The sequence below is a fragment of the Lissotriton helveticus genome, chromosome 7 (assembly GCF_964261635.1).
Source record: "Lissotriton helveticus chromosome 7, aLisHel1.1, whole genome shotgun sequence".
Lineage (NCBI taxonomy): Eukaryota > Metazoa > Chordata > Amphibia > Caudata > Salamandridae > Lissotriton > Lissotriton helveticus.
In genome coordinates this window covers 674,366,642-674,438,730 of record NC_136068.1, presented here as the reverse complement: position 1 = coordinate 674,438,730, position 72,089 = coordinate 674,366,642, and positions in this window count along the sequence as shown.

Genomic DNA, 72,089 nt, shown 5'->3' with positions numbered 1-72,089 from the left:
ATTTCGGCCTTTGCGAATGTTAATTAGACAAATGGTATGTATCAAACAAGTTTGATGCAAAATAAGGAGTAGCAAAATTTGCTATTCCTTATTTTGCGATTGCACTGAAGGATTTGCAAATTTTGCGATTACTTAATTGCAATGTATCAAACAAAAAATATGTAAAAAATGACATTAAGGATTTGGAAACTACCACCAACTTCTAGTTGGTGGTAATTTGTGAATTCTTTTCAAAAAGCTTTTTTTCCCAAAAACAAAAGGTCCCATATGACGCCCACACATGCCCTTAGGGCATGTATGTGCGCCATATGCCCCCAAATTTCTTTTTCAGGGGTGCAGCAGGGTGTTTTTGAGACACCCCTGTACCCTTGGAAAAATTCCTAATTTGTGATGAGCTAATTGCTAATCGCAAATTGTACCTTCATTCCTATGAGCCTCCTAGCCCATGGAAATGAATGGGTAACTTGCAATTAGCAATTTGCTCATTGCAAATTAGGAATGGTAAAGAATTGCTATTTATCCCTTAAAATTCGCTATTTAGGAAATGCAAAATAGTTTGATGGTACATATGGCGGTTCATCTGTAACAAGATAAGAAGCTTAGGGATAGATTTATGATGACTGGTGCATCACCAGGGATGTGTCAGTCATCCTGCGCCGCTGTTCCGCCACCCATGGTGTGCTGCATTTACAATGCGGGGCATCATGGGGCAAAAATGGCACAGATGCGTGACGTATCTGTGCTGTAAAGGTAGTGATTGCTGGAGTTGTATCGCAAGTGCGATGCAGCTCAAGCAAGGCTCAGGGGTGCCCCATCTCCACAATGTTGCGTCAAGACCTATGCCTGCTTAAAGCAGGCGCAGGGTTTTGACGCAGCTTTCTCCTATCTGATTGTAAATACGGCACACCATGGGTGGCAGAGCAGCGGTGCACGTTAACTGGTGCATGCCTGGGGATGTGCCATTTAACATAAATCTGCCCCTTTACATTTAAGTATGTGCAGGGGACACAGAGTCGGTGAGGCTTATCCAAGGTTAAGAAGAGATGAGTCCTGTTCACTGAAAAATTAGACATAGTCTTCACCTGCTCAGCATCGCTGGACATGGCTAAATAATAGCTGCAAAATATTACTCTTGTTAAACAATTTTACTATTATAATCTCTGAGATTTGTCTCTTACTCTGCAACATCTCATTGTTGTTATCTTTCTTTAAAGATAAAGACAACATCAACATGAGCGACAATCTGTTGATTTTGACCTCATCATTGAACTCGTAATTGAAACATCAGTGGATGTTGATCCCTTGGATGATTTAAATCCTGAGGATGAAGAAGAGCGTGATGAGGATGCAGATTTGTCCGAATTATATGACATAGGGTGGGAAGCTGACCTGCTTGAGCCTATGGAACTATAAACGCCTATGGAACTATAAACATTTATTTTTAAAATTTATAATAAATAAAAAGTAAAAGTGTAAACCGTTTAATTTAAAAATAAAGACACCTTCAAAAACAGGTTATGTGTAGTGTCTTCAATAAAATATTAAAATATGCTCATAAAATTAGATCAGATTCACATATAAGATAGCACAGGTAACATGATTATAAATTCCATTTCTTTTCTGCTATTTCTGTATTGTAAATTTGCCAAGGACTAAAAAATCTTATATTTAAAATGTCAAGTAGTGTGTTAAGTTTTTGATCACTGTTATTGATTTACTGTTTGGTAATAGTGGTTAATAACATTTTTTAATATATTTTACCACAGATTCAACTGCAGATCATTTCAACATTTCACCATGCCAACGAAAGAAAGAGAGAGAAAGGCTGCAAAACGTCAAAGACAGCAGGCCAATCAAAATAAGCAGCAGTCCTCTAACAAAAAGATTTGTAAAGTCACGAAGAAAGCACCGGGTAAGAGCACAAAATATTTCATAAGAAATATGTGTAGTAAAAAAAATATTACTACAGAAAATGTTTCAGTCCAGAAAAATAGAAGTAATTCAAATGGAAAGGAAAGGCCAATCAAAAATGTTACTGCTAGAGCAAGAGATAACTCTGTGCATGATAGTAGAAGGAAACAACAGTTTAGGGACATTCGTAAACGAATGTTCCGCAACAGGATAATTGGCAATTTGTTAAAAAATATTAAGAAAGGTCAACAGAAAGTTGTTTTTTATAAGAGAAAAAAAAGTTGAGAAAGTTATTGATCAGGCATTTGAAATTAAACGTAAGTTATTTATTTTGATAATCAATAGAATTAGGAAGCTAAACAAGACAATTTATGATTTCAAAAGAAATAGTAGATGGAAGAGAATAGTTAATCGTAGTAATTTTTGTGAAGTTTTTTCTGGAGAATGGATGCATAGTTCAAGCTGTGAGGCATTTTTTAATGAGGAGAGTTATTTCCAGGATAATGATTTGGTGCATGCAGTTGACACCAGTGGTCGTGCTTATGAAGTGAAAGATGGTTGTCCAGTTGAAAAAGAAAAACTTGTGACAACAGAGACAGAAGAGGTGTTAGGTAATGAGGTTTTAGGAAGACGTGCTTAGGGTCCTGTGTACACCTGGAAGTGTAGTAGTATTTGTAGTGTGCGACAGGATTCCATCAATTTGCTTTGTGATTTTGTACGGTCATTTAATAAGAAAAGTTTGAAGCAGAAAATAAGGTTGTTGCAAGAATTAGATCCTTGCAGAGTGAGAGAAGTGACAGGTTTGCATGGTCATTCACTGGCTTGTCTTTCCAGGAGAGTATGCCAGAGTGTTTTTCATCATTTCAGGATGCTAGCAGTGCATCATAATAAAGTGAGGAAATTAGTTAAAATGTTGTATTATGCTAAGAGTCCAGCAATTATGCTTAAACAATTATGCGCTGCTCTTTTGCATGGTTCTGAAATAGATGTGAAGAATATATGTGAAGAAATTGAGTTTTGTTACTTTGGAAGTAAAGAGGAGAATGTTGAAATTGACCAAGAAGAAGAGGGTAATGTGGAAGATAGTGTACAGGTTTCCAGTACAGATAATTTTCTGAAGGAAATTGCGACATTTCAGGTGAAATCAAGTGAGAGGCCTAATTTCACTTGTGTGTGTTGTCGACGCACTTATTATAAGAATCAGACTAAGTTAGTGGATTTATATGCAAAAAGTGAAAGGGAAAATAATAGTGAATGGAAGGATTTTGCAACATATTTGATGGTAGAAAATTGTTTTGATTTGGGATTCGATCAACGTGTGTGTACTTATTTTTGTTGCAAATTAAATCAAAACCAGATGCCTGCTAGAGCAGTTCATAATAATCTGGAATTGGTTGAGATTCCTTCTGAATTGAAGGATTTAAATACTTATGAATCTATTTTGATTCAAAGTATCCATCCCTTTCAGGCTATTGTAAGAATGGAGCCAAAGACAGGGAAATTGCCTCCATCAGATTTACAGAGAGGATTAAAGGGAAGAGTTGTTTATTTGCCTCTAGATTTGAAGAAAAACATTAACACAATCGGAGTAGAAAAAGTGGACGAGGAACCTCTGGTTATCTTAGTTAATGGGGTTCCGACAAAGAATAAGAAAATATGGCAAGATTTAGTAGATGTTAGGAAAGTTAAAAAGGCAACATTGTATTTGAAAAAAAATAATAAATACTATAAGAATGTATATGTTGCAGAAGAGGAAGTAAGTGAGGAAGAGGATAGCGATTTGTGTGCTGGTCAAATTGAGAAAGTAGAACCCTCTACTAGTGAAGAAATATATGAACATTATAGTGTTCATCCTTTGCATTCCAAGGAAGTCATGGGGAATGCTATTGAGTTGTTTCAAATGAAACAAGCCAAAGGGAGTCCCATTAGTGTTTGGGAGGAAAGTTTGGAAGCTCGGTGTTTCCCACAGCTTTTTCCAACAGGTCAGGGAGGAAGATATGATGAGCGACCTCATCAAATTCCTGCTTCTGAATACCGAACTTTGCGATTGTATGCAGGAGATGCTAGGTTTCGACAATGCATTCCTTATTTGTTTCATCTCCTGTTTGAAAGCGATCTGTCTGGACTGTCATATGCAGTGAACCACATCTTGAAAAGTGGTATACACATGCAAAACATCTCGGCAAGTGACTTTATGGATAAAGTCAATGTCCAAGACAGTATTTTGGATTCTCACCTGATTAATCTCATGGCGTGTCAGCGTGGTACTAATGAGTACTGGTACCGTCGTCATGGTGATTTAAAATGTATGCTGAGGAACTTAGGTACTCCCACATGGTTCCTCACTCTGAGCTGTGCCGAGTATGGCTGGGAAGACTTACTTGAATTTCTACGAGAGGCAAATGCTAACGTAGATAACATCGAATTCAAGACACCCGGAGAACTGTGCTCTTTGGATCCAGTCAATGTATGTAGGTACTTCAATCATAGATTTGAAGCTAGGATGTCTTTCATCATGAATAAGAAGAATCCACCTCTTGGAGAGGTGTTGGATTTCTTCTGGAGAAAGGAGTACCAAGCAAGAGGTGCTCCTCATATACATATGTTGCTGTGGATCAAGGATGCACCTAAATTTGGAACGGATCCAGAAGACTCAGTGATGAGTTTCATCCAACAGTATTCTACGTGTGCTGTTCCAAACGCAAAGGAGAAGAAAAGCCTAAGAGAAAAAGTTCTGCGTTTCCAAAGCCATCGATGTGGAAAGTACTGCCGTCGTAAATTCCGAAACAAGGACAAGTTCTACACCAAATGTCGTTTCGGCTTTCCACGACCGGTGATTTCTAAAGGAAGAGTAAACAGTTTGATGTCTTCGCTGCGACACAATGTCATGAAGAAATCACCTAAAAACACATACAATTTGAAGAGGAACGAAGAGTCCAAGTACATCAATGACTACAACCCGGTGATTTTGTCCATGTGGAATGCTAACATGGATATACAGTTTGTGGCTGATAACTGTATGGCTGTGGCTCGGTATGTGACGTCTTACATCACCAAAAAAGAGAAGACAGAATTGAAGGATATGTGGGAGGACATTTCCCATGAAAAGAGCCTCAGCAAGAAGTTGTACAGTTTCAGTCTGAAGATGTTGTCGCATCGAGAAATCGGAGCGTACGAATGTTCTGACCGGTTGTCTTCAGCAAGTCTCTATGCCAAGTCCAGGAGTATCGTTTGGGCGAGTCTTGGTCTTGCTGCAACGCGTAATCGAGTTCTCAAACCTGTCCGGGAAATTGAGTATTTGGCGGAAAAGGAGCCAAACAGTACCGACATTTTGAAGACCAACATGTTGGATACATATTATCCAAATCGAAGCATTCACCTCGAGAATGTTTGTCTGTATGAGGTTCTTCAAAATTACATATTCAAGAGGAACATCAAAGAAGATACTGAGAAAGGAGTGTATGCTGTAATAGGAAGTGAGGGATGTCTGGTCAAGCAAAGAAAATGCCACTTGGTAAACCATCGAAAATTGAGTGGCGAATCTCCTGAAAAAAAGGAGTTTTTCTATTTAGCACTTTTGCAACTTTTCAAGCCTTGGCGTGCAGAAGAGGAACTGCTTGGAGATTTCCTCTGTTACGAAGACTCTTTCAATGCCGCCAAGGAGACCATAGAATGTCCTGCTTTTCCCAAATATGTAGAAATGTTGAATGCGGAAATTGAGCAGGAAGCAACGATTGCAGCCGAGATTGCCAGAGACAGTTCTCAGGACAGTCAGAGTTCTGCTTCATTGAGTCAGGATCCACTAGGAGGACCTGTTATTGAAAATGAAGCTGCCACTGCTATGAATGAAGTGGAAAGAGCCATGGCACATGCTCAAGAGGATGCGGTTAACTTAGAAGAGTTGGAAAGACAACTCAACGTTGAGCAGAGGAAAATATATGACGAAGTTACCATGCAAATTGATCATGGATTAAGTCATGATAAGAAAGAGTGCTCATGTACGTCGTTGAAGCCTGTCCGACTGTACGTGAGTGGAGAAGCGGGAACTGGAAAAAGTTTCCTCATTAAAGCAATTTCATGCTATTTGCAGGAAAGGACAGAGTCATCGCTGTCTTGTGTTGTCACTGCTCCAACTGGACTGGCAGCACATAATATTAAAGGGATTACTTTACATCGTTTACTGATGCTGCCAGTGGAGCATGACAACAAATTACAATATCACAAGCTATCTGGAGATGCTTGTTTTGAAGTTTCAAGAATCTTGAGGAAAATGAAACTTCTTATCATTGACGAAGTAAGCATGGTTTCCAATGTCATGCTTGCCTTTGTGCATTTGAGAATGCAAGAAGTTCTCAAAACAGAGTATGATGTGTTATTTGGTGGCAAACACATCATTGTTTTCGGAGATCTTCTGCAGCTGACACCAGTGAAAGGGCAACCTGTGTTCAAAATGCTCACGCATGAAGATACCAGGAAGTGCCTAGGCAGCATTGGCAACGTCAATATATGGTTAAACTTCAATTATGCTGAACTGCATGAAAATATGCGTCAGGCGAAGGATGAAGTTTACAAGACTATTCTACAAGATGTTAGAATTGGAAAAGTGACCGAGCATGGGAAAGAAGCTTTACATGCACGATTACTGTCAAATTTATATCCAGAACAAGATGTTGTGCCTGAGAATATTTTTCAGAAAATTACTGAGAAGAAATCTGGATTATGTTTGATGCCAACTCTTGCAGAATGTGTCAAATTTAACAACAAAATGTTGCATTTAGAAAAGCAAGAGATTGTGAAACTGGAAGCTATTGACAGAGTAGAGCATATGGGATCAACAATTATTTTGTCTGAGAATTTGAAAACAAAATTGGATTCATTAGAGAAGAGTATATCTAAAACTGCAGGTTTTGAAAAGACTCTGAATGTGTGCTTGAACTGCCGTATAATTTTAAGAAGGAATTTACATGTTGAAAGAGGTCTGGTAAATGGATCAATGGGTAATGTTGTTGATTTTGTAAAATACAGAAATTGAGATGGAATTGAATTTTTAAAAATTAAATTTGATGGCATTGAGGAAGTACAGCTAATTGGTCGTTGCTCTGCTAGATTTTTGCTTGTAAAAGACTTATATGTTCGCCGTAAGCAGTTTCCTGTTTGCTTGGCATATGCGGTGACAATCCATAAATCGCAAGGTTTAAGTGTAGACAGTGCATTGGTGAATATTGGCAGTTCTGTGTTCAAGGAGGGTATGGCATATGTGGCATTGTCAAGAGTTAGAACTTTATCGGGATTGTACTTGATTGAGTGTGATGTCACAAACATTTGTGCGGATCTAGATTGTGTTAAGGAATACAATAGGTTAAGAAGAGAGTATGCGCCACATTTGCCTCAGTATCCTTTGTTTGAGAAACGTGTGGTAGGCCGGAAACGAAGAAATGTGACCAATACTGGGGAGGTTGTAGCAAAAAGACAAAAAGTCAATGAACCTAAAATTACAAGCAGAAACAAAAAGGATTCTGTTGAAGATGTTGTTGGTTTTCAGTTTGAAAACAGTTCTGGTGTCAACTGCTATGCTAATGTAGTGGTTAATGTTTTGTTTTCTCTAGAAAATGTAAAAGAAGAGATTGTGGTCAATTCTGATCAAACATTTTGCAGTTTGTTAAATTCTGTGTTAGAGAAATGTAGCACTGATAGAACAAACATAGAAAGTGTGTCTGAAATTCGAAATCTGTTAGACAGATGTTCAGGCCAAACACAATTCTCTCAAAATATTCAGCAAGATTGTCAGGAGTTTTTAATGTATATGCTTGATGTATTACATGCTGAAGGTGTAGATGTAGATCAGCTGTTTGGCCTTTCTTATCAATGGAAGCATGACTGCGAGAACTGTATGGTATCAAGTACTACTAGTGTAGACTCAGAAAGATTTATATATTTAACTTTGCCAGACAGTAAATCAGTCTCCTTTAATAAGCTAGTAAAAGCAGCTGATCACAACATGGAGTGTAGCCAATGTAAATCTGAAATGATGTCCACATTATTTATACGAACATATGGCCAGTATGTCATTTTAATGTTCCAACGATGTAGGCCTGATGGAACAAAATTGACAACTTTAATTAAAAATTTTGCAGCTTCGCAGTTGTCAATATCAGGAAGGACTTTTGTAACTGCAGCAATTATATATCATGACGGTCCTTCAATAACATCAGGACATTACACAGCTTATTTAAAGTCTAGAAATGGCTGGTCATTCTGCAACGATTCTGTTTTAATTTTCAAAAAAAAATTGCCGTATGACCTTAAAAACTCTTACCTGGTGTTTTTAAAACCAACATTTTAGGGAAATAATCTCGGGATGTGCTCTGTGGAATTTCAAGAAGTTCTAATGGCTCCTACACAATTTGGCCTTGAGGATAAGTGTAGTTCAGAGACATAACTTCTAACCATAAGACTGGACGTGATGGAGAAATAAGTGCACTTTGAATGAGTTCAGAAAAACTATTTCTTTTTATAAGCTAATTGAAGCAGCCAATCATAACATAAAGTAGAGGGAATGTAAGTCTGCAACGCTGTCTACTGTTTTACATTGCTTTGTGATTGAAAGTGATGTAGAGAATTAAATAATTGTAGTAGTCATAGAGTTAGTGTAAGTCTGCTTCATAGTAAGCAGTATCAGTGTCATAGGAAATGTAGAACATGACTGAGCAAGAAGGGGAAGATATTACTATTCCAGGATTGTGAAAATGATCTTCAACATTTTAATTCTGAAAGTTGCGGAAATGCCAAATGACGGGATTGGCTTACAAGAAATCCAAGAGTTATAAATGGGTCTGACAAGATTTGGCCTTGTGGAAACTTGTGGTAGAGAGCAAGAAGTCATTTATTGCATGTAACATGTTTTTAAAAACGATGGAGATTTTCTTTCAGAAAGTGGCGGGCTGAAAGTAATAACAGCACAAAAGAGTGTAAGCTGTTCATAGGACATCCTTTGACGTCATGGAAAGTAAGTTAACTTTAAGGAGTTCTGAATTCTGATTTCTTATGTTGTATGGGTTTTTTAAACACAATCATTTTGATTGTGGTTTTTTTCCCCGCTGTTATATGATGAATACCTTCAAGTCACTGTTTTTAGTGAATTTTGATACATTCTGAGAACAGCAAAAATAAACCATTTAACATGTATAATTAATTCTGTACTGTTTGCATTTATGATGTATATGTAGAACTGTGTAGGAGGCATGGAGAAGGTGAGGCTTCTGTAAGTGTCAAAGTTGTTGCATGCAGTGCTGCACTTCTGCGTATTCTTTCATATGCTAGACTACATCTGCACAATGAGATACCTAAGCAAAGGAAACACAAGTGATGTGATTGTGAAATGAGCAAAATAAATTGCACGTATTTCAATTACATCACCTGTGTTTCCTATCATTACGAATCACATTGTGCAGATCAAGTTTAGGTCTGTCCAGGGAAACATAGGAGGTTTGGACTTTGTTCAAGAGTGCAGTGGACATGACTCACTTCATTGGTAGACCTTCACATGTATTATGTCCTCTATTCTCTTCAACAACTCGAAATTTCATCTGCAACCCTGAGTAGGCCTCACCTGAAACAAACCTCTGGATAGGACACATCTTATTGGCATCCTGAAGCAATTATTTAAAATTTTAGTGTCTTGCGACACTTTTCTGAGACAACAGCAATGCAAAAGATGCACCATGTTTTAAGATAGGCCTCACTTCATCTGCATCAAGATACTGTTAGTTTAAAATGTATATCTTTAGGACTGTGTAGGGGGCCTGGAGAAGCAGAAGCTTCTGTAAGTGTCAAAGTTGTTGAAAAACTGTTTGTCCTTCAATCTTTTCCCTTGTCTTTTGTAATTTTTAAATACATGTTTTAATATTTTTGAAATGTTTGTTCTCTCTTTCACAGATTGAAAGTATAAAAACAAAAAGTGAGTAATTTAACGACAATTATAAGGTAAATGCTTTGTACTCTTTTCGTTACATTTCTATCACATTCACCTACTATTAGTTCCACTGCTTCATTTCTTTAACCCTCAGTTTCCTGCCTTTGCTACTTCCCTCATTCCTTTCTCTATTACCTACTTACTCAACTCCTTCCACTCTTTTTCTCAGTCCCTCTCTTCTCATAGTTCCTCACTCTTGTTCACTCACTCCGTCTCTATTACTCTTAGTGTCTTTGACTGATCACTCTATCACTACTTGTTCATAATGCTTTCTCTGTGTAGTTGAAGCACACTAAGGGGCATATTATGAACACAGCCAATAAAATTATTGCTCTTTTTATTGGCAGAAAACTGGTGCAAAAGTGGTTTTAGCGGCAGTTTTCTGCCGCAAAAGCAGCTTTAGCGACACATTTCTGCCAATAAAAGCTGCAAAACTTTTATTGCCTATGTTGATGATATGGCTCTATGTTACTTACATTTCTTTGCTGTTTCAATTAATCTTTTTCTGTTATTTTTTGTTTTCTGTTTTCTATTTTTTCTCTCTGTTATTCCTCATGTTTTAATCTTATTTTGAACATTCACTCACATTCTCCAAGAAACTCTTCTTTGTTAATGTTATACTCTCTTTTTTTTTCTTTCACTTCGTTATCTATTTTGTTTTTCACAATTATACCCTCTTCCGTCTTTTCTTCGGTAAATAGATCTATTAAACAGTATGTCTTCTTTACTCCCTATAGCTGTCTTTCTTTTAACATCACTCTCTGTTTACTTTCCTTATACTTACTCTTTTTAAAAAAAAAAAATTTTTGGGTTAGCTCCCGGTCCGCGTACCGGGAAGCTAACCGGGGAGCGAACCAAAAGAAATAGAGCTTGCCAGAGTGCTAAACATTCTAGCAATTTTTTTTGAAAGGGAAGGTAGTTCTGAAAAGAACTTTTTTTTATATTTTTGTTGTTTTATATATTTTTTTTATTTTTTGAACATTTTTTGTTTTTTTTGTATTTTTTGAACGATTTTATATTTTTTTGGGTTTTTTTGGGGGGGGGGGAAACAACAAAAAACAGGCGTTGACAAGGGCTCAACAGGAGCAAAAAAAAAATTACTGGGGGCGGTTAGGGCAATTATGGTGTTCATACGCCAGGTTTATAGCATTTATGCTCATGTTGCCACATGCTAACAACGCACGACAGTGCATACAAGAGTGTATCATGTGGCCAAAATGTTCTTGTATATTTGGCACAGTTTCCCGTGCCTCTTCTGGTGTTAATGAAATTGCTATTCTTGGTCTGGCCACAGGAGTTGATCTTGGATTGTCCTGCAAATCCCTTATTTCCGCCCGGCTGTAATTGAGTGGATGCTTCCTTGTCATGTGCCTGTGCATTGTGTGATTTCCATAACTATATTTCTTGTCCGTCCCTCTGGATAATTGTTCTTTGCATATGAGGCAGGTGACATACCTCGCATTGACTTTTTTTTGGCCACGAGGGATCGAATAAAACTGCCAGATGAAACTGGCTTTCTTTCTGGAAACCCTGGGCACCTCTTCTAAGAACTGTGGTTCTTCTCCCTCCTCATCCATTTCTTCCTCTTCCTCCTCAGTGTTGGTCATGACCTGGGGAGGTGGTCCTCTCTTCCCATGAGGAGGTGGAGGTGGTGGTGGGGGTGCACCAGCTGAAGCTACCAATGAAGCCATTTCTCATATAGTAGTAAAGGTCTTCCTCTCACAATGATGAAAGTCAGAGTGAGGAAAGAAGGAGGGGTTTTCATCATTTGGGAAAAACAATACTTCTCAACCAATGAAAAGTGTTATTTTTAGGTCACCTGACCTAGCCTTACATCATTAGGAAACCAAAAGTGAAATGAACCAATGAAAAGTTTTATTAACAAGTCACATGACCTCTCACGCTCATGTTACGCGCTGCGGAACGCGCCCCGGTTAGCTTCCGGGTCGCTGAGCTTCGCGCCTCGGTCCGCGCCCCGGGACACTTCCGGGTGCGCTAACGCGGTACGTCACAAGACGCATTACGCGGCAACGCGATACGTCGCGCTTTCGCGCCGCGCCGCGGATCGCTTCCGGGGAGCTGCGTTTCGCGCCTCGGTCCGCGCCCCGGGGCACTTCCGGGTGCGCTAACGCAGTACGTCATAAGACGCATTACGCGGCAACGCGATACCGTCACTATGTTGATTTTTTACCGGTTCGCGGACCGGGTCGCGGCATCAAATTGAGCTAACGGGAAGCTTCCCGGTCCGTTTTAAAAAGAACACCGGATTAACCGGAAAAGGCGCACCTGAAGCCTCTTAATTAAAGCGATGCAAGGTACTGTGGACAAATCCAGAAACTATGGTGTTCTTTTTAAAACTGCCTCTGATGAAAGAGCATGACTGCTCTGAAACGCGTAAGGCGGATGGACAGAAATGGCCAGAGTTGTAATCCTGCGTTGTGAAAATAAAGGGATGTTTCTCACGGGCTGGAGGAGTGCGCCTCTAAATGCATGGGCATTCTTTGGAAGATTTACGAGCGGCACGTCCAAGCCGCTGGAGATCGCACCACCCCAGTGATAGCAGAATGGGGCCCTGATTTCTGAAATATTCGGGAGTAGAAGGCGCAGCTGTTTCTTCATTTCAACGCAGAATTACAGCCCTGGGGCCCACTGGAGGGCGAGAATTGGTCCATGCCATTTTTTAGAAAGCACACAGCCACCGAAGGTAAAGAGTAGGATGTGAAAAACCACAAGTCCCAGCATCCTTGGAAATGAAGTTACCGGATTAACCGGAAAAGGCGCACCTGAAGCCTCTTAATTAAAGCGATGCAAGGTACTGTGGACAAATCCAGAAACTATGGTGTTCTTTTTAAAACTGCCTCTGATGAAAGAGCATGACTGCTCTGAAACGCGTAAGGCGGATGGACAGAAATGGCCAGAGTTGTAATCCTGCGTTGTGAAAATAAAGGGATGTTTCTCACCGGCTGGAGGAGTGCGCCTCTAAATGCATGGGCATTCTTTGGAAGATTTACGAGCGGCACGTCCAAGCCGCTGGAGATCGCACCACCCCAGTGATAGCAGAATGGGGCCCTGATTTCTGAAATATTCGGGAGTAGAAGGCGCAGCTGTTTCTTCATTTCAACGCAGAATTACAGCCCTGGGGCCCACTGGAGGGCGAGAATTGGTCCATGCCATTTTTTAGAAAGCACACAGCCACCGAAGGTAAAGAGTAGGATGTGAAAAACCACAAGTCCCAGCATCCTTGGAAATGAAGTTACCGGATTAACCGGAAAAGGCGCACCTGAAGCCTCTTAATTAAAGCGATGCAAGGTACTGTGGACAAATCCAGAAACTATGGTGTTCTTTTTAAAACTGCCTCTGATGAAAGAGCATGACTGCTCTGAAACGTGTAAGGCGGATGGACAGAAATGGCCAGAGTTGTAATCCTGCGTTGTGAAAATAAAGGGATGTTTCTCACCGGCTGGAGGAGTGCGCCTCTAAATGCATGGGCATTCTTTGGAAGATATATATATATATATATATATATATATATATATATATATATATATATATACTAGCAGCCTGTCCCGATGTTGTCCGGGTATGAAATAGAATGTGTGTATTTGGCTAGGGCAATTTAAAATCTCGCGGTAGACAACATTTTTTGTTTCATTAGAATCTGGACGTAGAAGTCCCAGCTGCAGCCCTGGTTGATGTTAGCAGGCGCGTGTAATTGGTGTAATGATCCGTCGCCTGAGCCTGGCTACAGTCCTGGTAGCTGGTAGCAGACGCGTGTAATGTCGTTAAATGAGAGAGTTATCAGCCCCGGGTAAATCCGTTTAATGAGAGAGTTGAGTGACAGCGAGTAGGAGGCTGCAGTAATTGTCCCCGCAGACACGCTCATTTACGCGTTCTCCCGCTTGAGGCCCAGATGCAGGCCTGTTTGATGTTAGCAGGTGCGTGTTCCCCCGCTTGAGGCCCAGCTGCAGCCCTGGTTGATGTTATCAGGCACGTGTAATTAGTGTACTGATCTGCCACCTGAGCCCGGCTAGAGCCCTGGTTCATGGTAGCAGGCACGTGTAATTTCGTTAAATGAGAGAGTTCAGTAACAGCGCGCAGGAGAGGCTGTAGTAACGTTACTTACCACGCCTCCATCTGAACGCGTTTGCCACGCCCCCAGCACACGGCCATAGCAGACGATCTTCTGATGAATGTGCGGCCCACATGGCATGAAGGGCGGAACGTAGCACACGCCCCCAGGGTTTCTCACGCCCCCAGCGTGCCCCTTGATGCGGCGCAATTGCGTTCACATGGCATGAAGGCCGGACACACGCCCCCAGCATTTCTCCCGCCCCCAGCGTGCCCCTTGATGCTGCGCAGCAACGTAATTGGCGCTTGTATGTACGACTCACATGGCATGAAGGGCGGACACACGCCCCCAGTGTTTGTCATGCCCCCAGTGTTTGTCACGCCCCCAGCACACGCCCACAGCCCATGATATGATGGCTGTACCACACACCCCCAGCGTTAGTCACGCCCCCAGCCCACGCCTACAGCACAACGCAGACACGCCCACAAGGGACTACTTTGCTGGCATGGTTCTTTTACCTTTTAAATGTATGTGGTGGCCGTCTGCATAGCCTATGTCCTTCTACTGCAACTGCCCTTTCCAACACTGTATTGGGTGTTGTGATTGGTGCTGTGGTTACTGAGATCACCCGCCTCAAAGATTTGGGCTCTCTCTTTATAATATTAGTATGGATATATATATATACTAGTTGCCCGGGGCAGAAGGGGGCTGGGGGCAGCATTTTAGGCTTCTGTGCACTCCCGCCCGGGCCCCCGCCCGCCCCGACATTGCCCAGACCGCCTCCCGCCTCCCGCCCGCCTCCCTCCTGCCTCGCCTTTGCCTTACCTGAGCCTCCGCTCCTCCGCCACTCCTCTTTTAGGCTTCTGTGCACTCCCGCCCGGGCTCCCGCCCACCCCAACATTGCCCAGACCGCCTCCCGCCCGCCTCCAGCCTCCCGCTTCTTGCCTCGCCTTTGCCTTACCTGAGCCGACGCTCCTCCCCGCGCTCCGGACTTCACCGCCACTCCTCGCCGCTCATCACCGCTCCTCCCCACCTGTCGACATCACGCACGTCTAGGTCGCGGTCAGCAATACTTCGCGGCCGGCGCTAGTTTTAGGGGACTACTTTGTTTTTAAATTTTAATTTTTTTATTTACGTTTTATTTTTATTTTATGTCGCCTATGTCCATCTACACACCCTGAGGATTCCAACAATGTATTGGGTGTGTGGATTGGCACTGTGGTTCCCGAGTTTACCTTGCCAAAAGGTTTCTGTTCTCTCTTTATAATAGTAGTATATATACAACAAGGGCAACCCGGGAGCGGGGGGCCCGACGGCAAATTAAATCATGTTCAATATCTCGCAACGTCGCGATTTGGCGACTGGAATGTTTAAAAACAAAAATCCTGATGTCACCACCCCAGCCGTGGTAAAATCAATCGAAGCACCCAGCATATTAGTCACGCAATATGGGAAACTCGAGAAACTATATGAGCGTGAACTCCGTAATTGGTGGGAAGGCACATCGTTTCAGGGGTATATAGAAGTAAAAAGAGTGCCAAGGGGTCTGCGGATATTTACAATTCCCGCCTACGAGAACCCGGACCCTCTGCTCCTGGAGACATGGGCAGCACACACCGCTAAATCCTGCGAAGGGATGCTAGAAATCCTGGTACAATTTGCTTGGAGCGACAGGGACAAGGTCCTCCAGGAAATTGAAACCTTGGAGACGAAACTAGCACTCAATGAAGACAAGGAACAGCAGGAACAGCTGAGGGCCCAGATGAAGAAACGACTGGAAAAATACAAGGTGAAAATCCGCACACGAAAACAAGAAAAATTTGACAGGGACGAAAGAGACTACGCCATGGGGCGAGTCCTTACGTTCGCCAAAAAGTATGATCAAACGCGGAAGGATTTGATTAGCAAGAACAAAGCGGCTGGTGCGGCTGCACCAACAAATGTGGAAACATCTGAGTCTGATGTTACAGAGGGAGAACAATCAGAAGACGAAACCAGACGTACCCCGAAACACACCAAAAGTACCCCTTTTCAACAAGAGTTCCAACTGATCCGAATGAACTGGTTGAGGGGAGGGAAGAACAAACCCCCGGAAAACGAAGGAAAACCAGAAGAGGTGGTGGGAAAAGCAAGGGGAAGAGGGAAAGCGGTGGTTGCGGAGGCTCCAGCGCGCAAAGCGAGGGGCAAAAGGGGAGCGAGATGGTAGGATCTGAGGGACATATAGATCATCTTACCATCATCAACTTATCTGCACGAACTCTTTCGTCCGAAGAAGAATCAGTACTCAAACTTGGATTAACCTTCTGCCCTAACAACAATCTCGAGTACACCCAGACCAGAATCGATCTATTTCAGTTTATTAGAAGGCTCCGTCTACACAAGTACTTTAAAACTAAACCAACTTCAGATGAAGCGAAAATGATCCGATCTCATTTTACACACAGATCTCCTGAAGGTCAGTGATCTGACATCCCTGGAACTGCTGGAAGAACTACGACATGAAAGTGCGGCAGCGGTGATGTCAACACCGACAGAAGCCTTGACTCAGAGATTGAGGGCAGTCGAGGTGGAACAGGAGGCTCCGAATAGTGGTCTCAAACTCAAATCGAAGTTTGTACCTCCAACACAAACGGATATGATAGACATTTTTTCGGAACTGGTGATCAAGGATCTAAGGAATATGCGCATGCATAAAAAAACATCTGGACGAAGAAACAATCTGACCGAAAAACAACGGACAGCATTGAAAACATTGGCCGCGGATACTTCCATAGTCTGCAAACCCTCAGACAAGGGTGGTAACGTGGTCATATTGTCACAGGAGGAGTACATCCAGGAAGCCATGCGCCAATTGCAAGACGAGACCTGCTATGAACTAACCACAAAACAACGATACCAATCAAGTATTGATGAGTTACACAAATTACTTAAAAAATGGCGTGATAAACAGATGCTTGAGACTGAAGAATACTTTTTTCTTAAAACAACACATCCAATTACCCCCACCTTCTATTACTTACCCAAAGTACATAAGAGGATGGACAAGCCACCGGGGCGCCCTATTATTTCATCTATGGGCAGCCTCACCGAGAATCTCTCTAAATTCTTAGACCATTTTTTGTTTGAAATGGTTTTGGGACTAAAATCATACATTCGTGACACTGACGATTTCATTGAAAAAATCGAATCTATTGACTGGCACCCAGGGTATTGCCTATTGACACTTGATATCACGAGCCTCTACACGAGCATTGAGCATGCACAAGGGATGAAGGCGATTGATTACTTTTTAGGGAAGAGATCTTTGAAATACGCCAAACACAATAGCATGCTGATGGAGTTAATTGCATTCTGTCTCCATAATAACATCTTTTTGTTTCAGGATGTCCTATTTAGACAGCTCTCCGGCACAGCCATGGGTTCCTGCTTCGCCCCCAGCTACGCGAATTTATTCGTCGGCTGGTGGGAGGAGCAGGAGGCCTGGGCCCCGGGGAAGGAGAAATGGTCTAACTCTATCGTCTCATGGTATCGTTACATCGACGATCTTTGCATAGGGTGGAATGGCTCGGTTGAAACAGCTCAACAATACATTGCAGTGTTGAATGAGAATGACTGTAACCTGATCTTCACTGGCCAGGTTAGCACGAGTGAGGCAGTGTACCTGGATTTAAAAGTGGAGGTAACAGATAATAAGATGAAAACCTTCCTTTATAGAAAACCTACGGCAGGGAATAGCACGCTACATGCGTCAAGCAATCATCCCCAAAAACGTATCAAAAGCATACCCTATGGCGAGCTATTAAGGCTGAAGCGCAATTGTTCAACCAATGAAGATTTTGAGCTTGCTGCAAAGGAGAGTAATGAGAGATTTGAGGCCAGGGGGTACAGTAAAAAGTTGCCACAGAACACTCTAGAAAGGGTTAGGATACCATCGAGAAACACCCTCTTCATTAAAAAGTTCAAACCCACGACTGACACAGGGAAATTCAGAATGATCACCCCCTACTCCCAAGATTGCCAACAACTCAGAGCAATTCTGAAGAGACACTGGCATATTCTGAAAAGTGATAATATCATAGGGAGTGATGTGCCCAACAATCCCCTAATCACTTTTAAAAGGGCGCGGTCATTACGGGACAGTCTGGTACATAGCCACATGTCTCCCGCTCCCACGAAAACAGGAAAGTTGAAAGATGCCATGGGCTTCTTCCCTTGTGGACGCTGCAAGGCTTGTGCCAGTAGCAAAAGGGTTTACACATATGAGATCACAGGGTGCAGACAGAAAAAGAAAATCAATCAGTTCCTAACCTGCACCACGCCATACGCAGTCTACTGCCTAAAATGCCCATGTGGGCTCAAGTACATAGGGAGCACCATCAACCCTGTAAAATTGCGTATCCTGGAGCATATGCGGGCAATAGCCAACAGAGACTTCACATATCCTGTCGCGAAACACTTCTCTATTAAACATAACAGCAACAGAAGTCTCTTGCAATATTACTGCTTGGACGCAATTCCCGAAAATATCAGGGGAGGGGATAAGCTACAAAAACTCCGTAGACTGGAATCCCGACATATTATAGATTGTCAGACCAAGGCCCCTGGGGGATTAAACTGTGGAGAGGAGCTAACAGTACACGTAGGCAGTTGAGCGACAATGAATTAGTAATAGAGTGTAGCCACCAATCTTGAATAGGTTAACATATATGCATGAATACAGATGAAAACCCAAAATGATTTTGTTATTTGCTATGAACTTCCTACCTCAAATGATGATGCTCTAGCATTGGACAGATTGATTAGATTAATCTACCAAATGAATGTAATGATTAATTAAGGAAAGTTTTTTTTGAGATCGGATTTTGCAGGATTTTTGTTAACTATATAGTACTATGTAACTTTATTTGTGCAAAGAACAACACAGGGTGTCTTTGGGACATTTTCATTGCATTGGGCTTCGGGGACTGTATAGGCAACCTGGGTGGTTGCCATAGGCCGATCCACGGCGAGATTTTATCCCCTGCCTTTGCGCAATAACATAAGAGAGTTCATATGCCGATCCACGGCGAGATCGTATTGAAAGGAACGTTGTTTTTAATTCACAAATGTTCGTTCCAACCTTAAAACTGCCATAGAAACATTGTGGTGATAACATTTATCAAGTGCTATGTTATTGTTTATTCACATGTACTAGCAACATGGCGCTCACGTGCCTGTCCTCTCTCTATGTCCCATACTAACCGGTGTGTGCATTTGAAATGAAATAAAATGGCGCCTCGGCGCGCGTTGCGAAGTAACAACATTGAGGAAGGAAGCGTGGCTTCCGAAACGCGTCTTTGCGAGTAAAGTTGCTTTTTGAATTGAAGATTCCCGTGTGTGCAGTCTTTATTTCCCACCCGGGACCTGGAGGGATTGAGCTTGAATATATATATATATATATATATATATATATATATATATATATATATATATATATATATATATATATATATATAATTCAACCTCTCCTTCGTTAAGAAGACCACCAGGGACACTGCGTGATTTAAACATGTAATTTATTCGGGATCATGGCTTGACCGGTTTCGGCTTGTGCCTTCTTCACGACGCCTTCGTCCGTATGCGGTGTCAGCTCCCACTCAAATTTTATATTCAGCTCCACCCTCTCAGTGGTGGCGGGCTCACCTGAGTCCAATTGTTTTAGCTCGTGTTCGTGTTGGGGACTACTAGTATATATATATATATATATATATATATATATATATATATATATATATATATATATATATATATATATATATTCACTGAAAAAACCATAGGTTTCAGCCACATTATAGTTAGGTATTAGCATTTAAAAAAAACTTAGAAATTCACTGAAAAAAACATAGGTTTCATACATGTTATAGCACAGTGTTGTGGAACAGCCATGGGAGTTTCCTTCTCTCCAAGCTATGCTAATCTCATGATGTGATGGGGTAGTGGGAGAGGAGCATAACTTGGAGAGAGGAAAACGACCATCACATGGCTATCGTAGCATTATGGCTGCATTTTATTGACGACTTGTTCCTACTGCGGAAGGGAACAGAATCAGAGTTTCTAACCTTCTTTTCAATACTGAACACCAATGATGTGGGTCTGAAATGCACATGCACAGTGAGTGCCAGAGAAATAGAATTTTTAGACACCAAAGTCTATGTCAAGGACAATAAAATACAAACAACTGTCCACAGAAAGAAAACAGCGACAAATAGTGTGCTACATGGTCTGTGCTTTCACCCTGAGAAATTCAAAAAGAGCATACCATACGGCGAACTGCTATGGATGAAAAGAAACTGCTCTGAGAATCCAGAAATGGAGAAGAAATTTGCAGAAACCAAAATGCGTTTCTCTCAGCGTGGATATAAACAAACAGATATAAACAGAGGCAACGCAAAGGCCAGGAAGAAAACTAGAGCAGAAACTTTACTCAACAAAGAAGAGAAAGCAGACTATAGAAAAGTTGCAGAAGAGACTCAAGGAACCAGCAACACAAGTGACAAAACATCATCGAAAGATGAGCAGCCACGTATAGTAATAACTTTTAGCAAAGAAAGCTACAAAATCCAAAAGATACTTATGAAATATTGGCACGTACTCCAAAAAGATCCGGATATTGGAAACAATATAGGTGAACGCCCATTAATCTCATATTGAAGAGCACCCAACCTCTCAGACCATCTGGTGCGCAGTCACTTTGAATTAAAGAAACCTGAATCCTGGCTCCAAACAAGAACTAAAGGCTTCACAAAATGCATGACGTGCAAAGCCTCTAAAATAGGCCGCAACATGAAAAACCTTAAAGATCCATTGGGAAAGAACTTTGAAATCAGGGACAGTATAACCTGTGAGTCATCCTTTGTGGTTTATATATTGCAGTGCTGCTATGGTAAACTAAACAGTACATTGGGAGCACGGTATGTCCCTTAAAGAAACGGATATTGGAGCACACCCGTGCGAATCGAAATGGGGACTACACATATGTAATGGCCAAACATGTCACGACTCACCGAGGAATAACATGGCTAGATGTTAAATACTTTCGGCTGGCAATCATTCCACAACATGAACGAGGGGGTAACCAAATGCAGAAGCTGAGAAGAATCGAGTCTAAGCTAATCATGAGATTCAGAACAAACCAACCACAAGGTTTAAATGGAGATGAGGAGATGTACGTTCACCTATAGGAGATAAACTGTTGACAATACACAAACTGACCATCTTTCCAACTGAGACTGCACCCTATTGTAAATAGGGAGAAAGAACAAGACATAGGTAAGAAGAAAGAAGAAGAAAAAAAGAAAAACAAAGACATTGATTTCATGAATTGAAAAAACATACAGTAAAGACTTCCTCCACGATGATGTTTTTTAGTAGTGAACATCAAATATTGTGTCTTTAAATACACGAGTGTATGTAAATGAGATATTATTAAGGGCCAAAAAGCGCGAACAGACATTGATGAAAACATGCAATTCTCAGGGTGGGAAATGCGCAGCGGGGCCAAGGGCACTCAGCTCTAGATATGCCTAGAGACACTTAGTCAAACACTACTTACACGATCAATATAAAAGCAACCGCGATGTTGATCAATGTATTCATGGTGTTCCCATGAATCGTACAAGTGCGAACAATCCTACGTCAGGTAAGTGCGTAGTGTAATATAATAAAAATTAATTAACCCCGTTGCAATACATTACCACCAAGAGGATAGAAAAGCGCGTAAATATGGCCGCTTAATAAAGTTTTATTGAAACACCAAATATACACACTACATGGCCCACAATGCACCATAACACTCATTAGGTGCAGTAATATAAATAGAGAAAGGGAAAAGGGACAACTGTGTAACACTGCAGTAAACAGGAACTACGGTTCGAAACGCGTAGGAGGTTATCACGATCTGAAATAAATCATCTTCAAAATTTACCAAGAGGTGTGCCATGACCTTTCTTTTGTGTGGAATAATAGCGAGACACTTCCCTGGTCTCGACCTGAGCACCGACTGGATTGTGCTCCCTCTGCTACAGGACAATTGGAGTAAAAAAATAAATATATATATATATATATATATATATATATAAATTCACTGAAAAAACCATAGGTTATAGACCATATATAGTTAGGAATTAGCATTTAAAAAACCTTATTTTACTCACACAAAACCATTGAAATTCCATATATAGTTAGTTGTACTAACTATATATCGCGCACCCGCAATCCACTGCTGATGATGTCACATATTACATCATTCATGACATGGGCAGTGACATCACTGATGACATCACTGATGACATCTCAAATGACATCACTGATGACATCACTGATGACAACATCCAGTGACTGTATGTTTCTGTAAAGTTAAAATATGTCTTATATATTGAAGAATGAGTGGATGTATAAGTGTCTGGATGATGTATTTAGTAGGTGCATGACTGACTGTATAAGTGAGTGATTAAATGTGTCTCACTGAGTGCATGGGTTAGTGACTAAACTGTTTTAAATTGTGCACCATTGTGTCTGTTGTTTTGTAATCTGATGCATGTGTTGATCATTAGCTATATGACTAACTATATGGGTTATTGATTAGTTGGCCAAGTATTTGTATGGGAGACTGAGTGTGTGTGTGGGTGGCTGGGAGGTGTATGACTCTGTGCATAGATGTGTGAGCAGTTGATTCACTAGATGTATGGGTTCAAAAGTGCATGTGGAAACAGCTGTATGGGCGGTTTACTGTGTGCATGAGTGTATTGGTGAGTGAATGGATATCTCAGTGCTACATGTCAAAGTAAGTACATATGTAAAACACAGTACATGTGGTAGTTGACATATATAAATAACTGTGCATAAGAGCCAGTGAATGTGTGAGTGGCTGTATGGATTATTGTGAACTTGTATCAGGGATTGTATAACAGAGTAAATATGTGTTATTATATGTTTCAATAAGTAAGGTGTGTTTAACTATATAGTTTTCGGAAATGGAGGTGTGATTGATTCTTTGCAAGACTGATTAGGTGTGTGAGTAACTCCATGGATGAGTGACAGTCTGTGAGTGTCTGTTTACACTGAGTGTATCTACGTTTTTATTAGAGTCTGAAGAGGTTCATCGTATCATCACATGAATGATGTCATGAGTAATGTGAAATGAGATGTCATCAGTGATGTCATCAGTGATGTCATTTGAGATGTCATCAGTGATGTCATCAGTGATGTCACTGACCATGTCATGAATGATGTAATATGTGACATCATCAGCAGTGGATTGCGGGTGCGCGATATATAGTTAGTACAACTAACTATATATGGAATTTCAATGGTTTTGTGTGAGTAAAATAAGGTTTTTTAAATGCTAATTCCTAACTATATATGGTCTATAACCTATGGTTTTTTCAGTGAATTTTCAAGGTTTTGTAAATGCTAATTCCTAACTATATATGGTCTATAACCTATGGTTTTTTCAGTGAATTTCATAGGTTTTTTAATAGCAAATCTTTATAAAAATAATACATTTTAAATCTAATTTTATATTTTATAATTTTTTTATTTTTTTTTAATATTATTTTTAGTGCGCTCCCGGGGCGCGGACAGGTGAACGCACGGGTAAGCGCAATCTTGCGGCGCGCCCCGGGGCGCGTACTAATGCGCGTCCCGGAAGCGCTATTGCCGAGAACGAAAACAACATCGTGACGTATCGCGTAGCCGCCACGCCTTGCGTCATAAGACACGTATCGCGTAGCCGCGAGATGCGTCTTATGACGCACCGCGTAAGCGCACCCGGAAGCGCATACGATCGCGCAACGTAAGCGCCCCGATGCGCTTACGATACACGCCCGGGACGCGCCCCGGGGCGCGTAGCGTAAGCGCGTCAAACCATGTGACTTTAAAATAACACTTTTCATTGGTTCAGAACTTTTTTTTTTCCAAATTGTGTGAAACCCACCCATTTCTCTCACTATTGCTTTGTACTTGGAGAGAGCAAGAGCTGTTGTGTCTACTCTATCTCCTACTTTTCTGATCTCCAGCAATGGCTGCAAGAGAGTCATCCAGCAGTGATTCAGAGGGATTTTTAGATGAGGACCCTCCTCAGCAAAAGAAAAAAACCCATTTCATCTGGAAATTTTACGAAATCCCAGAAGGACAGAAAAAAGTCAACGCTCCCAAAGTAACATGCAAAATATGTGGGAGTAGTTTATCCAGAGGCAATCCTCTGAAAAAATATAGTTTTGGGAATGCTAATTTGATCCGGCATGTGAAAAGAAGACACCCTAACAACTTTGCCAGGGAGAGTGTCAGAGAGCTGGCACGGAATGTACCCACAGATGGCGGCAGCACCTCCACTGGTGGAGCAACACCTTCGGGACCACCCCGTGGAAGAATGGTTCCTAACATTCAGCCGGTGTTTGCGGGCATCAAATTTTTGTGCAAAGAGTGTGACGAACTGCTCTGCTATGGGGAGCAGAGTGTTGAACTGATTGCCCTAAAGAAACAGCAACACCGCTGCTCTTCCAGTCCCTAAATTTTCAAATTTTTTTGCTCCTGTTGAGCAGTTTTGGAATCCTTGTTTTTGTGTTTCCCTTGAAAAAAATCCCCAAAAAATATAAAATTGTTTTAAAAAGTCTAAAAAAATATAAAACAACAAAAACAAAAAAAATATATAAAACAACAAAATCAAAAAAAAAGTTCTTTTCAGAACTACCTCCAATTTTTAAAAAGAAGCTTTATTTTTTTTAAAGTCTGTCATTTTTAATCTCCATGGTACGCTCCCCCGTACGCTCCCCGGTGCGCGTACCGGGCGCTCACCCCCGCGAAAATCGAATTTTTAAAAAAAAAATGTTTTCACCCGCGGGAGCCTTTTATGGCCCCCACATGAAACCTAGGGGGTCAGGGGGTGTGTACCCTGCCCCCTCTTGCTCATTTCCCCCTTTGATTTTTGCCACCTCTTGTGTCTCAATCCTACCGAGACACAAGATGGCGGCCGCTGCGGACTGTTTCGAATGTTTACAGACACCCGAGAACCAATCAGCTTGCCGTGCGCAAGTCGCGTGGCGCGCCTGAAGCGCTCCCCGGTACGCGTACCGGGGAGCGCTCCAGGCGCGGCTCTAGATATATATCTTTTTTTGAACGTTAATTTCTCAAAATCCACTGTAGCACATATATTGAGACCTACAAAAGGCACATCGGGCTACCAGTCCCTACAATTTTGCCAAGTTTCGTGCAAATCCATTCAGCCGTTCGGGCTAAAAGTGAGGCCAACCGCCCTATGGAAAACTCAATGTTAAAAACACGTTTTGGGACCCCCCTTTTTTCTCGGCCCCCCCTGGACGAACACCCCCCAAATTTTCAGGGGCTGCTCAGAAACAAAATGTTCCATTTTCCAGAAAATTTCATCCAATTCCGTCCACAAACGCCAAAGTTATTAGACATAGAATTTTCAAAAATCCCATAGGGAAAAAATCCTAACTATATATACCTACTGGCGACCGCCAGTAGGTAATATCACTGCTCCAGCTTGACCTTCGAATTGAGAGGCACTCTGACAAACACACCGAGCTTCAAGCCTAAGCTCCTTTATTAGGTATGGAAGACGCCAGCATGCTGATCTCTTTCACAGCCGTGTCACCTATGCTGCCTGACGCATTTCGAAATCATCTTCTTTATCAAAGGCTGTAGGTGGAAAGGTAAATGCACGTCCGGTTGCAGCCTCTTTATTTAACATCATGGCGCGCCTCTAATTGGGCTGTTCGTCATTGAATCTGCGCTAAGGTTTCTGGAAGTTGCAGTCCGGAGGGAAATGCGTTCTCTATAATGTGCGTGATTTTTCTGCTGAACACTTTAAAAACCCACAGATGGGCCTCAGCACCCTTAATCTTCCTCAATCCGGTCACCAGCATGGTGCTGCTGTTTGCTGTGTGTGGAAAGAAAACCCTCGTCGCTGGAAGGTCGCTGCTGGCATTTGAAAGCGCTACTCACCTGAAAGTGCTATTGGGCAGCGCTTGAACTCAACTGCTCGCGTTTCCCGCTGCGCGGGAAACACTCGTGTTACTGGGCTGGTAGGCGGACTGGGAGACCAGGAAACTGCAAAATCCACAAGCCATCTGGGCCTGGAGCACCTCCCCGCCACGCCCCCCTCACCTGGCTATAATTCTGCAGCAGGAGCGCTGGGGAGCGGAGATCGCCGCTGCTAATCCGGTGCTGCTGTTTGCTGTGTGTGGAAAGAAAACCCTCGTCGCTGGAAGGTCGCTGCTGGCATTTGAAAGCGCTACTCACCTGAAAGTGCTATTGGGCAGCGCTTGAACTCAACTGCTCGCGTTTCCCGCTGCGCGGGAAACACTCGTGTTACTGGGCTGGTAGGCGGACTGGGAGACCAGGAAACTGCAAAATCCACAAGCCATCTGGGCCTGGAGCACCTCCCCGCCACGCCCCCCTCACCTGGCTATAATTCTGCAGCAGGAGCGCGCATCGCGGGACGCGCGCGGGCGGTGCCGGGCTAAGCCCGGGCAAAGGGCGGGCCCTCTGTGGTCCTCAGTGGCCGAGGTAGGCCGGGCTGGGCTCCGGTAATTTTTATTTTCTTTTTTTTTTTAAGTAAGTTCTTATAATGTTCGCAGATCTGTAAACTGTGAGGAAATAAATCTGTCGCCTGGACGAGCATTTACTTCCTCTCCCTGTGGATTCATATTCTATTGGCTGTTTGTTTATTTAAAAAACAATTATATATCCTGGTTTTATAAGCCTGCTGCCGGGCTAGATTTTCTCCAGACATCATGACTGCAAAGAAATTACGATCTGGAAGAGTCCTAGGGGGGAGGTCATGTATAAAAACAAGATCTAACCCCCTGAGGAATAAATACGAAAATAGCGTACAACTTAAAGGACAGATGCAGTTACTGCAAATCTGGGAAAAACCTGTGAATAAATCCATGGAAGTTCCAATAACAACTGATGATGAGATGATAACACAGTCGAAACCGCAGTCTGATGTAGTGAAAGATTTTAATCTTGATCTAACGACGGAAACAAATAAGCCTTCTCGGACTCAGTCTAACGATGCAATCCTCCCAGTATGTTCATCAAAAGGAGTCGACTCCGATCTTATGTTAACAAATTCGAAAGTACTTCAGCATAATACTCTTAATGGCACAGAAAATGCGGAGGAGGATATAGGAGAAGTATCTATTTCGTCCAGTATCGATCTCGAACTTTGTGGTCGCTACATGGACAAGAGAATTTTGAATCAGCCTGAGCCTAGTAAAACTCCAAATGGAGCAACGCCATCAGGATTACTGCTATATAGTAGCACTCCCTCTATAACATCTAATGACATCCCCTCAATGCAGAGTGATTTGAAATCTCCACAACTTAATCTATCAGGGATCTGCTCTTTTACTGCATCTGGTTACCCAAAAAATGAAAAACCGATCTCTGATTCTCTGATAGCACTTGAAGCACTTTCACCCTCCTGAGGCGGAAGCCGGGAGGTCTCTTGCCTTCTTAAAAATTTTAATCTGCTTTTAATAATTGAAACTGTTTAAATTTGTTTTTTGTGCACCTGACCGTAATAGGTGCTTGCGACCCCCCTGTTGACCCCCCTTGCGCTCAATAGTACCTAGACCCCTGCTTTTCCGAATCGGACCTGCTCTCGGCCGAGTGTTGACGCCGAGAGCAGAGTACCGGTTTTGGCGGCCATCTTGGGTCAGGCAGCAATTTGTGACGCGATTTCAGGCGCCATAAAAACGGGCAGAGATGACTCCGCGCAGCGGACGCGATCAGCGGGCGCGCCGGATCTGCGCCGGAGTCGTGCCAGAGTCCTGCCCGTCTGCGCCCGTCCGCGCACGACTGGGCACAGGGCTTAGGGACTCTGGTACACGCACCTGCTACTCCTCTGGGGATCTCCTAGCACTGAATCCTGACAGCTATACATTATCACCTGTTATATGTGCCACCTTAGAGGACCTTAACATCTTGCACGTACCCGGTGGTAAGAACTCTAATCCTTCACCCCCCCCTTAAGCTAGCTACCCTCAATACCAGGTCACTGCAGAAACATCACCTGGAAATCTACACCCTTTTACAAGACGAGACTATTGATTTCTTGACACTCACCGAAACCTGGCTGAGTGATGCCTTTCCCCGGATATCATTGCCGCCCTTCCTAGTGGATATGATATGATCTGGCACAACCGACCAGAGGGGGCCCGAGGTGGGGGTGTAGCAACGATCTTTAAAAAGCAGTTTACGGTAACTAAAATCTTATCGGAGGCCATAAGTACCGTCGACATTTTAGGGATAAAAATCACTATGAACAACTCCTGTCTTACCATCTTAACAGTGTACTGCCCACCCCAAAGTACCTCAAAATTTAACGACCTCTTTCTCCCTATATTATCAGATCTATGCACACGCTATAAAAACATCCTGGTAACTGGCGATTTCAATGTCCACTGGGATAAAAGCGATCAAGATCCGCTAGCCCAGAAATTACAGACTACTATGACCTCTCTTGGTTTAGTACAACTTGTGGAAGCTCCAACCCACAAAAAAGGCCATATTCTTGATCTTATTTGGTCTTCCATGCCAAAGGTGGCCATCACAAGTGTTACACCCTGTATCTGGTCGGATCACCACCTAATACTGTACGACGTACTTCTAATTAATTTCCAGGCTAAACTTCCTTTAAAAACCAAAAAAGTACGCCAATGGAAAAAAGTAAATTCTGACACCTTGGCCAAAACTCTGCCCAAATACAAACAGACTTCCATAGTCTCTCAAGGTGTTTCTGACCTCGACTCAATGTATGATGTGATCACGACTACTCTTAGGAAATCAATCGATGAACTAGCCCCCGAAAAGGTACAAAGAGTAAAGGGTGCAGAGAAAGGAGCCCCTTGGTTCACTCAAAGCCTACGCGAACACAAAAGAAAACTCCGCTGCCTCGAAAGATGCTGGAGGAAATCCAAAAAGGACACTGATAGGGAACTATATAGATTGTCGTTTCAAACATACAAAAAGTTTATCGTCTTAGCTAAAAAGGACTATTACGAGACACGCATAAATAACGCCACAAATATCCAGAGAGAAACTTTTCAAATCCTGAAAGAGCTAAGTGTGAAGGAGGAAAAGAACCACATCTCGATCAACTGTGATACCTTTCAAGGATATTTCCTCGAAAAAGTTGCGATTATCTTGTCCGATATTAAGAAGGATAATCCAGTCTCACACATTGAACTACTGCCTCCTCTAAATTCCTCAACCCTTATTTTTACCAGTTTCCCTGAAATTGACCCTACCATCCTGAGACAACTTGTAGCATCCATCAAGTCAGGCTCACCTGCTGACCCGTGCCCACCCGATATCCTCCGACTAGCAATCCCGATCCTAGAGGATCAGATCTTACACCTCCTAAACACCTCACTAGCTACTGGCGCATTACCTACCTCCTTTAAAGAGGCACGCGTCAGACCCCTGTTAAAAAAGCCCGGGGCAGATCCATCCAGCCTGAAGAATTACAGACCTATTTCTCAGTTGCCATTTCTGTCAAAAGTGTTGGAACAGCACGTGCTAAAATCTTTGTCAGCCCTCCTGGAATCTCACCATCTTCTCCAAGAGCGGCAGGCTGGCTTTCGTGCCCACCATAGCACAGAATTGGTAATGCTGTCTGTACTGGATGAGCTCAGATGCATGGCTGACAGTAAAAAGCCAAGCGCCCTGATATTACTAGACCTTTCAGCGGCGTTTGATACTGTCAGCCATGCATTGCTTCTGGGCAGACTGGCTCGGTTTGGGATAGGAGAGCGAGCCCTCGAATGGCTAACAGCCTTCTTATCTGGGAGGACGCAGAGAATCCAGGTAGCAGATCAGGTCTCCGATGAGGGTGCTTTATCTTGTGGAGTCCCGCAGGGCTCTGCGCTCTCTCCACTTCTATTTAATTTGTATTTACAGCCATTGATAGAGTCCCTGGCAAATATGAACTGTAAAGTTTTTAACTATGCCGATGATACTCAGCTGCTGCTGAGTATCGACAATACACCATTGGCTCAGTCCACGGCCCAAGACATATTACGATTTACAGTAAACTGGATGTCGTCCAATTTATTGAAAATCAACCCAGACAAAACGGAGGTTCTCGTAGTTTCAACCTTGACCTCCCCCTGGAACGATCTGTTTTGGCCACAAGAAATTGGACCCACTCCAAGACCGTGCCCTAGCGTTAAGAGCCTCGGCATGAAAATCGATCAGGAACTCTCGATGGCTAACCAAGTGTCCGCTGTAGTTGGTTCCTGTACCAACCTAATCAGGAAACTGCGGAAGCTCGTTCCCTTACTCTCATGGAATATGCTGCGAACCATTGTCTCAGCTACAATAGTGTCGAGAATCGATTATGGCAATGCGCTATATCTTGGCCTCCCAAAAAATCTATCCAACCGTCTTCAGGTTACTCTGAACGACGCAGCGCGCCTGATATTTGGTGTGCCAAGGCGGACTCATGCTTCCCCATTGCTCTACAGGCTTCATTGGTTGCCTGTGGTGCAAAGAGTTGAATTTAAGAGCATGTGCATCTGCCACAAAGCAATCCATGGACAGGCGCCAGCCTATATAAAAGAGAGACTTGAATTATACGAACCTAAGCGCGCACTGCGATCCTCCGGTTCTTTCCTGCTGTCCTGCCCACGCTTTAAGCTGGCAACTAAAGGAGGCAGATCCTTTTCAGTTCAGGCTCCGATCATCTGGAACAAGTTACCGGAGGTGCTTCGCAGAGAGTCCAACCTCCTCCACTTCAGGAAGTCTTTGAAGACTTTACTCTTCAAAGACGCATTTACTTCCTAGTGTTTGGTTATTAGATCTATAATCTCTCTTATTTTCATCTTGCCTCTTGTAGCTGCACTTGGTTAGTAGCGCTTTGAGACCTGTCGGTGAGTTGGCGCGATATAAAACCCAGTACAAATACAAATACAAATTACTGGCTTCTATACTACTCTTACTAGGTAAATTTGCAGTGAGTTCTGATTGCATTTTGGCCTCAGTTACTGAGATATTGAAAGTATTGCTGGTTAAAAACGCAGAGAATGTGACTATTCCCCCTACTGAATCTGTTATCCAAAAAGTCGTAGACAGCAATAATCCATTGAGAAAAAATGCACCGCTGGGGATGACATTAAAGGTAGATATTCATGAGCCCTCCAAGACCCCTACCCCATCTCCCTTAAACCAGAGGAAAGAATTAGAACCTACCTTGAAGGAAGAAAGCTTGGTAGAGGTTAACCAAACTGCTGGAAATGAACTTTTTCCCATCTTTAATCAGGAGAAAAAAGAACCTGAAGGAACTTTGGCGACTAATAGAACAGTAAAAGAAAAAAGTAAAGGGAAAAATAGGAAGCTTGTTCGTAAGTACAAGAAGAAAAGACAGAGGCAAATTATTTTCCAAAAACACATAATAACTGAAGTGCCTGATGTTATAGAAAGTGCAGATAGTTCAATATTGGATACTCCCGATAAAGAGGTAGTGGGTTGTATCACTAACACTGTAGTGGAAGGTACCCCTGTTGACGGTACTATAAATGGGGTAGTTCCATGCTCTGTGGTAAATGTAATAGAACCCCAAGCACAAGTTGATGAGGATACAAGAAATATGCCTATAGTAACAAGGGTACTTAATCCATCTGCACCTATTTTTCGGCTCCAATCTGAAGTGGCTACGAGTTCAACTATTCAGCCATTGAAAGTTCCTATCACATGTGTGGATACCTTGACATTGGATTTTCTTCCCTTATTCGATTTAGACCTAAATTTGAACAGATATTGGTTGCTTAATTGCTTTAAGGACATTGAAAGCTTAAAACTTATTCTGTCAAGCGATATTGATTTGGTCTCACCAATAAGGTTTGAAAATGGGTAAAATTTTACTCAAAAATAATTGCTAACCTTGTCTTCCAACAAGCGGAAGTATTTCAACGTAGAGGGATTGATGTGTTACCTTTTTTTAATAATGGAAAGTGTATTTTCTTTAGAGAAGGAAATACAAAGTTGGGTTCTAGGCAGGAAGACCCGTCCACCTGTAATAAAGATCTAAAAATCTGGGTCTCTAGAGGTAAACGCATGGTTTCTCAGGTACTCCCTCTTCCTGAGAATATGGATATTCCTCTAACAGAAGACAATCAGATGTGGAATTGGTTACCAGGAGTTTTATCGAATAATACATCGAACAACTCACGACTATTTCAACATCTTTAACAGACAATTAAAAATTGTCTCCTGGAATGCTGCAGGCCTTCATAATTGCCCAGAGAAGCTTGATTTTTTACTTTCTTTGAACGCAGATGTGCTATGTATTCAGGAAACATGGTGTAAAAATCTTCTATATGGGGGGAAAGATTATTTTGTTCTGGAGGCCGCCGCTACACCTTCTAAAAAAGGCCATGCAAAAGGTGGAATTGCCTGTTTGTTATCTAATTCTTTACAATGGCAATTTTCCCATTATACGGACACTAGTAATCTTTTTCAATCAATAACTATCAATAATCTAGCATCAGTAGGTAGACGGTCTTCGTTTATAATTTTAAATGCATATATTACACCTGAAGATACTTTTAATATTGTCTTAAAGCAAATGTTTTCTTATGTAAAACAATTATTAGAGCTCGATCAGCCCCCATATATCTTACTTGTGGGTGACTTAAATAGCAAAGTGTCTAACTTAAGTTTAGACATGTTTAGAAACAAATCCAAGGAAGAAGCATATAATATACCTCAAGCAATCTTTCCTATCAAAATAAAAACTAATAAAAGAGGAAAGATATTGCTTGAAGAACGTAGCTATTTAGAGGGGCTAATTGTAAACGGTAGGATGCCTTCCGACACTCCTGCTAATTTTACACATGGGTCATTTAGGGGTGAATCCATCCTGGATTATGTAATTACGGACTATGACACGTTCTCTTTCATTCGAGATATAATGATCTCTCACTCCTCTTTGAGCGATCATAATATGATCAACATAACTGTCTCAATAAAACCTCCAGATACTAACTCTTGGTCTCTAGTGAATAAAGGAGTTTCTATTAATTGTAAGTCTGGAAGATGCTTCTGGGACTCTATCACTATGAAGGATGTACAAAATATTCTTGCCCAAACTTTACTAGAATTAGATGAATGGCAGGGTAGGGAATTTTTACACCTCGAAAACTTTATGAAGAAGCTTACCATGACAGCTAAGAAAATTAGAAATCCTAAAAAGTTGTACTTCCCTCCTAGTATATTATTACCTTTAAATAAGGAAATAAATAAACTTGTGAGGCAACAGTACCTTAATAGATCTAGGGAAAATGAGCATAAGTTAGCCTTACTAAAAAGAAGGAGGGTCAGACTGAGATCTAAATTAAAAAGAGAAAAAGAAGATTCTCTCTGGATTAGGTTAAGAGAGGCTTCGGTCTTTAACAAATCTAGAGAATTCTGGTCCATAATAGGGAAGGGATGTGGATCAATAACAACCCCCATCCCCATCTCTATTGCGGAAGATGTCTGGATATTATTTATATCTAGCTTATATGCATCTAACGGTGCAGAGGGTGATAACTGGGATCTAGCCCCAAATAGAGAGCATAACATAGAACTCCCGACCGAGAAATCCATAGCTTCCGTGATAAAGAGTATGCGCTCTTCCGGAGCAATGGGTCCGGACGAATTGCCCATGTCAATAATTAAGCAAGACGTCACCTCCTGGAGTAGGATTCTTCTCCCAGTGTTTCATGCATGCTTCATATCAAGATCAGTCCCCAATTCTTGGAGGGGAAGTATATTAATCCCCATATTTAAAAAGGGAGAGCGGGATAAGCCTACGAATTATCGTTTAATAGCTCTATTGGATTCAATAGGAAATTTTTTCGCCAAATGTCTTTTAATGTTAATAACTGAATGGGTAGAATTAAATGGTATTTTACCCCTGGAACAAACAGGATTTCGTAAAGAGCATGGAACTCTTGATAATTTGACATCATTACAGGTGATTGTAGACAAATATGTACGTGTTCGAGGTGGTGGCATATACGTAGCATTTATAGATTTCTCCACAGCGTTTGACAAGGTGGATCGTCCAACGCTGTGGAGAAAGCTGGCTGTATTGGGTATGCCAGTGCAGTTACTCGAATTGGTAAAATCTCTTCACTCGAACACGTGGTGTAAGGTGCTACAAGGCGGAGAAAGGGGTCTTTCTCAATCTATCCCTTCTCAGAACGGGTTAAAACAAGGGTGTATACTGGCCCCTATATTGTTTTCACTATATATGGCAGACCTACCATCTTCCATTGCAGTTTGTGGGGGATTAGCCCCGATAATTGGAGGGTCATCTATATCGGTTTTAATGTATGCGGACGACATACTCGTCTTAGATTTAACCCCGAAGCGCCTGTCTAATCGCCTGCATGCATTGAACCAATTTGCAGAAGCACATTACATGAAAATTAATATATCGAAAAGTAGAATTATGTGCATTTTTGGAAAGAAAAAATGTAGGTCTGGAAGCTATAGTTGGGCTATAGGTGGACAGAAACTAGAGGTGGTTAAAACCTACACCTTCTTAGGTAAAATAATTTCAGCAAACCTAAGTGAGAATCCCCACATTGAACACAATTCACGTAAAGCATTGGCCCATGGCATGGGGTTATGTTCCTTGTACAATGCTACAGGGAAGAGACATTTTACACTATTTTTGGATGTATTTAGAGCAAAGATACCTGCAACTCTACTGTACGGAATCAAATTAGTGGAGTTAAAACAATGGGGATTCTTGCAAAAAATGGAAGGAAAGGTACTAAGAAAAATTTCTTCCCTCAATACAGCGTGCTCTGTATCTTCATGCAGGCTGGAATTCGGACTCCGAAGTTGTTGGGTACAGGGGTTGGTTGCCCTCGTAAGATGGGTAGCCTGTCTGGCCAGAGGTAAATCGGGTTCCTTACGAGAAGCCATTAAAAGGGAACTCCTGGGCAACTTTAACGAGTTTTCTCTGTTAGTAAAAAACTTTAGAAAAGCAGTAATTCTGCTAGAGTTGGATGTAAGCACTTTATTCTTACTTACTCCCTCTGAGCTAAAGTCTAAATTAAAACGTGCATCTTGGGAACTCTGTTATAAATTGGATATGCTTGCCCAACCAAGAAAAAAAGAAAGGGAATCACTGTTAAACACATATACACCAAAGCTGGCCCAACAATACCTTATTTGGAATATTCCTCATAGAGTCCGTAGGTTATGGTACCTTTTAAGACAAGATCTGCTTCCACTAAATCTCCTTTTAGCAAAGTGGTATGGTGTATCTCCAATATGTAATCTCTGTCATAATGCTGTACAGGATCGTAATCATGTCTTGTTTATTTGTCCCGCACTGCGCCCATTGCGCTATAAATGGTTAAAACCAATTTGTCTACAACTAGGAATCTTAAATGTAAAAACCTTTTTCCATGCACTTTACTGTCCTCCAAATGAAATGTTCTGTTTCAGAATTTTCAATTTTTTTAAAGAGTTTTTAGATATTTATTAATGATACATAGGGAGATGTTAGATTATTGCTCGACCGGTGGATAAGAAGTGTTTTCTTTCTGTTTTGTTTCGTGTGACTTAATTGTAATTAATGTTGTATAATTGTGCGTTTATTTTTATGTGGCCCTCATCGAGAGCCAAAAACATAATAAACTTTTGAAACTTTCCACCTACAGCCTTTGATAAAGAAGATGACTTCGAAACGCGTCAGGCAGCATATGTGACACGGCTGTGAAAGAGATCAGCATGCTGGCGTCTTCCATACCTAATAAAGGAGCTTAGGCTTGAAGCTCGGTGTGTTTGTCAGAGTGCCTCTCAATTCGAAGGTGCAAGCTGGAGCAGTGATGATATATATATATATATATATGAAATGACTGTGAACACTAACTATATATATATATATATATATTCAGATCCGCTCCTGGTACACACGATCCTTCACTCGGAATCAAAAAACCAGAGCCGAGGCCCAAATAGTGCTCAGTGCGATATTTATTGGCACACAAGGATTCCTTGTGGAGTACGAATATCTCCATCGTCGCTCCAAAAGTTTACAAGCAGATTTACACTTGCGGAGTTCGTCAGAATACCAGATAAAAGAGCCAAATAATAGAACCTTGGTCACATGACCTACTAGTAGGAAGTCAAGGTATTTCCACCTTGGGATAGCCTTCTTTGTCGGCTTAACTCCCTATCTGTGATATGCACTGGCAGACAGTTCCGGCACTGGCTGACAGTTCCGGAGTGAATTCCTTCATTTTCTGCTGGAAAGAGAGAAACATTGCAACAGCATTAGGAATTGTTATGAGTCACATAACTCTATACATAGCAATAGAATTGACACCTGTTGCTGAACAAACATCCTGTGATAAGACATGCACAATTAGACAAAAACAATGATTAAAAAGATAGCTCCCGTAGGAATTATGCAGGTTCTAGATTTCAGGGTATGTCAGGAAGCGGCCTACTTTCCTAGATGAGTGTGCATTTCTTCATCATTGTTCATGCCAAAGGGAAAAAGGCATCCTGCCTGTACAATGTATCTGGATTCTAATGTGCGTAAAGTAGTAACAGGTAGTGAACAATAAAACATACTACTTACATATATATAAGAACGTAACCCAGAATGCAGTGAAACGCAGAGCACAGTCAAACTGTGCTAAAAACGGCATGGCTTCCTGTTGCCTTTGCCTTAGCTAAACACAGTCATCACATACTGACTTCTCATCCACATGTACTGCGTAATAAAACTTACAACAACTGTATACTTTGTCACAATATATAACTGAGTTATTTTTTAATTTATACGTTTTACACTACTGACATTATTCACACATTCAACCAAAAAATACTATTTGCATCTCTCAATGTATATTCTTCACATATAACATTTACATTTGATCACACATTTTCATGCTACCTCTGTTTCAATTACCACACTCCACTCTATGTCACTCCACTCTATGATATTACACTCTATGCCACTCCATTCTATATCGCTCCAATATACGCCACTCCACTCTACGCTAATCCACTGTACCCCACTCCATTCTACTCCACATCACTCTATACCACTCTCCTGTATTCTATTACACTCTAAGCCATTCCATTCTATGACACTCCAGTCAACGACACGCCACTGTATGCCTTTCTGCTCTATGCTATTCCACTGTACTCATGTCCACTCTATGACACTGCACTCTACGCTATTCTCCTCTAGGCCCTTCACTTTAAGTCATTTTAGTGTACACCACTGCACTGTATTCTATTTCAGTGTATGCCACTTCAGTGTACACCATTCCACTCTACACAACCCCACTGTATACCACTCCACTATATGCTACTCCAATCTACAACAATTCACTGAATGCTATCACACTGTACACCAATCCATTCTATGCCACTCCACTCTACGCCACTCACTCTGCGTCACTCCACTCTATGCTACTACACTTCACATTATTCCTCTGTACCATACTCCGCTCTACGCTGCTCTACTTTACGGTACTCCACTAGAAGCTACTCTCTGTCACTACACTGTATGCCAGTAAACTCAATGTTATTCCACTCTTCACCACTCCACTGTACGTTTCTCCAGGAGCTACCCATGCAGGTAGGAGCGGTAGGAGGAGAGTGGGACAGACTCGTCACTCGACAGACAACAAGGGAAAATTTAAATATTTGATTTTTCCTCGTCATCGCCTGTCGAGTCCCCCACCAGCCCACCCCACCACTCTATCCTGTCACGGCCACTCATGCATTACTCCACTGTCTGCCATTCCACTCTGTGTCACTCCACTGTATGCTATGCAACTCTAAGCCACTGCACTCTATGCTATTCAACTGTATGCTACTACACTGTAATTCACTCCACTTTGCATTAGTCAACTCTACTCCACTACGTGCTACGTCGCTCCACTCTATTCCACTCCACTCTAGGCTATTACACTGTATTCCAGTCCGCTCTATCACACTCCACTCTATGCCACTGCAAAGTATACCACTCCACTGTATGCTATGCCACTGTATGCCACTCCACATTATGGCAAACCTGTCTACACCACTCCACTGTACACCACAACACTGTAAGCCAATCCACTCTACACTATTCTACTGTACGCAACTTCACTCTGTGATACTCAAATCAGTGCTATCACACTCTATATCACTCTACTTATTGCCACTCCATTGCACACTACTCTACTATATACTATTCCTTTGTACACCACTCCACTGTACAATTCTCCACTCTCTGCCACTCTAATCTACCTCTACAACACTCCACTTTATGCCATTCCTCTCTGCCCTTCAGGCTATGCCGCTCCACTGTACGCTGATCCATTCTTGCCACTCCACTCTACACTATTGCACTGGATGCTAGCCCACTCTATACCACTCTACTCCACTCCACTCCATTGTATGATATTCTGCCCTACTCCACTCCACCTTACACCACTCGAGTCTAAACCACTACACACTACTATATTCTACTATTATGTACCTTACTCCACTCTACACCCATGCAGTCTTCGCTACTACCCTGTATGCTTTTGCACTCTACCACTCTCCATTATATGCCACTCCACTCTTCGCAACTCCACTGTATGGTATTCTACTGTATGGCACTCCACTCTATGATACTACACTCTACACAACTCCACTGTATGCTTTTCCACTGTTCGCCCTCCACTGTATGCCACTCCACTCTACGCCACTCCACAGTATGCCACTCCACTGTACACTGTTCCATTGTACGGTACTCCACTGTACCCTAGTCCATGTACGCAACTCCAATGTAGGCTGTTCCAGTCTATGCCACTCCAGTGTACATCACTATAGTGTACACCACTCCACTTTACACTACTCCACTGTATGTTATTTCAGTGTATGCTACTCTACTGTAGCTATTCCACTTACGCTATTCCAATGTATACCACATCCACTCTATGCCACTCCACGTTATGCCACTCTGCTTTACTCTATTGCACTCTGTGCCACTCCACTCTATGCTATTCTACTGTATGGCACTACACTGTACCTCACTCCACTAGACGTCATTCCACTCTGCACCACTGCACTCTACGCCACTCCACTGTATGCTATTACACTCTACCACTCTCCATTTTATGCCACTCCACCCTTCACCACTCCACTGTATGTACGCTTTTCTATAGTTTGGCACTCCACTCAATGCCATTCTACTCTACAACACTCCACTCTACGCTATTTTGTTCTACACCACTTCAGTGTACGCCACTCACTCTACTCCACTCCACTCTATGCAACTCCACTTTACACTATTCCACTATATGCATCTACATTCTATGACACTCAACTCTATGTTATTCAACTCTATAATACTCCACTCGACCCCAGTCCACTGTTCGCTTTTTCACTGTACACTACTCTACTGTACCCCACTCCACTCTACGCCACTGGACTGTACTCCACTGCACTCTATGCCACTTCACTGTACACTATTCCGATCTACACCACCCTAGTGTACAGCACTCCACTGTAGACCACTCAACTGTATGCCAATTAACTGTACGCTACTCCACTGTACGCTATTTTAGTGTATGCTAGTCTACTGTAGGCTATTCCACTGTATTCCACTCAACGCCACTCCCCTGTATGTCACTCCAATGTACGGTATTCCACTGTACACTACTCCACTCTACCCCACTCCACTCCACGCCACTCCTCTATATGCCTCTTCACTCTAGTCCACTCCCTTGTACACCATTTCACTTTATGCTATTACACTGTATGCCGCTCCACTCTACGCCACATCACTCTACGCTTATCCACCGTATGCCACTCCATTCTGAGCCACTCCACTGTTTGTCCCTCTAGTGTATACCAGTAGATTATACTTCTCTCCACTCTATGCCACTACGCTCTACAGCATTACAATGTACGCTGCTTCACTGTACACCACTCCGCGCCCCTCCACTGTACCACACTCCGCTCCACTGTATACAAATATTCTGTACAACAATACACTACTGATAACACCAGTGTACAGCTCTGTACTTTACTGTATAGCATTTTACAACATTATACTAAACTCTACAACTCTCTACACAATTCCCTCTACATCACTCCATCCCAATTAATACACTCTACTCTATCAGACACTACTCCACTGTAGTCCACTGTACTCCGCTGCTGCACTCTATGCCACTCCACTGTACCCTGCTTGCTGCAACTCAACTGTACGTCAGTGTATCTCATTATACTCTACCATACTATATGGCACTCTACTATAATCCACGCCACTACACTGTACAACACTTGAATCCACTTTGTTACACTCTACTCTTCTCCACTCTACCACACTTTCTGACACTCAACAACACACTAATCTACTCTACTGTACCACATACCACTCTTCTCTACAGCACTGTACTCCACTGTATCCTACACCATCCCACCATACTCAACTCCATGCCCCTTTTCTGTATAACACATTACTCCACTTTATATTTTTTATCAAATAGAACAAAAGTAACCCTGCCACAAGAATATAGGAAGTCCTATTACAGGATCCAATCAATAAAAAATGGGGTGAACATGAAGCTCAGAGCCAAGGACTTCACCAGAGCTATTTTAGTACATGATATTTTTATTTTTTAACACATGATTTGTCTTTCTATACATGTAGAGGTATTTCATATTAATACATGATAAATTTTAAAATAACAAATGGGGAAAGGGCATATCCCGTCCGGGATACAGGGGAAATAGATACGATTCACAAGGAGGTTCCTCACACTGCCATACACTCAGGGGGATTTCATATATACACCATCATTCAAAATAATCAGTCACTTCCTCATTCATTCATATTCACTCTCATACTCGTACATCAGTGCCTGCAACAGTGGGTGGAAATGGTTGCATGAATTAAAGGCGGAATAGGAGGGCAGAACTGGTGGAGAAAAGTTTCACAGGGACTCAAGAGCTGCCGTCCAAAGATTTGTGCCGACGCGCGTTTCGGTGTTGGCCCAAATAGGCAGCACCTTCTTCAGGGCGGGAGTGTACAGTCAGGGAGGGGAACACACAGGCTGTGAAAAAAAATACATTTTCAATACATCATTCATTTATAGATTTGATATAATACAGGTATTTGACCACATTTTCTTTTTTAGTTATCCTTTTTTAACATAGTGGTTTAGTCAAGGCTCTGATATCAAAAAGGTCACTCCCCAGTAGTCGCACCTCCCTAAATAGGGAAGTGAGAGGTGGTCAAATACCTGTATTATGAAAGGGATTTGTGAATCTGTTGGTAAATAGAATGAAGAATTTTTGATACTCAATTTCTGAAAACCTTTGTAGATGTGGGACACCCCAGACTTTCGCCAGGCGTCTGAACACGACTTCGTAGGGTAACAACCTCGTCCTAGAATGTGCTGTTGTTCTTGTGGACAAATAAGCTAGTGATAAAGCATCTGGCCATTGTAACACTGTGATCTCCACAATCTTTGCCAATTTCAGTCTGAGAGTACTGTTTTACTTCTCAACAAAACCTGATGACTGGGGGTTATTTGCTGCATGAAACTTCTGTCTGATATGTAGTCCCTCACAAGCTAACTGAATAACCTTGGCATTGAAATGACTTCCATTATCACTCCAGATTAAACGGGGCAAGCTGAAGTGAGGAAAGAACTCCTTTAGTCGCAATGGCTGTATTTTCTTTGGTGGGGTAAGCCTCAACCCATTTACTGAACGCACAAACAACCACCAACACATTTTTAAAATTATTGACTCTGTCCATTTTGATATAGTCCATTTGAAGGACCTCGAATGGGAAAGTGGGAGGTGCAAAATTACCGGGATGTGTAGGGGTACCCTTGCCGGGATTTTGCATCATGCACACCATGCAGTATTTCACCAAATGTGTAGCTGTATTTGAGATATCGTCATTTTGCTATACGGGGTCTAACAACTTGCAAATACCCTTAGCGCTGATAGGAGCTGACCCGTGAGCCATAGTGGCTACAGGAAGAACATATGCAGCTGGCAACATCCATCTCTGCTTCCCTGACTTGTCAATCCAACATCCCTCATCATTCAAATTTGCTGTAATTTCTTGCCACACTGCTATCTCCTCCACCGTGGCCTCACTCTGTATTTCCTTAACGTTGTCTAGTGTATCCTCAAACATGGTGACCACCCACCTAGCAGGACTTGCTACAAAAAAATGTTCATCTTCGTTCGGGCTGTCTCTTTGGCTGTCTGATCTGCAAAGGCGTTACCCTTACCCACATCGTCAGTTACTTTCTTATGGGCGCTGCACTTCACTATTGCCAATCTCTTAGGGAGTATCAAAGTGGACAAAAGCCTATGTATAAGAGGGCTATGTTGAATTCTCGTCCCATGGGATGTAAGAACCCTCTCTCTGCCCAGAGCCACCCAAAATTATTGGCGATCCCGAAGGCGTACTGGCTGCCAGTATAAATATTAACAACCAGTCCCTCGCTCAATTCACAGGCTCGAATAAGGGCAAGTAGCTCTGCAGCTTGAGCTGACTGATAGGGAACTCTTGATGTCTCAACTACCGTGCGCAGTGTTGTAATTGCATATGCAGCAGTTATAGTGCCATCTGATAACTTAAAGTAAGAGCCATCGACATATAGTTCCCCTTTGGGGTCAGATAAGGGAACATCAGTCAAGCCTACTCATTCCTTTTGTCTCTTCTTCTGTCTGGAAGACACAATCATGTATGTCAATCTCCTCATTCTCAGAAGGGAGGGGTAGTAATGTTGCCAGATTCAGATTGGCACAGCGTTTGATCGTAATGTGCTGTTGGAAGAGCATTAGCTTGCAGCCTTTCAGACGTGCACTGGTGAGGTGCTTTGTCCTTGTCTTATTCAAAAGTGTATCCACAGCATGGGGTACCATAACGGTGAAGTCGGTATAAAGTATGAGTCCAGCCGATTGTCTTATTGAGACGGCCACAGCTGCAACCTCTTTAAGACAGCTTAGGAGGGCTTGGGCGACAGGGTCAAGCACAGAAGAGAAATAACACACGGTCATTGCTTATCCCCAAACGTTTGTGTTAAAACAGAAAGCGCACAACCACCCATCTCATGGACGTACAATACAAAGCATTTTGCATAGTTGAGGGTACCAAGCACTGGCGCTGAGCAAAATGCAGTTTTTAATTGCTCAAAAGACGACTGACACTCCGGCGTCCAAGGCAGGGGTTCATGCACATCTTTTAGTGTTAACGCAAGCAGGGGCTTGATAAGCAGTGAGTAGTCAGGTATCCACTGCCTGCAATAGGAAGTGCTACCTATGAAAGCACGCACATCTCTCTGAGTTTGCGGGACGGGCATTTGAACAATGGGACTGATGCTCTCAGGGGGTTAATCTCCTACCCCCCTTTGACAGTAGGTGACCACCTGTCGACAATACTGAAATTTAGAAAGGGATACTTTATGGCCATGTTGAGCTAAATGTAACAGCAATTTGACTGTACTGTCTATGTAACCTTGTTCTATATCCCAGGCGATGAGCAAGTCCTCGACATACTGAAGCAATACATTATCTGTAGGGAGTGACAAAGAATCCAGCTGACCTTTCAATGCCTCACTATAGATAATCGTACTCTCTGTATAGCCTTGAGGAGCGCGGCAGAATCTGAAGCTTCTACCAGCCAGGGGGAAACCAAACAGATATCTGCTATCAGGAAGAATGGGAATACTCAAGAATGCATTTTTAGGTCAATGACAGAAGAAGTTAGCAGAAGAAGGAATAATTATCAAGAAAGTCGTAATGTCAGGGACCACCGGAAACTGGGGAATCACTATTTTATTAATTTCACGCAAATCAATCACAAAGGGATGAACATCTTCTCGATACTCAGAGGGACCCGAAGGCATCTGTTTGAGGATGGGAAGAATAGGGCTGTTACAAACATTAGCAGTCATCTCCTCAACCACCCTTTTCTCAATCAAGTCTTGCACAATTTGTATTAAAGCTCTCTCACCTGCCGACAGAATTTTATACTGCGGGATACGGGGCAAAATAGCACCCTCCTTCACACGTATCAAAACAGGCGATATCTGCAACAATCCCACAGTGTGGGTGGCACATCTTTAAATCCAGTAGGGAGGGGCGCATCTTTGGATAGACACTGATTAACGCTCACCACATCAGGACCCATGGTTATATGAACGCCTGCTGGGGAGCAGTAAATCGTGGCATGCAATTTTTTTAACAAGTCCAAGCACATAAAATTCTCTCCGCAATAGGACATCAACAAGAATGGCGAAACCACCGTGAAAACACCAATAATCAACGCAAGAGGCTTCGTAATGGAGCTCACAACCTGCACATCAAAAAAAACTAACAAAACATTATTATGGCCAGACAGAGCCACCCCAGGGTCCAAGGAACGAGAAATTAGAGCTGTTCATTGCACCTGTATCCACCAAATACTCCTGGGCTGAAACATGCACATCCGCACTAACATACGGACCGCATTGATCTACAGGTATCAGAATGGGCCCCTCACTCTGTCCCTGGCTGTCCTAGCTGTAAGACAGTCCTGTCACCTCATCCGTATCATATTCGTCATGATAGTACTGTCCACCGCAAGCATCATCAAAATAGTTCTGATCTGAGCTACCTTGAGTGGCTACCGCATCCTGCATCCTGTCCTGTCCACCGGCTCCACAACCCCGTCCACGAGAACCTTGTCCTCTATGGGGCGCGACCTTCTGTAACAATACCAGACACTCGCTGTGCCAGTGTCCCTCCTCTTTACAGTACGCACACTTATTTGGTCCTACAGGTGTAGCATTCCTGCCAGTGCCCAGGAACTGTTGGGCTAAACCACCACATCCTCTACCATTCCCTCAAGAAGCCTGCTGCAATAACACCTTCGTCTTCAAATCCTTATACTTCGTGTCCGCCTTATCCTCATTGTCCCCGTGCTCATAATACTGTGCCATATTTAAGATAACAGATGGGGAAGAAGTAGACCAGGTACTCTCAGAAGCCTGTAAACCAGGCGCAATCTCAGGGAGCAAGTTTGAAACACATCTATTAACAAACAATTGCACACAGCCTTAGTTCGACAAGTTCTGCCCACTATAATCTAGAAACACATCTTCAAACCGAGTGAAAAAATCAGACACACTCTTGTCTTTCTTCTGACGACAAGCCGAGTGCTTGTCCCAATCAACCTTTCTAGGCAGGATAAGAGAATGCATATATGTGATAATACGTCCTGGCAAGGCAAGTTTCTCTGTTTTAGGCTTCTGACTAAGCGTGGGCAGTGAACTCCGCTCTGCCAGCAGAGTTCCTAGAATTGTCTCCACTCTGCACTCTGCTTGGAGTGCGTAGTTTGACAAAAAAACTCAATTGACCGCCGGCGGAGTGGAGTTTACCACCACGTGTTTTCAGTGCACTCACTCCTTTTTGCAAGATTGTATAATCTGACATTTTGTGTTGCACATTGCTTATTTTCCTCTGGCCCGAGAGAAGCTTTGCTGAATCATAGTAGGAGAGTGAGGCGGTGCCCCTCAGGGGCTGGCCAGGGGTGATAGAGCGCCCAAAGTGCACCTCAACGGTAAGGAAATTTATTGAGCCCAGGCAGCTGGAGAAAGCAGTGTGAGTCCCAGAATGGGGTTACGACGCAGGATTCACAGCCTTGAAGTGGGTCCAGAGGTGGTGTGATTGTGGGGCCTGGGGAGGGGAGGAGCACAAACAGTGTGTTTACAATCACTCTAATCAGTGTGACGAGTTACTGCTAATGATGCAGCAACAAAATACCAGCGGGAGGGCATTTCCAGACTAGGAGCTTCAAAGTGGTATGGGAATATATGTACAAGGAAAGGATGATTCGTTTTGCATTTAAATAACTACTGCATTCAAATAAAACTCTCCATCAGTTGACAGATTTCCAGGGCCTGATCAGATAAGAGGTGTTAATGATGTTTGATGTTAGCAAAAAAACAACAGTCCTATTTCGTCTCCTTAGACAAAAGCGGGGCATGGCATTTTTTGTAGCCTCAAATAACCCTGACCTCTGCAACAAACACTGGTGCATAGCAGCACACAGAATATGAAAAAACAGTTAACTACAGCCCCTCTGTGCTATAACACCACCAAAGACTGTGCCTCATCTCCATTCACCAAAGGACGATAGAAAAACGTGCAGCAGAGACATCAGAAAGAAAATTGAAACAAGCATTTACAATGCAACGGTCTCGCCTTTGCAAAAGTTAGAGCTATTGGCATTGTAATTGACAACATTTTTAGGGCGAGCTGATGTTGCATTCATGCGAAGCATGAATGCATCAGCTCGCCAACTTATGCTGCCCGTATTTAGGAGAGTGGACAGCTACCAGACGCGCGCTTTGACGAGGTCGGATTTCACCTCGGGAGCGAGCGTCTGAGCCGCGCCTGCGCAGATGAACTCCCAGCCCCTGCTTTCGCGTCGCTCTGCTCGCATGCATTAATGGCACACAGACACAGCCAGCCCCCACCCCTCTGCATGCACACACATACAGGCGCGCGCACACATAGACAGACACACGCAGACAGACACACACACGCAGACAGACACACGCACACACACACGCACATACACGCGCGCACCCCCTCCCCCCACACTTACCAGGGTCTTTTCGTGTGTCCCTGTGTCCCTGTCTCCCTCGGCAGCCTGCGGTTCAGTCTTCACAACAGGCGGGGCTCTCCACGACCACGGGAGCTCCGCTAGTTCACAGGCAAATCTTCCGGCTGATTACAGAAGCGCGGGGCTCCCGTCCGCTTCCTGTTTGCGGCCCCGCCCCCGTCCCAAAACAAGTTGCCTGGCTTCCGTTCTAATCCGGACTGCAGACATAAAGCCCACAGGTAGGTCCACGGGTTTCCTTTCACGGGTAATACCTTGTTTTATTTAGGGGCTTTTAGTCATATCCCAGACTCGAGTCAGAAGTGCTTTTGAAAGCTGGAGAGTAAGGTGCTCTGCTTGTTCTCGGGTGTCGGGCATTAAGGGTGTATGGTGTTTACATCCTGTTCAAGATCCGGATCGGATTGGTGATGGCGTGGGAAGGGGGATGACTGGAGAGGAGGATGCGTGTACTGTTTCAGAATGAGACCCCGTCCTCCCCAGTGTGGTCATTGCAGGGTCTGAAGGTAGCTGTAGGCTGCAGGAACACTGCGAGCCCCAGGGCTCTGGGACATTACCGTTCCAGAGATCGCATTGCCTAGGGGGAAGTGAGACGTCTACTCCCTCGGGTCTATTCTAATTCGGAGCGCTGCCATATGGAAAGAAGGAGTGGAGGGGGCAGGGAAGGTCTTTGTTTACGCTTCTCTAGCGGTATCTGTTGTCCGCTTTTAGATTTTCACTTTGTCTAGATGGGCACTCTCCGCCTATGCGCGATTTTTATGTTAAAAGGTCTCATCCCTAGCCAGGATTGAGTTCTATATAAACCAAGTACCCAAAAACACTCGTCTAAAACGTCAACATGTATACACGTTAATTAAATAAGCCACGGAATAACGGGGATTACGTGTTGTAAGAGTAGTTGAGAGAAAGGGAAATATATCAGCACGAGTGTTCACATTTCACGTCTTACTACATTGCCATGAATTCAGACAAGTAAAGACTTTGTGGACAATCCTCCCCCTTGTGACCATCGGTGTTACCCCCTGCACACCTGTTCTTTCTCAACCTCTTGTTAGTTCGAATTTGCACAGTCTCAGCTGTCACCTATCCTTGGGTATGCGGGTATTGCATGACTCTTTTACCTCTGTCGTCATTAGTTGAGTGTGTAATATGTTTGTTTGGTCTTGGTCTCATAATGTGTTTCAAGCTTTATTACAAATGTCACAAAAAGATCACTTTTTTTTTAAATTAAAAAGATCACTTTTATTTAAGTATTAATTATTTTAAAAAATTAAAAGCCATTGTTATTTGTAATATCAATACATCTAAGTCACTTAAATACAAAACATGTTGCATTACAAATGCTATAGGTGTCACATTTGCGAAAGTTATAACTATTGGCATTGTATATGACAAAGCTATTAATTTAGCTATTTTCAAAACCAACACATAAATAAAATTATTGTCATTTACAAAACAAATAGCTCAAACTTTCCTAATGCGAGACCTATTGCATTGCAAATGCTTGTTATTTATGTGTTGATTTTGAAAATAGATAAATAAATGGCATTGTCATTTACAATGCCAATAGCTTAATCTCTAGCAAATTTGAGACCTATTGCATTTGCACCCACACAGAGCAACACACAGAGCCACATGCACCCACACACAGACAGAACCACACACACACAGACAGAACCACACACACAGACAGAACCACACACACACAGACAGAACCATACACACAGACAGAACCCCACACACACAGAACCCCACACACACAGACAGAACCCCACACACACACAGACAGAACCCCACACACACACAGACAGAACCCCCCACACAGACAGAACCCCACACACACACACACAGACAGAACCCAACACACACACAGACAGAACCCCACACACACAGACAGAACCCCACAGACACAGACAGAACCCCACACACATTCAACCCTGTCTCCTCTCTGTGCCAGAGCATGCTGATGAGGTGCTGACAGGCAGGGGCATGGCCTACGTGTGAGAGAGGGGGTGCAGAGGACTGCAGGGGGCGCTGAGGGGCTTAGTGTCCTGGAGATGATGTATTCCAGGCCCTTTTGTGCAATTACTGAAGGGAAGCCCAATGAGAGCCTGAGTGCGTTTTTTAAGATTATTTCGAGATATTTGGTTTTTGCTTATAGGATTGTATAGTGAAAGTCTCAGCCACAACAGGCAGTGGAGATTGAAAACTTTCTACATGACAAAGATTCAGGTGGAAAAAAAGCAGATAGTGAGAATGCTTAACCCGATACAGGCGCAGGATTCATAAGAAACCAAATAAAACCTTGATGTTCGCGGCATGGGCTAAAAGCTGGTTTTGCTAATCTCTGAGACTCGACGGCTGACACATATAAACATCCTAACACCGGGGATCAGAGAAAGTGCACATCAATGGGGCTTCCCAAAACAAGTTACTTGTGCTCCGAGGGGGTGAGGGGGCTAAAGCGAAGAGAGGCTCCCTGAGCGACGTGTGCTCCGAGGAGGTGGGGGGGACACATTGAAGCAAGGAGACCTCAGTGTGCAGGGTAGTGCCTGCAGAATTTCTTATCGTTAGGGGTGGGGCGCGGAATCTGTTTCTAATTAGCATGGCTGCGCTAAGGCATTAAGGGCAGTGCTGCTCTCTGAAAGAGGTGCTCTGAGTCTCCAGTGCATGATTGAGCCTTACTGGCAGGGGGAGGGGACCTCTCTAGTGAGAAACGCATGAATACTTATGCGGAAGCACTCGGACGGGACCTCGGATCTAGCTGCCGGTAGACCAAACAAGCTCTGCATTTCCGCAGCCTTACATTGGTTTAGCAAAACGATGTATTGTGTAGCTAAGCAGACATTGGCCTTCCATAGCACTGTGCAGTAACCGGACACCCCAATCCCAGGAAGAATGAATTAATAAGTCACAGCAACATAAAGAGAGCATCTTCAAGAACCACCTCCTGATATTTAGGCAGTTTTTCTACAGCGCCATGTTACCTTACGATCTCCACGGACTTCTTATGTCTATTTCAAGCAATCCATAATAAATAAAGCAATGCACTGCCTGGTTCGCAGAAGTGTTGCCTCACATCACCCGACTGCTCTACTACGAGTTTACAGTAAATAAACATGTAGGCTCGTTTGAGGGACAGTCTCCCGAAGTGGTAACAATGCAATGGTCTCAGCATTGTTAGAGTTAGAGCTATTGGCATTGCTCATGACATTATTTTTATTTATGTTTTTGTTTTTAAAACATAAATAAATGGCATTGTCATTTACAATGGCAATAGGTTAATCGCTCGCAAATGCGAGACCTATTGCATTTGCACCCACACAGAGCCACACACACAAAGCCACCCACACACACATACAGAGCCACCCACACAGAGCCACCCACAGAGAGTCATTCACATAGAGCCACCCACACACACAGAGCCACCCACACACACATACAGAGCCACCCACACAGAGCCACACACACAAAGTCACCCACACACACATACAGAGCCACCCACACAGAGCCACTCACACAGTCATTCACATAGAGCCACCCACACACACACACAGAGCCATCCACACACACACAGAGCCACCCACACACAGAGCCACCCACACATAGAGCCACCTACAAAACAAGCATTTGCAATGCAATAGGGCTCGTATTAGTAAAGTTAGAGGTATTAGTATTGTAAATGACACATTTTTTATTTATGTTTTTGTTTTGAAAATAGCGAAATTAATAACTTTGTCATTTACAATGCCAATGGTGTTAACTTTTGCAAACGTGACACCTATAGCATTTGTAATGCAATATGTGTTATATTTACATGACTTAGATGTATTAATATTAAAAATAACAATGGGTTGTATTTTTTTCAATATTTAATACTTAAATAAAAGTTATTATAATTTATAATGGCAATAGCTTAAACTTTTGCAAATAACTTTTTGGAAGATTATGTTTAGTGTATTGTATTGTGATGAAAATCCAAGAACAGAAGTGAAATATTAACATTTTTTAGTGACATTTGTAATAAGGTTTGAAACATTGAGAGAACATATTTGAATCAGTTGTTGTTGAATGGTTGTACAGATTGATGCTGTGGTGGGTCCTGTTGCCATGAGGTGACTAAGCGCACTGCACTGGTCCCGTTACCGCTGCGGAGTGGAGGCCTACCGATCAATGCCCTGGTCTGCGCTCCCTTATGGCTGGAATGAGCGCTATCCCTCCGGGCCTTGAGCGCTGTCCCGATGCCTCGCCCCCCCTTGCACGATGGAGGCTGCTTGCAACCACCAAGCCACACACACCAGACAGCACTTCTGATTTGCTGTGTAACGCAAGCGCCAACCAAGGGGTTCCGAAGCTGAGGCGTGGAAACACATCCTCACAACTCATCCCCCTGTACCATACGGGGATAGCCATCGCTGCAAGTAGGCGCTCCACTGGAGATCAAACCGCGGCCTAAGTGGTGCCTAGTATGTCTCAGTGATATGCTGCCCTAACTATCCCGCTGATTGTGCCGCCGTCACAGGGAAGGGGACCTTTTGCTGTGACTGGCCTAAGGAACCTGCCTATGAACAGCTGGCGGCAGGACAAAAGTTCTGGCGCTGACGCAGGTACAGTAATGCGCAGCGACAAGGGGCGGAAGGCAGTGTAATTCAGCTGCCACGAATCGTGTCAATGTTCTATGTTCCAGTTGACACTGAAATTGAGCAGCTCTACCTTTGTCGTGACTGCCACCCAAACACTATGGATAAGCTACCGACTTTGGAACTGAATGGAGAGCGTGTGCTGGGTGTCCCTGGATGCGGCGGTGCCCCCTAGTGGGCATAACACTGCTAGACTCATTCCCACAAGTCAGGACTGACTATGTAAATGGTTTATAGCTGCATAAGGAAGCAGCTGCTAAGGCTTGTGTATTGTCAAAGGAACCTATGGGACCCAGGCCCCAATGAAGGATCGCAGCGACAGTGTGTTGGAGGAGACAAGCCACTAATCTCACGTCTACCTAGTTTACCTGGGAGACCGGCGGTGGGATTCACGGCCGGATGGTGTGGAACCGGACTGCCCCGTTACCTATACGGTTGGGAGCACTGGTGAAGTCTGCCTGTGAGCTGCACCCTCCAAAACAGCGGGGTTGGGGGGTGTCTGCCTGTTTACTTTGATGCTTGCTCCAAGGCCCTGAGCATGGCGTCAATTCTACTCTTCAATATGCACACCCTGATGAACCTACATGAAGTGCGTATTTTTATGTCCAAGCTCTCTCTGATGAATCGACCAGCCAAATTACCAGATATACGTACAACCTATGCACGGGCTATTTCATGGTTTCCGAGAATGGGCACTCAGGGCCTGTGTAACCAGGTGGGAGGCCCCTGTCACTTGGTGTATGTAACACACCTGAGCACCATCTACATCCTGACTTACGATCCTGCAGGCACTAGGGTGCTGCTTCTCAAGCCCCTTATTACTTTTTGCTGGTGATCTTCTCTGCGTGGAGTATAGAAGCCTCCGGGCCTTTCGTACGTGAACAGGAATGCTGGTCCCGACCGGGGCTTTCACTGTCCCCCACATTCCCCATGAGAAAAGCCCAGAGCACATGAGCACCCCCCGGAAGCCAACCAACAACCGCTCGCCCCTTGGACAACAACGCCCCCTCCAGGGATCTGCTCAGGACCCAGGGGACCACGGACAGGCAGTAGGCCCGCCGACCCAGCAGGCATGAACAAAGGTCCCCCCGGTGCATGGCAGGCCCTCGGTGAGAAGTAGTGTGGCTGAAGCCACGCGGAGACTCCGACCCCCCTCCCGGACAGCCAGCATTACGACCTGCACGCAATCGGGCGGCACACTGCTAAACACAGGTTTTTAGCGTAAGTTTGTTGAAGCCACGCCCTTAATTACACTGACCACGACCATTTGAGAGACCCCCTCCCAGTTTTTTCATCCCACTTAAAACTCTAGCCTTAGGAAGGATTGATCAACAACTCACTGATTGATCTGCCCCTTCGTAGATTTCCACGTCTGTCAGCAGTACGAGTCTGTCAACCTAAACAAAAGCTGGGCAACGAGCCTAAAGTAATCAGGGAGCTTTTGGGATCCAGGAATACATATTATTTCGAAAAATGCACTATGGTCTGACGAATTCCCTAAATTCGCCCCCATACCTAGAACTGAAGCCCCGCTCAATTTGTAGCCCGCAGCCACACAGCAGTCATTTGAAAAAGATCAGGGGGCATTTGTATCCGTCTGCGCCTGTCTTGCTGCAGAGCTCCGGCAGCCGATTCTTGTGAAGTGTTGCCGCTCAGCCAGGCTTTCTTCCAGGGCCTGAAACCAAACCTGCTTTTCTGAATACAAGGCCCGCCCGAGCGCATCGTTATCGGGATTTGTGAGAGAAATGAGGTGCCTCCTGAGACTTCTTCGAGTTTTGGGTTAGGGGTTATGATAATTAAATAGAGCGTGTCGGGGAGCCCCCAGCTTCACTGAAGGCAGCACATTGAGCAACTTCTCGGTGACAGCGGGAGGGGGGGCGGAACAGACACACGGACAGCGGGGGGGGCGGGAACAGACACACGGACATGCCGAGGGGGGGCGGGAACAGTCACACGGACAGCGCGAGGAGGGGGACGGACAGCAGGAGGGGGGCAGGATACAACAACAACGGACGGGGACGAAGTTGGCAATGACGAAAAACATCCGTGAAAAAAATAAATAAATAAATAAACGCCCACCGCCGCATGACGTACGAAAAGGGGTGGGATGAGTAAAAATCGCCGGAACGCCCTCAAATCTGCTTCTGCAATGACGGACAGATCTCTTTTCCAATGGCTAGCCTCCATTTATGGAGCTAGCCAATGGAAGAGTAGGCGGGACAAAGCCCCGTACTGTTGTAACATAAGATTTCACCTGCGCGAACGCTGCTGCGCAGCGGACGCCAGGCGAAACCTAAAAAATGACCATCACGAAGGAAACACAAAATTGGGTGAATCGGGTAAATAAATAAAATAAATAGATAAAATACACTGAAACACACACATTTCTTTTTAGATTCCATTGCAGCTACTTACAGCTCGCCCTTTTTGATGCGTGCAGCAGCCCTCCTTCTTCTGAGACAGACTCGAACTGTTGGGGCTTTCAGGGTGAGTCCACTCCGTTTGTAGCACTGGCCCAGTCCAGTTCCACTTCCTTAGGGTGTCTTGAATTTTAATGCCCAAAGCGGCGACATTTCACAAAAAATAGAAGAAGGACTACAATTTTACTTCAAGCAATGAGAGCGCTCCTCAGCAGAGAATTACCGAACAGGCAGTAAGATCCTAATTAAAATGCAATGTTTAAACCCAGGAGCTTGCCTGTTAATTAAATTGCTTTCTTGAAACAATTGCTAACTATCCCTGCTTTGTAAAATATAGAAAACACCTCCCACCGTTTTTAGTTGACCTCTCTAAAAACAGGGACATGAGCTAAATTTTTTAAAATCTTCTGGGACAGCTGGTTAAAAACAGGGACCGTCCTGCCTCTTCTCAGCACTCACAAGTCCGGTATGGAATCGATGGCTGTACTTTGTCTCTCTTTTTAATCACCCCCCCCCTGCTATCTTGAATGGTCTCTGGCCTAAGCATGTCTAGGAATGCCAGAGTGTCTAATCCCCCTGCCCCTCAGCCCACCCATACCATATCTTTCTATCTATCTAAATGCTGTCTATTATCAGGGAGGTGCGGCAAAGTGAAAATGAGTGGAAGTAATTAAAACATTGCACTCGGCATGCTATCAATGCATGACACTAATCACTTCAGAGAGCATTCCGGATGTTCAAGGGTGTTTTATCTCGGGATCCCAGTGCTTCAGAGACCCTCCTAAATCCTGCACGAAGGCACATTTCAGGCACACGGGTCGGGTACTCAACTGCTCACTGGGCCCCCTGGTCACTTGGGACCTCTGATAGATCCGAGGAGCGTTGTCTTCTGTTCTGTCCCAGCAGTTCGAGTAGAGAGTTCTGCTATCCAGTACGTGCAGAGTCCGGGTCCTTTGCCAGATCAGGTTCACCCTGTTAAAAGTGATGACGAGGCACCCTAAGCGGGACGGAGTCCTGTTTTCAGGTTTTCCACTTTCACAGCTGATCCCAAGGTGCAATGCATTGAGGGCACTTAAAATATTTAGAAAAAGGCCTGAATGTTCCCCTCTCTCTCAAAAGAACATGGATGGTCTATGATAGAGGAACTCCGTCTGCCTGCGGAACTCCGCGGAATTCCACTGAGTTTTTCAATGACTCCGCAGAATTCCTTGGAATTAAACTCTGTGAGCTCCACCCTGGGTTACTTCTCACGAGGCTTCTTCTCCTGGTCCTATAGTTTTATCTGGTCCCAGATACCACCCAATTCCACAACATGATCCCGTGTGTGTACTTGTCTCCAAATATCAACCGGAACCAACAAACCAACAAACATTTCAATATCTGCAAGCTTCATAACTGTGGAAGAGGCTGCCTCAGTCCATTCTTTATAACATGCAGTAGGATTTTCATAGGGTCAGGTAACTGAGTCCTAAGGGACAAAACCTCACTCCTTTTCCATGGAGTATAAACCCACTGTTCTTGGAAACGGGCATCTACCCCATGTCAAGTAACAACATTATGCTGATGCCGCAGCTCTGGTATTTCAGGGTGATATATCGGGTGGACCTCCCTCATCAGAAACTGTGTTACTGCCCGCGGGCTCTTCTCAAGCAGCCTACTCCGATAAGTGGCCAACATCGCAACATTATCAAAAAGTTGACCAGGCGCCATATCAGCAACGTATACATGGTCCTTAATATCATAAATAATATGCAGTGCTGAATTATTAAGACACTGCTCCCAAAGTACGAAAAAAGTAGCAGACATGTGCTTGAAGGGCATGCTGTTATACAAAAGGCTCATAATCTTTCATTACTCTCCACACGTTTTTCACGCTGTATATGGGGTTACGAGCCCACAGCACAGCCTGATTAGCCACCGCCTTTTTCTCTGCCTCTCCCACATAAGATCGCACCAACTTTCGTCCCATTCGTTCCTTAAATTTCATCCAGTCTCTATCCTCAGGGCCACATACTGGCATCCCACCACTCTGTAATGTCGTGAAATGAATGAACACAGTGGGAGTGATAACAGAGGTAGTGGGCATTAACGTTGCTGCTGGCTGGGTCGTGGAAGCAATAGATGTTGCAGGAATGCTAACAGTTGTAGTTGCCACAGACTGTGAAGACAAAGAAAGGACAGGAGGTGCTGTGGCCAAGGCAGTCAGATCAACAGTAACGGAAGCAGAAACAACAAGGACAGGAGAACCGGGTAGCTGAGCCTGTGGGGAAAGTGGGGATATACCCTCTGCGGCGCATACAGAGGTGGTGGCAGAATGACTAACAATTGCTCAACAAATGTATCATTTTCTTCCTTTGCCACATAAGATTTATCAATCTGTAACCGGAATCTCCTATCTTTATGTTCAATTCCTAGCTCCTGCTTCTCTCTATCATGCGCTACAGCTTTATGAGTCAATGTTTGCAATATCCCTTTCCGGGCCTCTTTCTTTGCTTTCATCCGCCTCTGTTTAGCTTCTTCCTTCCATGTTCTGAGGGTATCAAACATAGACTGCCTACTTCTCCTTGCAAACAACTTTTCCTGTCAGAACCCAATTTGTTGTTCATCAAAGGTGCCGGGAAGAGGCCACTGTAACTCGGCATTGTCCCTCTTGTATTTATGCCACAGCATACTAAACATAATAGGGCCAAGGCCATGTTACATACATTTACATACATATAAAAATTTGCGGTGCCTTCCGCAGGCGTTGGCTGACTTTCTTCCAGTTGAGCATCAGCAGAATAACAAAGACAACAGGAACCCAAAAAGCGACTGAACACCAGCATTTTCAAAAGTAAACCAAATTCGTTATGTTGCCGGGCAAAGTGTTCACAAACACTTTGTATCCAAATCGGTCCTCAGAACGTACCAAATGCAAACCAAAATCGGTCCTCAGACCGTACCAAGACAAACCAAAAAGGTTTCGCCGTTCAGGACCCCAGTCGGGATGACCGCTGGGCGAGGCACCGACTGGCCAGACAGATGGGGCAGCTATGAGTTCAGGACTCTCTGGTGCAGGGATCCCTGGTCCGCCCGTCCGACCCGACGATGGTCCTACTTCCTCACCCGTCCGTGTTCGAGGATGAGTCACCCGATGGAGTCCCTGTTCAGGCACCAACTGAAAGAAGTGATTCAATTAGGGCCACCAGGGTCACTCGCAACCACCTCTCAGTCTTCCATACAAACGAAGAGTCGGTCAGACAGCAGAGAATTTAAACCAAGTATATTTTATTCAGATACACTCGAGCGGAGTCCAGTCTGACCAGCCTCCTCGGATTGCTGCAGAGGGACTGACTTCAGCAAACATAGAGATACATTTTGTACACTTCTGAAACAAGAATGTCCCGCCCATAATAGAAATCTACTAGCAGGTGCAGCTAAAGCAAAGAAGTACAGTAAGACGAGTCTCAACACTAAGACCGGGCACACATTATCTTATTGCCAAGGTCATTCTGTTTGCGTCTATCACTAGACCAGAGGGACAAAGCCTCTATCTGGGGGAAAGAAATGCGTTAATAAAAACAGTGTATTCACTAGCACAGCAAGACCTAACCTTGGAGAGATGAATATTTTCACAGTCTGCTTCTCGAGTCAGGGGATATGTAGCTGACAACATGATTCAAAAGGGCGCCTGAAAAAAAATGGTGCCCCAAATGCCAATTTAACGCAAGAACAAAGCACAAACGAAATAACAAAACATTTTCATTTCATCACCGCCCAGTAGATATACAACAAAGATGTGTGCTGCACCCTGCTTTGTGTGCTCACAATATTTCCTGCCACCACACAGCAGGACACCGGGGGCCACTTCAGCATTTTCCAGCAAGGTTGCAATCAGGGGGAGGATCTCTACCAGGAAGCCCCGGAAGAGGGTCCGTGTGGTGTTAGCCAGGACACAGACAGTAGACCATGAAGCAGCAGCATAATTGGTGAGTTTCCTTGAGTCTGCCCTGATATCCCATTGTTGGGGGGTTGTTGGGGAGGGATTGGGGCAGTGTTGCAGTGTAAAGTGAGTGAGGGCTTATCAGGTGAAGGCTGCTGCAGCCCATCAGGAAGCTTCCTGCATAGGACACCTACCGATCTTGTTATGCACATGACATGCTTAATGCTGCAAGAATGAGCCATGCACAGTCCTTGCAGGAAAGAATCTGGGAGCACATTAAACATCCAGTTATTTAAATATCCATTTATAGTTAGCGAAAAAAGAGAACCTGCCATCTGCTTTTATGCGATGAACAATGCTAACTTAAAGTGCTCGTGCCAGTGTAGATTGAGCATGCTGCTACACATGTGCGAGGGGGAGTCTTACATGCCTGCCTTCCAATTTTTCATCTGCTGTTTAATTTCTGTTCAGCCAGGTGCAGTTCAATGTGGAAAATGAAATGGCTCTTACTTTACTTTAGTCTTCCATACAAACGAAGAGTTGGTCAGACAGCAGAGAATTCAAACCAAGTATATTTTATTCAGATACACTCGAGCGGAGTCCAGTCTGACCAGCCTCCTCGGATTGGTGCAGAGGGACTGACTTCAGCAAACATAGAGATACATTTTGTACATTATTTGAATATCCATTTATAGGGGGAGTCTCAGATGCCTGCCTTCCAATTTTTCATCTGCTGTTTAATTTCTGTTCAGCCAGGTGCAGTTCAATGTGGAAAATGAAGTGGCCCTTACTTTACACATATACCCCATTTCCTAGACTTTTGTGCTCGGGCAGTGTTTTAAGGGGCTTCCTGCTGAAGGAAGTGACCCAAAAAGGTCCACCCGGGTCATCTACAACCACCTAATCACCTTCCGTGTAAATGAAGTGTCGGGCAGACAGTGAAGAAAATACAAACATATATTTATTAGTAATACTCTGCAGAGGAGTCCAATCTGACCTGCACCTGATAATGTCTGCCGAGGGTCTGACCCCCCCAACAGTTTGCAACGCATAACCATTCCTCCAAGAACCCCCCAAACCATGCCCACAGTGGAAAGTTGCCGGCTTAGGCCAAACATGAACACAGGAGGCACAGAAGGATGGGCTACCTTCTGCTAGATGGGTACACATTATCCCTGTCTCAAGTTGCCTTGCTGAGGCTCAGCCACTCCTAACGTGGGAGCAAAGTTACCCGCAGAGATAGGCATGCAAGGGCAGAATGGCCTATTCATTAGTAAGTCAGAATCCAACCTTGAGCAGAAAAATAAAATAATAACTGTTAGATTTGGGGGTCTCTAGTTGGCACAGGTAGGTACTTGTGACAAATAGTGACCCTTGCCTCTAGCCAGGATAAGGGGATTACACTCCTAAAATAACCCCTGCTCACCCCTTTGGTAGCTTGACACGAGCAGACAGGCTTATCTCAGAGGCAGTGTGTAAAGCATTTGTGACCACATACAGTAACCCAGTGACAACACTACAGATGGACACCACACAAGGTTTTATATAAAAAATAAGTGTACTTTATATAGATTTACCACAAGACCATAAACGACAAAAATACACAATACTGTTACTTTAAGATGGTAGCTTTAGCTTAGTTTAGTTCAGTTCTTAAGATGCGACACTTTGCGTCAAAGTACCTTAGGTTGCGTTGCGCTTCCACGACAAGCAATGTGGCAGCGAGGGAAATGCGGCAAAGTTCAAGTACAAAGAAATAAAGACGTGAAGATCATCCAGATGCGGCACGCTTCTCCGGGGATGCGTGAAGTTCTCGGTTCGATGCGTAGACTGCAGCGGCGACACCCTTGTTCAGCGATGCGACGGCAACAGCTCCAACTGAGACACTCTTCTCCCACGATGCGTGAAGCTTCCGCGCAATGCGACAACTACAGCAGCAACATCCACAATGCGACGGCAGCCTCTGACGGTGGCGCGCTTCTCGGGGATGCGAGGTGCTTTTCTTTGATGCGGTGCCGTGCAATAGTTACAGCGGCGACACCCTCCTTCGAAGTTGCGACGGCAGGCACAGCGACGGCGACACCCTCCGACCTCGTTGCGAGACTCTTCTCTCGGTGCGGTGCAATGCGACAGCTATAGCGGCGACTCCCTCCTTCGGAGTTACAACAGCAGCAGCAGCGAGGGCGACACGCTTCCTCTTCCATGCGAGATGCTTCTCTCGATGCGGTGCAAAGCGACAGCTCCAGTGGCGACACCCTCCTTTGGAGTTGCGATGGCAGGCACAGCAACACGCTTCTTCCTCAATGAGTCGCGCATCCAGCTCCTTGCGACACACAGTTCCTCAGAAGGCCCAAAACAGCAGCAGGCTCTTCCAAAGAACTCTGGGGAGCTAAGGGGTGAAATCTGTTGTCCCCGAGACTTCAGCAGGAGGCAAGCTCTTTTCCAAGCCTTTGGAGATCCTTTACAAGTTGAAAGCAAAGTACACAAAGTTCCTTTTCTCCTTCCTTTGGCAGTAAGGCAACCACTGCAGGCCAATCCCCCAAGCAGCACTTCAGCTTGGGAATAGTCTCTCCTCAGTTTCTTCAGGTTCATCTCCTCAGTAAGGGTTTCTTCTTGTACTCCAAAGTGATCTAATTTCATGGGATCAGGGTCCCAATATTTATACCCAAAATCCTTTGTTCTCTGAGGGGAGAGGGGCCTTTACCCAGTCCAAACCAGTTCTGAAGCACTCTGTTTACCAGACTTCTCTTTTCCTTTAACAGTGCAGGGCAGAAACATCAGACGCCCCACAGGAGGTGGAGCCAGCATTGTGGAAGGCAAGTACAGTCCTGGAGCACTTTGTTTACAGGACTCCTTCTCTTCTTTCAGTGTGCAGGGCAGAGACATCAGCCGCACCCCAGGAGGTAGAGCCAGCATTGTGGAAGGCAGGCCTAGCCCTATTCAAGGTTGAGGTGCAACTCCTCCCTCCCATCTAGATGCAGATCTCTTTATTCACCAATACGCTGACTCATCCTGTCTCTTGAAATCCCCCAGACAAAGGAATACACAACCTAGCAGAGGCAGGCTGGAAAGGTTAGGCAAGCAAATACCTACTTTCTAAAAGTGGTATTTGCAAACACAGAATGTTAAAACCAACTACACTAAAAGATGTATTGTATCATTCTGAGTTCAGGCATACTAAACTCGAATTTCTACCATGTTCTCTGAGTCAGTTAGGATTATAAAATGTAATAACTCTAACAGCCCATTCTGGCCTAAGGAGAACAGGTAGCCTTGCAACAGTGTTGGATTGGGATTGAAAATCGACCCGGGCACGCAAACAAAAAAAAAACGGACCACATTTACATAATCACTCTTCAAATCACTGCTTGGCGTAATCTTATAAAAAACTTTAGGGGGAGGAGGGTAAAAAAATGCATGCGTTAGTTTACAGTGGTGAAACAAATTAGGCCACTTCTACTAAGGCCCCCGCCCCCCACTCAGTATGTGCACACATTAATGGTCCGGCCAGCGAGGCAAAGGGAGTGACACCTCTGCCTGTTGCTAAACGGAGGTAATGAGCGCCCATCTGCCTCTAAAGAGGCCACTCAGACACCTACTGGGCCGCTGGCTGTATTCGAACAATAGAGACAGCGCCCAAGTGGCCCCCCCAGACTGCTAAAAAAAGCAGCCCTCAGCAAAACCCGGACACCGGCCCCTCTGGCATTGCCGAATGCCCGCATTACCAATCCGATGCTGCTTTGCAATAGTGAAAAGCGAAAATGGCTATATTTCACTATTAGGACATCCCACACACACCATGGCATGTCCTACCTATACTTACAATGCACCCTGCCCTTGGGCCTACTATAGGGGTGATTGATATGAAGAAAAGGGAAGGTTTAGGGACTGGAAAGTGGGTGCACTTGCCCAGTCAACAAGACAGCACCAGACTGTACCCACGCTCTGCAATGGCAAACCTTAGACACATTTTACAAGGCTGCTTCTGTGAGTGGCACAACCAGTGCTGCAGGCCCACCAGCAGCATTTGGATTTACACACCCTGGGCACACTCTGAGGTACTGGGTTTTTAAGAACCGGCACAGAACCGGCAACCCAGCGGTGTCAGGGTACACCCAGGGACCTCGAGTCCTTGCTGATTTAGACCACAGAAACTCAGAGTCTTCTAGGTGAAGTCAAGGATCGATTTTATTGGCTGCAACCAAGGTAACAAGTGTCCTAGAAGTACAACACACGGGGAGCATATTCTCAGGAGACTGCTCGAATTCACAAAACCAGGCTTCTCTTTTTATACAAAATATTCAGCTTCAGGCAAACATTCTTCGAATTTACAGTATACCATTTACAGTTCTTTGTTACAAAGGAAAAAGGAGAGTCATGATGACATATCCATATTTCATTTCGTCCAGCCCACAAAAAATCACTCGGCAAGGCCCAACCTTTCATCAGATATCGGTGGACCCCCAATAAAACGGGCACCTCCCCATCATAAAGCAAGTGAAGCAAAAAGATTAGAGACAGATGTGAGCAAGATACGGCAGGTGTGTGTGCGATGAAAAAGGTTTTATGGCCTGTTGAGCCCTGATGCTATCTTGTTCGGCCACTGGGAGAGGAACTGACCTAACAGGTTCGGCCTAGGGCAATGGTTCCAACTTGCACAGGTCATAGGAAAGTCGATTAAGGTGTACGTGTCCTTTTGGGATCGAATTCAGCTGGATTATAAGCCTATGTAAAGGGCAACTCACAAAATGGCTGCCATACATAAAATGGAAGCCGAGGGTTCTGAACGATAATGAGGATTTCGAGGTGAAATCGTCACTCGAATATGCTGAAAATGCTTGTACATGGTGTACTCGTCATTCTCGGTCTTTTGATACCAAATTCGTCATGTTTCGACGAAGTTTAATTCTCGAGTCCAGAATTATTTATATGAGTCCAGAATTTTCAGAACCACAAACCCTCCTTTTGCCCTTACATAGGCAATTAATCTATCCTCATGTTAATCTGAGTCCAGATCTATATTCCTAAAGTCATTGAGATGTTGCTGTAACATCATTCTAGTACTTAGTTCATCTCTTGATGCAGGCTTCCTTCCACATGATGTAACACAGAGGCCACATATTGCAGGAGCACACTGTACGCACAGACAGAACAGGAAAAGAATGGCTAAGACCATCCCAATGACCATCAGAATTTTCCATCCCCAGGCGGATATCAGTTCCCAGAACCATCCCATTAATGACCAATCTCCTTTATCCACATGAATAGATTCGGAAATCTTATGTAGTTTGGAGATGGCCTGGTACACTGTTGGAGCGTTATCAGGGATGAAAACACAGCAACTCGATTGGATCAATCTGCATACCCCACCTCGGTCTGCAAGTATGACGTCTAATGTGACCCTGTTCTGAAGGGTCATAAGACGATCCGACTGGAGCTCAGCAGTCAGGTTACTAAGGGCACCAGCAGTTTCTATCACGGTGGACTCAACTACCCTTGTCAATTGCCTTATGTTCCTGCTGTTAGCCATGAATCCCCAAAACGGCAGAAAACCCTTTGCGAAGTCCCCAAACTCTTGTCCTGCAGTGTCTACTTTACTCAAGACACCTCTAACTATCCTTGTCTTGTGGTAATCTGCCGCTGCTGTGTAGGTGGGAGGCAACAGGAATGAAACAAAACATGAGCCTGAAAAGTCTGGGGGCAACCATGTATAGGCTCTATCATGGCAGATGAAATAGGTACCCTTAGCTGCCAAAAACGCAGGGGAAGTCTGAGACCCAAAAACATATGTTTCAGTACAGACACTCTTCCCTAACTGAGCTCTGGGATTCTTGCCAGTACCTTGCAGACACAGGTGACCCTGATGGGGTACAACCCAAATCGGGGAAGATATCTTAGCTTGCTGTTTCTCACTCAGAATAGCTCCATATCCTGTCACGTTCCATCCTATATAGGCACGTATCTCATCTTCGGGGGTAGTTTCATAAGAAATACCATCCTTAATCATGTCAACTATACCCTTGACTAGAGCACTATTTTTAGGATTGTCTTTCATAGAGCGTAGGGGGTAGATTTCACGTGCATATATGAACATTGTTCTGTATGCCCACACAGAACCATTATGGCTAAATGGCTGAACCAGATAAGGGATACCTTTATCTGTTGTGTGAGGCATAAGGCCACATACCCAACAGTTAGTCGTGTTCATTACTAGTTGGTGTTGGTGTAACAGTTGGACAAAGGAGTTATTAATGAACTCTAACCTTCTATTGGATTCATGGTCAGGAAGAGGGTGGAAAGAATGGGAGGAAACAGTAGGAGGAGGTATGGGCGATACAGTGGGTGCAAATGTTACACGAAAAGAGAATAAAACATAACTTATTAAAAATATCATTACACTGAACAACATTAGGATGCACAATATCAAGAAGCTTTTCTTTGTCATGGTATTACAGATCTTTGTTTTAAAATTCGCTTTCTCAGCAGGTCTCTCCACATCGGGAAACTCCATCCTCTCTAAAGTGCTGCCCGCGATGGCAGGTTGATTCTGCTAAAGAATGCTTCTGTCAGTCTAGGGCAACTCCCTTGGACCAACCAGAACCGTCGACCTAACGTCGTCAGCTGCACTCCAAAGACTTTAAGCAATCTCGGCCCTAGCAGCGGAACCCGGATGGCGGTTCAAAAAACAAAAATAAGCAAGTTTCCTCAGATGGGAGAGCTGCGCTTAAAAAATAGTGCTTGGAAGGAAAAAAATATATTTATTAGTCCATAGGTCTCGGTCTCAAATTGTACCGTTGTCTTCCGGGTACTGTTTGATCCTGGAACAAGAGTTCAGGCTCTGTAGTGTTCAATCGCTTGGATGGTGGCACAGCCTCGTGCGAAATGTTCTCACTTTCATGTTCAGAGTCAGTTCCTTTTACATGTGCATCATTGAAAGGTAGGTGACGTGGCACGGTTTTAGTTTCTGAGTCAGCGACACCCTTCTGGACCCACTGGTTATAAGGCAGAGGTAACGTAATTCTTTTACAGTGGACCCCGTGGATCCAGTTGGCCTTCCCCTCCACTCGGACAGCTGATCTTGTGGAAAGAAGGACGAGGTGCGGTCCGGTCCACCTGGGCTGGTCGTTCTTCGTTCTTTGGAAGTTTTTGACAAGGACCCAGGTACCAGGGTCGATGGAGTGACCTGGAGTCCCAGAGACCGGAGGCAGGGTGTCGTGAACCTGTTGATGCAAAACACGCAATTTAGCCGTCAATTCATACAGGTAGTCAAGCAAAACAGGGTGGTCGAGCTCACTGAATTTGGTGGGTCGTGGCACTCCCCATATGTTGGCTGGGCGGCCAAAAACAATTTTGTAAGGACTAAGTTTCACTCGTGAATGCACAGTCATTCTGGTGGATAGGAGTGCTAGGGGTAGAGCATCAGGCCATTTAAGACCTGTGCTCGCTTGAATTTTGGCCAGTTTAAGTTTTAAAGTGCCGTTGTAGCATTCTACTAATCCAGCTGATTGGGGGTGATTTGCAGCGTGAAACTTCTGCTGTATACCTAGCCCTTCACATACTCTCTTCAGACCATTCTAGGCATTCCAAACCTGGGGAAGAACTCTTTCACAAGGGCTTTCGCTGTGGATAAGGCAGTATTCTCTTTTAAGGAATATTTAAGGAATATGCTTCTACCCATCTCGAGAAGGCACAAACAACAACAAGTACATATTTTAAATTGTTGCACCTCTCCATGTGGATGAAATCTAGCTGCAAAACCTCGAACGGGTACGTAGGAGGTGCAAAATGACCAGCTGGAGTTGGGGTTCCCCTACCAGGATTGTGTTTCAGACATACCATGCAATTCTTGACCACATTCTCTGCACACTTGAGGATCCCTGAATTTTGCCATACTGGGGCTAACAACTTGCAAATCCCTTTCACACTGATATGAGCCATTCCATGAGCCATTGTAACTACTGCAAGCACATACGCATCGGGTAACAACCATCTCTGATGCTCTGACAATTCAATCCAGCAACCATTTGCATCCATTTTACCCGTACTTTCTCTCCACGTGCTCAACTCTTTCTCTGTGGCCTCAGCTTGAATGGACTTCACACTCTCTATCGTGTCTTCACACATTCCAACATCACCAGTCCATCTTGCAGGGCCTGCAACATACATTCGGCTCATCACGTTCCTTGCGGTTTCTTTCGCGATTTCGTCAGCAAATGCATTTCCACGACCAACATCATCAGTCACCTTCTTGTGAGCACTACATTTCACAACCGCCACTTGCAGAGGCAAGGTCAGTGATTCAAGAAGCTCATTCACCAACTGACCATGCTGAATCTTAGCTCCATGCGAAGTCAGGAACCCACGGTCTCTCCACAATCGCCCAAAACTGTGAGCCACACCAAATGCATACTGACTGTCGGTATAGACAGTCACTTTCATTCCTTTTGACAACACACATGTTCTTGTAAGTGCAATTAATTCTGCTGCTTGAGCTGAATTATGTGGAATACGTGCAGTTTCAACAATTGTATGCAAAGTCGTGACAGCATATGCTGCAGTCGTGTCACCATTCGGGAGCTTGAAGCATGAACCATCCACCCATAATGTACCATCACATTCAGCAAGAGGAGTGTCGTAAAGATCAACTCTTCCTTTCGTCTCTTCTTCTGTTCTAAGAAAACAATCATGCTGTTCTGAAGCATCTGATTCCTCTACAATTGGCAATAACGTAGCTAGGTTTAAAGTACTGCACCTTTTTATATGCACATGACTCGCTAACAATGTTAATTCGTACCCTGACAATCGAGCACTGGTTAAGTGCTGTGTCTTGGTTCTATTTAACAACGTGTCTACTGCATGTGGGACCATCACGACTAGTGTATTATTCATTACTAGACCAGCAGATTGTCGAATAGAAACAGCTGCTGCCGCTGTGGCTCTTAAACAACTTGGCAATGCTCTAGCTACCGGATCCAAAGTCGACGAAAAATAGGCGCATGGACGTTGTTTGTCCCCAAATAACTGAGTCAGCACTGACAATGCACAACCTTCCTTCTCATGGACATACAATGTAAAAGGCTTACTGTAGTTGGGGGTACCTAACACAGGAGCCGAACATAATGCTGTGCGCAATTCGGAAGAACTTTTCTGACACTCTTCAGACCAAGGAACGGGATTGGGTGTGTCTTTACACGTTAATGACACCAAAGGTTTGGCTAATAACGAAAAATTTGGAATCCACTGTCTACAATACGATGTAATGCCCAAGAAAGCACGCACTTCTCTCTGTGTTCTTGGTACACTCAATTTCGCTATTGCCTGTATTCTTTCTGGGGTCAGTTTCCTTCCCTCCTTCGATAAGAGGTGACCTAAGTAGGTCACTTCTTGTCGGCAGTATTGTAATTTTGAAAGTGACACCTTGTGATGCAAATCACACAAATGTCGCAACAATGACAATGTGGCTTTCTTACATATTTCCTCGGTATCTGCAGCAATGAGCAAATCATCAACGTACTGTACAAGAGTAGCACTTTCAGGTAAAACAATCGTATCAAGCTGTGTTTTTAGAGCTTGACTGTATATTGATGGACTTTCACAGTAGCCCTGGGGAGCGCGTTTAAAGCGGAAGCTGCGTCCTCCTAAACTGAAGGAAAAAATATCCCTGCTCTCCTCGGCAATCGGGATGCTGAAGAAAGCATTCTTCAAGTCAATCACCGAGAACCAAGTGGCAGAAGCTGGAATCATAGTCAATAATGTGGTAATGTCGGGGACAACTGGGAATTGTGGCACAACAATTTTATTCACCTCTCTGAGATCAATCACAAATCTGTACACGGGTGGCTGAGATGGATCCGTTCGTTTTAAAACAGGCAGAACAGGACTATTGCAAACGGTGCCTCTTGTCTCTTCAATCACATCTTTTTCAATGAGCTCGTAAACGATCACTAGCAAAGCTTTCTCACCCTCACTAGAAATTCGATATTGGGGAATTCGTGGCATCTGAACATTGGCTTTCAATGTTACAACATATGGTGGTATTTCTAGAAGACCCACATCATTAGGTCCAGTAGCCCAAAGAATATTAGGGAGAGATGACAATTCTGTTGGAAGTTTGTCTCTTGACGAATACATTGGAGAAACCACCTTCTTACCTAAGGTAAGTTGTACTCCTGAAGGAGAACAGTACAAAGTCGCATACAATCTTTTTAGCAAATCTAATCCTAGCAAGTTTTCACCACAACCTGTTGTCAGAATAAGGGGTGCTTCTAATTCACACGGACCAACAGAAAGAGACAAAGGGTCAGAAATCGGATTTCTAACTGGGGTGCCAGAAAAACCTACAGAAACATTCATTTCGCCAGACAAAGGTGCGCCAGGGAGTTTGGAGTGCATAATAGAACTCTTTGTAGCACCAGTATCCAACAGAAAAGGTTCTGACACACCTGATGTAATCACCTCAACGTATGGTCCACTCTGATCTACTGGAACTGAAACAACTCCCTCTCTTTGTCTATGGCTGTCCTAGCAATCATTACCTTCCCAATGCTCATCTTCTGTATAGTAATCATCAACATAGTATTGAGCTGTCCTGTCAGATGTGTTATTCTGCTGATCGAACCTATTCATTGAATTTTGTGGTGGAAGGGGACGTGCGTTCTGGGGGACGTTTCCGCGTCCTCTACCTCTAGGCGCTTGCTGAACACCACGACCTCTTGTGTTTGAACCACCATTTGCGCGCTGTAACAGAATAGGGCAATTATACTTGAAATGACCCTCTTCCTTGCAATATGAACACTGGTTGGGGCCTACAGGGACACGTGGCTGAGTATACTCCACTCTTTGCGAGTTCCTCTGATACTGTTGAGGCTGCTGAAAATTATTCTGATAGTTATTCTGACCACTATTATTCTGATTACCACCACCACGTGGCGGATATGCTTGCTGTAACAAAACCTTCGTTTTCAACTCCTTAGTCTTCTTTTCTGCTCTATCTTTTTCGTCTTTGTCTCTATTTTCGTAATATTGTGCTGTAGCTAATATCTGTGCTGAAGACGATACTGCCCAAGAACTTTCTGAATCCTTTAACTTTTTACACAACTCTAGAAGCAGATTGTGCACGAATTTATCGACGAACAATCTCTGACCACCTTCAGTGGTCATATCTTGACCACTGTGGTCGACAAATGTCTCTTCAAACCTGGTGAAGAAATCTGACACCATTTCATTTTTCTTCTGCTTACACGCAGACAACTTATCCCAATTTACACGTATTGCAGGCATTATCGTTTTCATGTAATCAACTATTTTACCAGGGAGTTCGGCTATTAAAGGCTCAGGCTTAGCATCACCAATTTGTCGGGCATCTGCAGCAGCAATATTAGCCCACGAGTCACCTAATTCCTGATCATGATCTGTATGACGAATCTTACCCCATAAAGACTGTGGAACAACATTCCCAAATAACATATCGATATCGGCTAAATTCATGATAAATGACCCTGCAGTCTGTGACAACTCTTTATAATACCCTGCAGGATTTTTACGCGGATCAGGTAATGTCTGTTTGAGGGCTAAAACTTCAGCTCGCTTCCATGGGACATGTACCCACACACGCTGAAAGTGTGGCAGAATAGGTGGGTCAACAGTTGTGTCACCCTCTCTCCATTGTGGGGGAACTTCTCTCATGGGGTACTGTCGTGCCTTTTTCCTACCAGATGTACCATGCTCAGATTGTGATCCAGAAATGCTCCCCTTACTCCGATATGATAATAATATCTCAATTGCTCTCTCGACATCGGGACCTACGATCATGCCCTCTCCAAACTTAAACCGTACACGACACAACTCTTGCGGGTTGCATTCCAGATCATTGTCTTCCAAATCCTCGCAGAGGAAAACACACATTTCCTCAAAAACATATCTCTGCGTCGGTGCTTCCCACTGACGGAAGACTTCCATGACAGACTCTACATCATACTTTACAGTATCCATAACCCATTTATGAGCTAAACGATTCAATGAATCTCTCTCTTGATAATCAGGCAGTTGACTTCGCAACTGTCTTCGTCCTGTGTTAGGGGTCGTAGTAGGCGACCCGAAAAGAGGTGAGAAAATATTAGTTACAGTGCTGGCCATTCTCTGTCGAACGGAAGGAGAAACTGAAGGGAGAACAGGTGGAAAAACGGGGTGAGATAAGGCAGAAGTAGAGGCAATAGCAGAGGGAGCATTAGGAGAAATAGAAGGTGCACTAGGCAAAGTCGTAGAAGGCATAGGTGAAGTAGATGTAGTCGGTGGGCCTTGAGGAGGCTGCACCGAAGGAGCAGGAGCCAGCTGAAGAGCAGCTGGTGATTGCTGTAGAGGAGCAGGAGGCAATGCAATCACAGGTTGCGCAACTAAGGGTTGCGGAGGTGCTGTAGGATTCTGTGCATAGGGGGGTGGTGAACTTAATAAATGCGTCATTAATGGATCTTTTTCAAGGTTTTTCGCTGCATCTTGTTTAAGAGGCGGCAAAACTGGATAGCATTTATCTATTGCCATTTTACGTTGCCTGTGCAACTGCTCACTCATCTGTTCTTCTTCATTGTCTTTAAACTGCATAGCAGCTTGCATTACGGAAATACCCCTTTCTCTCTTATTTTTCTTTTCTAATTTAATTTCCTTCTGTTTGGCTTCTTTACGCCATAGGCGAAAAGAGTCAAACATCGCCGGCCGGGCTGTCTTTTTGAAAAGTTTAACTTCGAGGTTATCTAAGATTTCGGTATCAAAGCTACCATATTGGGGCCATTTTAAAACACCATCTTTTCTGGTGTATTTGATCCATACTTCATTGTATGTGATGGGGCCTACTCCGTGTTTGACATATAACTCGTAAGTTGGAGTTCCAACCGGAGGAACCGGACATGAGTCCTCCAATCGGGAGTCCCTATTATTATAACCAAGACAAAACAAATTTCCAAATCTAAGACCAGGCATCTTCGCTCTCTAGTCTAGTTCCAAACTTCAAAGGATTATCGATTACGATATTTCTCGTGAATACACGAGTCCTTCGGCTTTGGTGCTTGCAATTACCAAAATGATCCCAAAGGATACCCAAGACTAAAACCAACTAAGGACTGGGGGACGCTCCACTTATACTTAACTGAGATATCGATGACATCACCAGAAGACTCGTCTTAGTGTTTTGCTCTACCAAACTTCAAGGGTCCAAATCAGGGCGATAGCCAGGGCAGCAGTCCTTCGTAGCCGTCGGGAAGCGGGGAATCTCGCAGCAAAGACCTTCTGACCACGTCGACATGCAGGGGTCGATGAAGTGGTTGGCCGTCCTCCGGAATTTTCACACGAAGCTCCTCACGAACCTCTGGCTGGGCTGGTACCGCTGGAATCGCCCCAAACGTTGGGCGCCAGCTGAGGTTCTGGGTTTTTAAGAACTAGCACAGAACCGGCAACCCAGCGGTGTCAGGGTACACCCAGAGACCTCGAGTCCTTCCTGATTTAGACCACAGAAACTCAGAGTCTTCTAGGTGAAGTCAAGGATCGATTTTATTGGCTGCAACCAAGGTAACAAGTGTCCTAGAAGTACAACACACGGGGAGTATATTCTCAGGAGACTGCTCGAATTCAAAAAACCAGGCTTCTCTTTTTATACAAAATATTCAGCTTCAGGCAAACATTCTTCGAATTTACAGTATACCATTTACAGTTCTTTGTTACAAAGGAAAAAGCAGAGTCATGATGACATGTCCATATTTCATTTCGTCCAGCCCACAACAAATCACTCGGCAAGGCCCAACCTTTCATCAGATATCGGTGGGCCCCCAATAAAACGGGCACCTCCCCATCATAAAGCAAGTGAAGCAAAAAGAGTAGAGACAGATGTGAGCAAGATACGGCAGGTGTGTGTGCGATGAAAAAGGTTTTATGGCCTGTTGAGCCCTGATGCTATCTTGTTCGGCCACTGGGAGAGGAACTGATCTAACAGGTTCGGCCTGGGGCAATGGTTCCAACTTGCACAGGTCATAGGAAAGTCGATTAAGGTGTACGTGTCCTTTTGGGATCGAATTCAGCTGGATTATAAGCCTATGTAAAGGGCAACCCACAAAATGGCTGCCATACATAAAATGGAAGCCGAGGGTTCTGAACGATAATGACGATTTCGAGGTGAAATCGTCACTCGAATATGCTGAAAATGCTTGTACATGGTGTACTCGTCATTCTCGGTCTTTTGATACCAAATTCGTCATGTTTCGACGAAGTTTAATTCTCGAGTCCAGAATTATTTATATGAGTCCAGAATTTTCAGAACCACAACTCAGTGCACTAGACTAGGGTCTGACAAGTAAACTAAATAGCCAAACATGGAACCACTGATTAATACATTCATTTACCATAGGGAGCACTTGCACTGTGGCACTGAAAAGCAGTGGCACAGTGCCCAAGCACCTAACACCAGCAAAA